This window comes from Scyliorhinus torazame, chromosome 13 (genome assembly GCF_047496885.1).
Source record: "Scyliorhinus torazame isolate Kashiwa2021f chromosome 13, sScyTor2.1, whole genome shotgun sequence".
In the NCBI taxonomy this organism is placed as follows: Eukaryota; Metazoa; Chordata; class Chondrichthyes; order Carcharhiniformes; family Scyliorhinidae; genus Scyliorhinus; species Scyliorhinus torazame.
In genome coordinates this window covers 218,335,033-218,402,759 of record NC_092719.1, presented here as the reverse complement: position 1 = coordinate 218,402,759, position 67,727 = coordinate 218,335,033, and the positions used below count along the sequence as shown (strand labels likewise).

Here is a 67,727-nt window from a genome sequence, read left to right as displayed (position 1 = left end):
GCCCCACCGATCTGCGGGCGGGCATGTGTCGTGAGGGCACTTCTTCCTTCCGCGCCGGTCCCTGGAATGCTCCTCCATGGCCGGCGCAGAGAAGACACCCCCCTCTGCGCATGCACTAGAATACGCCGGCCGGTCTGCGCATGCGTCGAACCACGGCAGCGGTTCTGCGCATGCGCTAACTCGCCCAGAATCCCACCCAAAGAGACAGTTCGGTGGATCGTCTTGGGCACGCTATATTTTCATTAAAATCATGATATGGAAATCTGATGCTGATGGGAAAGATAGATTGTAAAAACAAAAATGATAACCTTTCTGTCGAGCCTTGCAAACTGGATGAATGCACCATCGAAGATGATCCACACCTCTAAGGGCAAGATTAACACCGAGGTCCATGGTTCTAATGCCCTCTATTATATATATCGATTGACTTAAATTTCTGTAGTGTCTTACACAGCCTCAGGTCTCAAAATACTTTACCGCAAATGAAATACTTTATTGCAGTCACTATTATAATGTCGGGCATTGTAACCTGCTCAGACAGTAAGATCATAACATGATAAATGCTCACGTCCCAGTTGGTAGCACTCGATAAAAGCAAATACTGCGGATACTGGAATCTGAAACCAAAGACAAAATGCTGGAAAATTTGAACATGTCTGGCAGCATCTTCAGGGGGAGAAAAGAGATAACGTCTGGAGTCCAGATGACCCTCAGAAGGCTATAGATTCAAGTCCCACTCCAGAGTGCTGCCCTGTCAGAGGTGCTGTCTTTCATAATAATATAATCTTTGTCACAAGTAGGCTTACATTAACACTGCAATGAAGTTACTGTGAAAAGCCCCTAGTCGCCACATTCCACTGCCTGGGTACACAGGGAGAATTCAGAATGTCCAATTCACCTAACCGCACGTCTTTTGGACTTGGGGGAGGAAACCGGAGCACCCCTGAGGAAACTGACGCAGACACGGGGAGAACGTGCAGACTCCGCACAGACAGTGACCTAAGCCAGGAATTGAACCCGGAACCCTGGTGCTGTGAAGATACAGTGCTAACCACTGTGCTACCATGCTGCCCCCCCAGGCAAGATGTTAAAACAAGGTGACCTCAATCTGCTTGCATGAACATACGAGATCCCATATATTGATGAGAAGAGGTGATATCCACCCCCCCCATCCTGATTTATGCCTGGTCAGCATCACAAAACAGGTTAGCCAGTCATTGTCACATTGCTGCTACGGGAGATTGCTGTTGTCCAATTGGCTGCTACAGTTCCAATAATTCAAGAAAGTATTTCATTGTTTATAAAGGCACGACATATGGTGCAAGATTCTTGCAATGCTTTTGTGATGTTTGTTGAGGGATAAATATTGGACAGGACAGCAAATGGAGGAAAAAAACAAACCCACATCGGCACATTCTTGTTACACTTAATCATTGGAACGATGATGTTGCCGTTACAGAGACCAGGTTGAGGGAAGGACAGGATTGGCAGCTGAACGTTCCAGGATTTAGATGTTTCAGGCGGGATAGAGGGGGATGTAAAAGGGGTGGCGGAGTTGCGCTACTGGTTAGAGAGAATATCACAGCTGTACCACGGGAGGACACCTCAGAGGGCAGCGAGGCTCTATGGGTAGAGATCAGGAATAAGAAGGGTGCAGTCACAATGTTGGGAGTTTAGCGGGAGATAGAGGAGCAGATAGGTAGACAGATTTTGGAAAGGAGTAAAAGCAACAGGGTTGTTGTGATGGGAGACTTCAACTTCCCCAATCTTGACTGGGACTCACTTAGTGCTAGGGGCTTGGACGGGACAGAGTTTGTAAGGAGCATCCAGGAGGGCTTCTTAAAACAATATGTAGATAGTCCAACTAGGGAAGGGGCTGTACTGGAACTGGTATTGGGGAATGAGCCCGGCCAGGTGGTAGAAATTTCAGTAGGGGAGCATTTCGGGAACAGTGACCACAATTCATTAAGTTTTAAAGTGCTGGTGGACAAGGATAAGAGTGGTCCTAGGGTGAATGCGCTAAATTGGGGGAAGGCTAATTATAACAATATTAGGTGGGAACTGAAGAACCTAGATTAGGGGTGGATGTTTGAAGGTAAATCAACATCTGACATGTGGGAGGCTTTCAAATGTCAGTTGAAAGGAATTCAGGACCGGCATGTTCCTGTGCGGAAGAAGGATAATTACGGCAAATTTTGTTTAACCTTGGATAACGAAAGATATTGTAGGCCTCATCAAAAAGAAGAAGGAGGCATTTGTCAGGGCTAGATGGCTGGGAACAGACAAAGCCTGTGTGGAATATAAGGAAAGTAGGAAGGAACATAAGCAAAGAGTCAGGAGGGCTAAAAGGGGTCACGAAAAGTCATTGGCAAATAGGGTTAAGGAAAATCCCAAGGCTTTTTACACGTACATAAAAAGCAAGAGGGTAGCCAGGGAAAGGGTTGGCCCACTGAAGGATAGGCAAGGGAATCTATGTGGAGCCAGAGGAAATGGGCGAGGTACTAAATGAATACTTTGCATCAGTATTCACCAAAGAGAAGGAATTGGTGGATGTTGAGTCTGGAGAAGGGTGGATAGCCTGGGTCACACTGAGATCCAAAAAGACGAGGTGTTGGCCGTCTTGAAAAATGTTAAGGTAGATAAGTCCCCAGGGCCTGATGGGATCTACCCCAGAATACTGAAGGAGGTGAGAGAGGAAATTGCTGAGGCTTTGACAGAAATCTTTGGATCCTCGCTGTCTTCAGGTGATGTCCCGGAGGACTGGAGAATAGCCAATGTTGTTCCTCTGTTTAAGAAGGGTAGCAAGGATAATCCAGGGAACTACAGGCCTGTGAGCCTTACGTCATTGGTAGGGAAATTACTGGAGAGAATTCTTGGAGACAGGATCTACTCCCATTTGGAAGCAAATGGACATATCAGCGAGAGTCAGCACGGTTTTGTGAAGGGGAGGGAGGTTGTGTCTCACTAACCTTTTAAAAAATAAATTTAGAATACCCAATTCATTTTATCCAACTAAGGGGTAATTTAACGTGGCCAATCTACCTAACCTGCACATACGCAAACACGGGGGGGAATGTGCAAACTCCACACGGACAGTGACCCAGAGCCGGGATCGAAGCTGGGACCTCGGCACCGTGAGGCATCAGGGCTAACCCACTGCGCCACCGTGCTGCCCCGTGTCTCACTAACTTGATAAGAGTTTTTCGAAGAGGTCACAAAGATGATTGATGCAGGTAGGACAGTGGATGTTGTCTATATAAACTTCAGAAAGGCCTTTGACAAGGTCCCTCATGGCAGACTGGTACAAAAGGTGAAGTCACACAGGATCAGGGGTGAGCTGGCAAGATGGATACAGAACTGGCTAGGTCATAGAAGGCAGAGAGTAGCAATGGAAGAGTGCTTTTCTGATTGGAGGGCTGTGACTAGTGGTGTTCCGCAGGGATCAGTGCTGGGACCTTTGCTGTTCGTAGTATATATAAATGATTTGGAGGAAAATTTAACTGGTCTGATTAGTAAGTTTGCGGATGACACAAAGGTTGGTGGAATTGCAGATAGTAATGAGGAGTGTCAGAGGATACAGCAGGATTTAGATCTTTTGGAGACTTGGGCGGAGAGATGGCAGATGGAGTTTAATCCGGACAAATGTGAGGTAATGCATTTTGGAAGGTCTAAAGCAGGTAGGGAATATACAGTGAATGGTAGAACCCTCAAGAGTATTGACAGAGATCTAGGTGTACAGGTCCACAGGTCACTGAAAGGGGCAAACCAGGTGGAGAAGGTAGTCAAGAAGGCATACGGTTTGCTTTCCTTCATTGGCCGGGGCATTGAGTATAAGAATTGGCAAGTCATGTTGCAGCTGTATAGAACCTTAGTTAGGCCACACTTGGAGTATAGTGTTCAATTCTGGTCGCCACACTACCAGAAGGATGTGGAGGCTTTAGAGAGGGTGCAGAAGAGATTTACCAGAATGTTGCCTGGTATGGAGGGCATTAGCTATGAGGAGCGGTTGAATAAACTTGGTTTGTTCTCACTGGAACGACAGAGGTTGAGGGGCAACCTGATAGAGGTCCACATAATTATATGGGGCATAGACAGAGTGGATAGTCAGAGGCTTTTTCCCAGGGTAGAGGAGTCAATTACTAGGGGGCATAGGTTTAAGGCGCGAGGGGCAAGGTTTAGAGATGTACGAGGCAAGTCTTTTTACACAGACGGTAGTGGGTGCCTGGAACTCGCTACCGGAGGAGGTGGTGGAAGCAGGGACAATAGTGACATTTAAGGGGCATCTTGACAAATACATGAATAAGATGGGAATAGAGGGATACCGACCCAGGAAGTGTAGAAGACTTTAGTTTAGACGGGCAGCATGGTAGGCACAGGCTTGGCGGGCCGAAGGGCCTGTTCCTGTGCTGTACTTTTCTTTGTTCTTTATTATAAATTCCTATGTCCAGATTTATGATGTAAACAACCAAAAGTCAATCATGAAGCTCCTTTACTTGGATAGCAGAGAATTTCCTTCCTTCCAATTAACAATTTCTCCAAATGCTGGATGTTTAGTTAACCAAATTATAAGAGGATTTTTGTAACTAATGCCTTCTTGAAGGTGAAAACAGTTCAAGAGCAATTCTGCAACCTAGGCAGCTATGGGGATAGTTACTCAATTGGGGATGTGCAAGAGATCATAATCACAGGACTGGAGCTAGTGGGCGGTGATGTACCACAGTAGTTAGCACTTGCTTCCCAGCTCCAGGGTCCCAGGTTCGATTCCCGGCTTGGGTCACTGTGCAGAGTCTGCACGTTCTCCCCGTGTCTGCGTGGGTTTCCTCCGGGTGCTCCGGTTTCCTCCCACAAGTCCTGAAAGAAGTGCTTATTAGGTGAATTGGACATTCTGAATTTTCCGTGTACCCGAACACGGAAGTGTGATGTCTAGGGGAATTTCACAGTCATTTCATTGCAGTGTTAATGTAAGCCTACTTTTGACACTGAATATTCTTATCTTGGAGTTGAGGGACAGGAACAGAGATGGAATGCGACTATAGAGGGATTTGAAAACAAGGATGAGAAATTTGTGCCGTGGCCCTCTCACAGCATCAGCTGGAGTTCACACAAACTGGCAGATAATCAAACCAAATAACATTGACAATTTTGACATAAGCATTTCCAAAATTCCAGCTGTACTAAACTCAACCGCTTTAGAATAACTGGTTTGAATCAGAGGGCCTTGGTTCAAGACCCGGCCATGACAGGTGGCTTCAGGTTTTTCCATTCTGCTGCAAGGCAGCATTCACGGCACAGAATGCTCCCTCTTCGGAACTGAATTGTCAATTTAATCAGAGGCTGCAAGATGAGTGAAAATAATCCAAGGGCTCTCTCTGGTGGTTCAATTGGTAAATGCACCCAGCATTGATATTCAGAGCATAAACATTGAAGTTATCTGAATCACTGTTCACCTTCAGGTGGAAATGAGTCAGGATTATAAAGCAATTGAAAAAAATCAATTATAATTTTAAACTAGCTAATTTTGGATTGTTATATTTAATTGCCAACATTGCTTAGTATGTGTGTGCCAACTTTTAATGCAATGGCTAACTTTTCAGACTTCCAGTATACAAAATACTGTCATTTTTTCAACTATCTTGTCAGTTATATTATTGTATCGGCCTGTGCAACGTCCAGCCTATTAGCAGGGGATCCATCTGACTGAAGTTTGATTAAAGATGGATAAGATATTTCAAGGAACACTGAATCAAATTTTCATTTCATCAATGTAATAATAGTCAAATGTTACAAGTGTCTGACTAGAATATTTGATGCATCAGTAAATGGGGGCCTCAGCTTCCAAATGAGTGTTTTTCTCTCCCTTCTCAACCGTACCTACTCCCTGGATCCCAATCTGATCCTTTCTCTGCTCTCACCAAGAGTTAGAAAAATTCTGTTAATTGGTTCAATTGACTAACAGCCATAACAAGAGTATTCTTTATTTGTCCCAAACAATATTGACAACTTTAATAACAGCTTTGTTTATTTTCCTGCGCCGTTGGCTTTTCTCCGAGTGTTGGGTGTTCACCATTTTCCAATTGTTCTTCATGTGTTATACTAGCTGTTTGACTGCAATTATCAGACCTCTTCAGCCTGGGGACAGAGCCGATCCCTGGCTGATTTGTTTCATTGCCCTGGGCTTTCGGAAGCAAATATAACATCGCTCCCTGTGACCGGGTGGCTCAGTGCACAGTGGGATATGTAGGAAGCGAGTGGCACGTGAGTTTTGGGGACACCTCAGAGCGCTGACTGCTATAACTTTATTTACACATAATTGCACAGGTGAAGGATATGGATTGGGGACTTAAGATCATGACACATGGAGTACAGAATTCTCAAGAGGAAAGTAGACATCACAGTTGGATACGGCAATGGAGAATGCCTGAGCCGAGGGGGTAAAGTTAGCAAAGAGAACCTGTTATTTCATTCTTTCATAGATATGAAAGAAATGTTTATATTTGCATCACATCTTTCAGAGCCAATGTTTTTTTGAAGAGGAATTAATTTAATTTGCACATGATGTGAAATGACCAGATTCATCTGTGATGGCTGACTGTGTTGGTTCCACCAGAACATCTCCAAATGGGAATGAATTAAATTTTGAAGTGAATGAATGTTGTATAATCAACACTCAGGCAAGCTGTGAAGTTAAATTGAATTTTCCCCCCTCTAGCCCAATTTGTTCTGGGTGCAAAGGGCTGGGGGAATCTCTCCTCGTCATTGACTAGCTGCTTGTAGTTCCAGACAGCCAACACTCAACTGACCATCCATCATATGTGAATCATTGAGCTGGCAGGTTGTTCATCTGCTGCCATATCTCATCTTGACCTCACCTGACAGTCTCACACACATTTACCAGGAAAGGTCATTAGACAGCTATCGGAGTTAGATATCTAACTCGTTTCTCTCTTCGTCACCCCAGCCCAGCTGCTGAATATTTCTTGATGGATGTATCGTGGTTGTTTGGCACAGTGCCTCTTCCTGTTCTAGAATCTAGCTCTAGTTTTCCCTCTAACTCTCCCTTCCCTCAGATTTCCCCCAGCAGTGTACAAGGAAGAGAGATGTAAAGATTTAGATAAAATATTACATTAGCAGTCACAAGCATCAGAGAGACGGAAAACTGGTTCAGTTGTACTTTTAATTTTTGTTCCGTCCAACTTTAAGAAATCCAAGAGTGTTGAAATTAGTTTCCAACAAGGGGGAGTGGCAGCTCAGCTTGGAGAGGGAGCCCCCCACCCGCCCCCGGAATAGCCTTCCAGAGTTTGAGGCTTAACGATGATACACAGTTAAAAAAAAAAAACAGCTTATTTTCATCTCCGTTAAAAAAATAAAACTGATTACACAAGCGCAAAGTTTGGTCTGTAAAGGTTCTTCAAATATACACTGTGATCAATTTTACACACAGCTCCTCGCAACGAATCAGACTCATCATCAGCCACCCCCATCATCATCGCCCTGCCACAACCCACACCAGGGCCTTTTGGCAGCTGCTTTTAAAACTAAAAGGACCAGTCAGCTGGGGCAGAGAGGAGGGGATTGCTTAAGAACTGAAAAGAGAAAAAACAAGACCAACCCTCCAACGCAGTGTAAAAGCCTCAAAATCTGAAGCAGTCACCACCCCTTCACCCAATTAAATTCGACCCACACCATACATCAAAAAAGGAATAATTGATTTAATACCATCTGATCTTACATTTACAGGGGGGGGCGAGGATAAACCAAACGCACAGGTTTCTGATCATTACTACAAGGTGTCCAGAATAGTATCGATCCTAGACACCAGGTCTTGCCGCTTAGAGGTGAGGTGTTTGTCATTCTCGATGTACGTGTCCTTCTTCACTTTGCCGGCAACCAGCCGCTCTGCCTCCTGAGACGCCTTCAGTGCCAGATCCTTCACCTGACCATCCAGCTTCTGGATCTCAGCCACCTGTCGGAGACAGAGACAGAATCAGCCCGAGTGACACTCAGCCCAACCTATTCCTCTCCTTTCTTCCTTCCCACGTTCAGGAGCCACTGACTCCCAAATCGCAAATTACATTTCGATAGCTCATGAATAAAACATCCCAAGTGGGAACAGGGTCAAACTAGGAGATGGATCTCATGGGCAAGAGGAACTCAGAAAGATGAGAGTTCAGGGCAAGGAGAAAAAGAGAGGTGGAGGAGGTCCCGATCTTGGGGAGAATAGCCCACCAGCCCCTCAGACATGTTGATGAGGTCAAGGAGAATGGAGGAATGAGTGGTTAAGTTGTTTATACTGGAGGAGAGAAACTCGGGCGTAACCTTTAAGGATGATCCTGTGAGGAATTCTGGCCAGAGTTGGACCTGATAGCACTTTATCAAACCTTCCTTCTCTAAAGAAGGGATACAGTCCTCCACTGTCTAAAAGACCAGGAAGTACATTTATTTTCCTTTCTTTCATCCCTCCTTCTCAATTGGGTTGGAGTTTCAAATAATTATCTACTGCTATTTTCTTTTTTTTTTTTTTTTTTATAAATGTTTTATTGAAAATTTTTTCCCAAACAACAATTTTTCCCCTCTTACAAAGCAAACGCAACAATAACAATACAGAAATTTTAAACAATACACAAGTAACAAAACCCCTTTATCTTTGACCTAAACTAAACCCCCCCTCCCCCCCCCCCCCCCCCTGGGTTGCTGCTGCTGGTCATCTGTCTTCCCTCTAACGTTCCCCTAGGTAGTCGAGAAATGGCTGCCACCGCCTGGTGAACCCTTGAGCCGATCCTCTCAGGGCAAACTTTATCTGCTCCAGTTTAATGAACCCCGCCATATCATTTACCCAGGCCTCCAGTCCGGGGGGTTTCGCCTCCTTCCACATGAGTAGGATCCTGCGCCGGGCTACTAGGGACGCAAAGGCCACAACGTCGGCCTCTTTCGCCTCCTGCACTCCCGGCTCTTCCGCAACTCCAAATAGAGCTAACCCCCAGCCTGGTTTGACCCGGGCCTTCACCACCCGCGAAATCACTCCCGTCACTCCCTTCCAATACCCTTCCAGTGCCGGGCATGCCCAAAACATATGTGCGTGGTTTGCCGGGCTCCCGCCACACCTCCCACATTTGTCCTCCACTCCAAAGAACCTGCTCAATCTTGCTCCCGTTATGTGTGCTCTATGTAGCACCTTAAATTGAATCAGGCTAAGCCTGGCGCATGAGGAAGAGGAATTTACCCTGCTTAGGGCATCAGCCCACATACCCTCCTCTATCTCCTCCCCTAGTTCTTCTTCCCACTTTCCTTTTAGTTCGCCCACCGACTCCTCCCCCTCTTCCCTCATCTCTCGGTAAATCTCTGACACCTTGCCCTCTCCGACCCACACCCCTGAAAGCACCCTGTCCTGTATCCCCTGTGTCGGGAGCAATGGAAATTCCCTCACCTGTTGTCTAGTAAATGCCCTCACCTGCATATATCTCAAGAAATTTCCCCGGGGCAACTTATACTTTTCCTCCAATGCTCCCAAGCTCGCAAAAGTCCCATCTATAAATAAATCTCCCACCCTCCTAATTCCCAACTGGAACCAGCTCTGAAATCCTCCATCCATTCTTCCTGGGGCGAACCTATGGTTGTTCCTGATTGGGGACCCCACCAGGGCTCCCCGCACCCCTCTCTGTCGCCTCCACTGTCCCCAGATATTCAATGTTGCCGCCACCACCGGGTTCGTGGTAAACTTTTTAGGTGAGATCGGTAGCGGCGCCGTCACCAGTGCCTCTAAACTCGTCCCTTTACAGGACTTTCTCTCCAGTCTTTCCCACGCCGCTCCCTCACCCTCCATCATCCATTTACGTAACATTGCCACATTGGCGGCCCAATAGTAATCGCCCAAGTTCGGTAGTGCCAATCCTCCTCTGTCCCTACTACGCTGAAGGAACCCCCTCCTTACTCTCGGAACTTTCCCTGCCCACACGAAGCTCGTGATGTTCCTGTCTATTTTATTAAAAAAGGTCTTAGTGATTAGTATAGGGAGACATTGAAATACAAATAAGAACCTCGGGAGGACCATCATCTTAATTGCTTGCACCCTGCCCGCCAGCGATAGAGGCTGCATGTCCCACCTCTTGAAGTCCTCCTCCATTTGTTCTACCAACCGTGTCAGATTAAGTCTGTGCAAGGTTCCCCAGCTCCTAGCGATCTGAATCCCCAGGTATCGGAAGTTTCTTTCCACTTTCCTTAGAGGCAAGCCTTCTATCTCTCTACTCTGGTCCCCTGGATGTATCACAAATAATTCACTCTTTCCCATGTTTAGCCTATACCCCGAGAAATTCCCGAACCCCCTCAAAATTCGCATAACCTCTATCATTCCCCCCGCTGGGTCCGACACGTATAACAATAGGTCATCCGCATATAACGAGACTCGGTGTTCTTCTCCCCCTCTAATCACCCCTCTCCATTTCCTGGAGTCTCTCAACGCCATGGCCAGAGGTTCAATTGCCAACGCGAACAACAATGGAGACAGCGGGCATCCCTGTCTTGTTCCCCTATATAGTCGGAAATACTCCGATCTATGTCGACCTGTAACTACGCTTGCCGTTGGAGCCCCATAAAGAAGTCTAACCCAGCTAATAAACCCGTTCCCAAACCCAAACCTCCTTAACACTTCCCATAAATACTCCCACTCCACCCTATCAAATGCCTTCTCTGCGTCCATTGCCGCCACTATCTCTGCCTCCCCCTCCACTGGGGGCATCATTATCACCCCTAATAGTCGTCGCACGTTAACATTCAGTTGTCTCCCTTTTACGAACCCTGTCTGATCTTCGTGCACCACCCCCGGGACACAGTCCTCTATCCTCGATGCCAGCACCTTTGCCAACAATTTGGCGTCCACGCTCTACTGCTATTTTCATTGCTAAATCTGCAAAATATATTCTTCCAGCTTCCCACTAATGCAACCAGTTAGAAACAAAGATTTTTCAGTCCTGGGAGTGTTTGATGGGGACAGTGTAGAGGGAGCTTTACTCTGTATCTAACCCCGTGCTGTACCTGTCCTGGGAGTGTTTGATGGGGACAGTGTAGAGGGAGCTTTACTCTGTATCTAACCCCGTGCTGTACCTATCCTGGGAGTGTTTGATGGGGACCGTGCAGAGGGAGCTTTACTCTGTATCTAACCCTGTGCTGTACCTGTCCTGGGAGTGTTTGATGGGGACAGTGTAGAGGGAGCTTTACTCTGTATCTAACCCCGTGCTGTACCTGTCCCTGGAGTGTTTGATGGGGACAGCGCAGAGTGAGCTTTACTCTGGATCTAACCCCGTGTTATACCTCTCCTGGGAGTGCTTGATGGGGACAGTGTAGAGGGAGCTTTACTCAGTATCTGACCCTGTGCTGTACATATTCTGGGAGTGTTTGATGGGGACAGTGTAGAGGGAGCTTTACTCTGTATCTAACCCCGTGCTGTACCTGTCCTGGGAGTGTTTGATGGAGACAGTATAGAGGGAGCTTTATTCTGTATCTAACTCCGTGCTGTACCTCTCCTGGGAGTGTTTGATGGGGACAGTGCAGAGGGAGTTTTACTCTGGATCTAGCCCCGTGCTATACCTCTCCTGGGAGTGTTTGATGGGGACAGTGCAGAGGGAGCTTTACTCTGGATCTATCCCCGTGCTGTACATGTCCTGGGAGTGTTTGATGGGGACAGTGTAGAGGGAGCTTTACTCTGTATGTAACCCCGTGCTGTACATGTCCTGGGAGTGTTTGATGGGGACAGTGTAGAGGGAGCTTTACTCCGTATCTAACCCCGTGCTGTACCTGTCCTGGGATTGTTTGATGGGGACAGTGCAGAGGGAGCTTTACTCTGGATCTAGACCCATGCTGTACCTGCTTTTAACCTTGATAGAAACCTGACAAGGGTCACGTGTCCCAGGACAGACCAAGTAGAAATCCCTTACCTTCTCGGCCAGGTCTGATCCTTCAGCCTTCAGCTTTGACTGCAGGGCACTGATGTCGGCAGAAAGAGCCCGGTGTTCTGTCTCCAGAGCCTTGCGGCCACTGTTTAACGTGCCAACATCCCGCGACTGCTTGTACTTATTCACAGCCTCTTCAAAATGCCGATACAATCCCAACCTTTTGTTAACCAAAGTCAGAACCTGTTCAGTGATGGATGCCACCTTCATCCTGGCTTCTGCTGCTGGGTCCTGCAGGAGTGGAGGTCATGCGGAAGGAACAGGAGATCGGGTTAGTTGAAAAAACGTATAAGCATCAAATTGGCTTCTGTACAGTTCAATGTTGCCACAGTCTCGTGGAATGGGGTAGGGGGAAGAAATCTTTTTTTTTTTAAAAAGGCGGATTCTGATACAGCGTGTTGAACCAAACGTGTGATGCTGCAGGTTTAGAAATTTACTGTAGCACTTTTAATGTGTAGAGGCAAACAAGGTACCCCACAGGAATAAATGTGAAACAAAATCTGCCACCAAAGGGGCGGCACAGTGGCTAGCACTGCCGCCTCACGGCAGCCGAGGACACATGTTCAATCCAAGCCCCGGGTTACTGTCCGTGTGGCGTTTGCACATTCTCTCCGTGTCTGCATAGGTCTCACCCCCACAACCCAAAAAATGTGCAGGGTAGGTGGGTTGGCCATGCTAAATTGTCCCTTAATTGAAAAAAAAAATGAATTGGATACTTTCAAATTAAAAAAAAATCTGACACCAAGTCATTAAGGAAATTTAGGACAAGTGACCAAAGTTTGTTCAGAGAGGAAAGTCTTAACGAGCATCTTAAAAGAGGAGAACAAGGTAAAGGGGTGAAGAATTTCGGGAGTGAATTCCAAGGCTTGGGGCCCAGGCAGCTGAGGGCACAGCCACCACCAACAGAGCGATTAAAATTGGAGATGCTCAAGAGGGCAGAATTAGAGCAGCAGAGAGATCTTGGAGGGTTGTATGGAGTAGATTACAACACTAGATTTGCATTTATGCTGCTTTTCATCTCTGCCACGTGCCCCAAAGCTTTACAACCATTGAAGGACTTTTTAAAAATTAAAGTGGTCACCACTGTAACATGGAAAATATGCCTGTCAAATTGTGGACAGCAAGATCCGACAAACAGTGATGAAATAATGTGATTTTACTCGAATGATTTGTTAATCTGGACACTGGGAATGCCTCTCTCCTTTGAAGTAGTATCTTTTACGTCTCCCCCGAAAAGGCAAACAGGATCTTTCTTCCGGGTCTCACCCGAAAGACGATATCTCCAACATGGCAGCACTCCCTCAGTATAGCACTTGTCCATCAAACATGATTCTTTTTGGGCTCCAGTTTTGGAGTGGGATTTTAACCCACAACCGAGTGATTCAAAATCAAAAGTGCAACCAGCTGAGTCACAGCTGGCAAAATGATATGGGGGGGGGGGGGGGGAGGAGATAAACAAGGTCTTACCAGACTGGGAGCCCATGTAGGTCAGAGGGCAGAGTGAGCGATGGGACTAGAATTTACTGCGATAGGATACGAGCAGCAGAGTTAAGACAGGCTAAACGTTTTGGAGAGGCAACTTAATAGGAGGCACAGTGACAGGATTGTCAACTTTAACCAGCTCACCTTGGTGATGGAAAAATCCAAACGCACGTAAATGATAACGGTGAAGAAGAGAATGTAGAAAGCTCCGACCACCAGCAGAGGCTCCTGCAGCATCAGGATCTTATTGAAAGTGTAGTGGACCTGAAGAGAAAAATAGAGCCACAGCCCCGAGAAAGTGCATTTATTATTGCAGGCAACTCCCCGATGGTTCAATAGTTTAATGCAGTTTCCTTGGGAGGGGTTTTGACAGCTATGTGACAGTACAATATGGGAAGTTGTAAAATCGATATCTCAGGCTGTCGCAGACAGTGATGGGTGTGGCTTTGGAGTGTCAATTCTCTGCTGCGCAGAGGAGGAAAAATCACCTCATTCCCAAAGTCTGGTTCACAGACAAAGGGCAGGTAGTGTAAACCCAACACTGATTTAAATACCAGCCAGGTTAATTCCTCAGCTGTCTGTGTAGCCAGGGAACTGACAAAGGTAAACAGATACCACTACAGGAAACATACAATCTGAATACCACCAGCCTCACTATCAGTGGGTCTGCAACCAGTCCTCCCCTTCCCACAGCAATCAGGGTATCCACCATGAGTCACTTCATCACTGGATACATCACACCCAATCAACTTACTCATCACTGGATACATCACACCCAATCAACTTACAACAATATCCTGAATATGCTGCTCCACCAGGTTAGACTTGTGAGCAATGATGACAGGCCGCCCAAAAGTATCCAGATAGGTGTAGTGAAGCTCATCAGGCTGTCGATTTATCTCATATGGAGTGTCCACGTGAATGTTCCTGTGGAATTGAAGGGCAAAATGAAGTGACTGAGCAGCTTATTTTTGTGCTCAAGGCAAAGAATTTTCCACTTCAACTACCCGGTGCCCCCATCAGATGCTCAGGACAGGTACAGCACGGGGCTAGATACAGAGTAAAGCTCCCTCTACACTGTCCCCATCAAACACTCCCAGGACAGGCACAGCAGGGGGTTAGATACAGAGTAAAGCTCCCTCTACACTCTCCCCATCAAACACTCCCAGGACAGGTACAGCTCGGGGTTAGATACAGAGTAAAGCTCCCTCTACACTCTCCCCATCAAACACTCCCAGGACAGGTACAGCTCGGGGTTAGATACAGAGTAAAGCTCCCTCTGCACTGTCCCCATCAAACACTCCCAGGACAGGTACAGCATGGGGTTAGATACAGAGTAAAGCTCCCTCTACACTGTCCCCATCAAACACTCCCAGGACAGGTACAGCACAGGGTTAGATACAGAATAAAGCTCCCTCTACACTATCCCCATCATATTCTCCCTGGAAGGGACAGCACATGGTTAGATACAGAGTAACGTTCCCTCTAATCTGGCTCAATAATCTACCAACGATTGTTATCTGCAGCAAGTAATGAAATGTACAGATGAGAAAGTAGTCTCTTCATGCACTGACTGTCCAGCCTCATACAGATGGATTTAATGTGTCTCAGGGGTTCTCATGTAATAATAATAATCTTTATTGTCAGAAGTGGACATACATTAATACTGCAATGAAATTACTGTGAAAAGCCCCTAGTAGCCATTCCATCGCCTGTTCGGGTACACAGAGGGAGAATTCAGAATGTCCAATTCACCTAACAGCACATCTTTCGGGACTTGTGGGAGAAAACCGGAGCACCCGGAGGAAACCCACGCAGACACAGGGAGAACGTGCAGAGTCCGCACAGACAGTGACCCAAGCCGGGAATCGAACTTGGGACCCTGGAGCTGTGAAGCAATAATGCTAACCACTGTGCCACCGTGCTGTCCATGTCAAACCCATGTCACCGGGTTTAAAACTGTGATTCAAAGTTGATGGTCCAATTGGTAAATGCGGAGTACAGCAGCAGGCAAGGTTGACGTGCCTGGATCTCCAATCTGGGCATGAAACTGGATGCAATGGTGCCAAGGGAGGGGGGAGAAATGATCTGGCATTCCAGCTCTTGTTCACTGCCCCTCAGATAGGCGGATATCATCTGCTAATTTCTACAAATGACTAACTCTATTGCCTGCATTTATATAATGCCATTAATAAAGCACACAAGGCATTTCACAGCAATTTATGAAACTACATTTGACACCTGGCACTCGGGTGATAGTAGGACAGTTTTTTTTCCATTTGTATGGCCCAGATTGCAGTTCTAGTTTGATGTCAAAGTTAACAATCCATTCGATAGTTTCAATTGACGTAGTGTGAACAATTGTGATGTCACCAGGAACAGGTCTCGGAGGACAGGAGTTTAGGATTTGGTCGATGGACTGATCTGGATGGCCACAGTCACAATATGAGTCGCTTTTGTGGAACGGAGATTTAAAAAGCGCCGGAGCTGCGAGTCGGAGCGGAGATTTAAAAAGAGCAGGAGCAGCGAGTCGGAGGGGAGATTTAAAAAGCGCGGGAGCTGCGAGTCGGAGCGGAGATTTAAAAAGATCGCGGCCTAGTTTCGGGAGCCGTTCGGAGGAGGAGGAGCAGTCTCTGTCAGGGAGAGAACCTGAGAACATCCGAGACCCTCAGAAGGTAAATAAGTGAGTTTTACTCATTTATACTTTTATTACCTTTTCAAATTGTGTGTGTGTGTGTGTTGGGGGGGGGGGTGGGGGGGGGGGAAAACAGCCTCCCGTAACAGCCTCCCCGAACAGGCGCCGGAATGTGGCGACTAGGGGCTTTTCACAGTAACTTCATTGAAGCCTACTTGTGACAATAAGCGATTTTCATATCATTTCTCAACTGAAGTGACATCACAGAAAAGCTGTGACCCGAGTGGCTGGTTGGGAATCTACACTAAATTAAAAAAATTAAGCATTGGTAACTAATTAAACATAATTACTTATTTATAATTTAGAGGGGTATCTAAGCCAGAGATCGGAGAGTACTATATTTAGCTTTCACATTTATAGTAGAAATCTAGTGCTAGGAAACAGATAGTTAACAGTAACTTAAATTTAAAAAAAAAAACTTTTAACTTTAATTTACTAATTAATTGACGCAATGTCATTTAGAGGGGTGCAGTGCTCTGACTGAGAGATGTGGCAGGTCCGGGAGGCTTCCAGCGTCCCGGACGGCTTCATCTGCAGAAAGTGCACTGGACTGGAGCTCCTCACAGACCGCATGGTTCGGTTGGAGCAGCAATTGGATGCACTTAGGAGCATGCAAGTGGCAGAAAGCGTCATAGATGGCAGTTATATAAATGTGGTCACACCCAAGGTGCAGGCAGAGAAATGGGTGACCACCAGAAAGGGCAGGCAGTCAGTGCAGGAATCCCCTGTGGTTGTCCCCCTCTCGAACAGGTATACTATACTGTCGGGGGGTGGATAGCCTATCAGGGGAAAACAGCAGCAGCCAGAGCAGTGGCACCACGGCTGGCTCTGATGTTCAGAAGGGAGGGTCAAAGCGCAGAAGAGCAATAGTAATAGGGGACTCTATAGTCAGGGGCACAGATAGGCGCTTCTGTGGGCGTGAAAGAGACTCCAGGATGGTATGTTGCCTCCCTGGTGCCAGGGTCCAGGATGGCTCCGAAGGGGTAGAGGGCATCCTGAAGGGGGAGGGCAAACAGGCAGAGGTCGTTGTACATATTGGTACTAACGACATAGGCAGGAAGGGACATGAGGTCCTGCAGCAGGAGTTCATGGAGCTAGGCAGAAAGTTAAAAGACAGGACCTTTAGGGTTGTAATCTCGGGATTACTCCCTGTGCCACGTGCCAGTGAGGCTAGAAATAGGAAGATAGAGCAGCTAAACACGTGGCTAAACAGCTGGTGTAGGAGGGAGGGTTTCCGTTATCTGGACCACTGGGAGCTCTTCCGGGGCAGGTGTGACCTATATAAGGACAGGTTGCATCGAAACTGGAGAGGCATAAATATCCTGGCCGCGAGGTTTGCCAGTGTCACACGGGAGGGTTTAAACTAGAATGGCAGGGGGGTGGGTACCGGAGCAATAGGTCAGAAGGTGAAAGCATTGAGGGAGAACTAGGGAATAGGGCCAGTATGGATCGGAGGAAGAGCAGACAGGGAGATGATGCTGGAAACAGCAGGACTGGTGGCCTGAAGTGCATATGTTTTAATGCAAGTATAACGAGTAAGGCAGATGTACTTAGAGCTTGGATTAGTACTTGGAACTATGATGTTGTTGCCATTACAGAGACCTGGTTGAGGGAAGGGCAGGATTGGCAGCTAACCGTTCCAGGATTTAGATGTTTCAGGCGGGATAGAGGGGGATGTAAAAGGGGTGGTGGAGTTGCGCTACTGGTTAGGGAGGATATCACAGCTGTGCTACGGGAGGACACCTCAGAGGGCAGTGAGGCTATATGGGTAGAGATCAGGAATAAGAAGGGTGCAGTCACAACGTTGGGGGTTTACTACAGGCCTCGCAACAGCCAGCGGGAGATAGAGGAGCAGATAGGTAGACCGATTTTGGAAAGGAGTAAAAACAACAGGGTTGTGGTGATGGGAGACTTCAACTTCTCCAATATTGACTGGGACTCACTTAGTGCCAGGGGCTTAGACGGGGCAGAGTTTGTAAGGAGCATCCAGGAGGGCTTCTTAAAACAATATGTAGACAGTCCAACTAGGGAAGGGGCGGTACTGGACCTGGTATTGGGGAACGAGCCCGGCCAGGTGGTAGAAGTTTCAGTAGGGGAGCATTTCGGGAACAGTGACCACAATTCAGTAAGTTTTAAAGTGCTGGTGGACAAGGATAAAAGTGGTCCTAGGGTGAATGTGCTAAATTGGGGGAAGGCTAATTATAACAATATTAGGCGGGAACTGAAGAACCCAGATTGGGGGCGGATGTTGAGGGCAAATCAACATCTGACATGTGGGAGGCTTTCAAGTGTCAGTTGAAAGGAATTCTGGACCGGCATGTTCCTGTGAGGAAGAAGGATAAATACGGCAATTTTCGGGAACCTTGGATAACGAGAGATATTGTAGGCCTCGTCAAAAAGAAAAAGGAGGCATTTGTCAAGGCTAAAAGGCTGGGAACAGACGAAGCCTGTGTGGAATATAAGGAAAGTAGGAAGGAACTTAAGCAAGGAGTCAGGAGGGCTAGAAGGGGTCACGAAAAGTCATTGGCAAATAGGGTTAAGGAAAATCCCAAGGCTTTTTACACGTACATAAAAAGCAAGAGGGTAGCCAGGGAAAGGGTTGGCCCACTGAAGGATAGGCAAGGGAATCTATGCGTGGAGCCAGAGGAAATGGGCGACGTACTAAATGAATACTTTGCATCAGTATTCAACAAAGAGAAGGAATTGGTAGATGTTGAGTCTGGAGAAGGGTGTGTAGATAGCCTGGGTCACATTGAGATCCAAAAAGACGAGATGTTTGGCGTCTTAAAAAATATTACGGTAGATAAGTCCCCAGGGCCTGATGGGATCTACCCCAGAATACTGAAGGAGGCGGGAGAGGAAATTGCTGAGGCCTTGACAGAAATCTTTGGATCCTCAGTCTTTAGGTGATGTCCCGGAGGACTGGAGAATAGCCAATGTTGTTCCTCTGTTTAAGAAGGGTAGCAGGGAACTACAGGCCGGTGAGCCTTACTTCAGTGGTAGGGAAATTACTGGAGAGAATTCTTCGAGACAGGATCTACTCCCGTTTGGAAGCAAATGGACGTATTAGTGAGAGGCAGCATGGTTTTGTGAAGGGGAGGTCGTGTCTCACTAACTTGATAGAGTTTTTACGAGGAGGTCACAAAGATGATTGATGTAGGTAGGCAGTGGATGTTGTCTATATGGACTTCAGTAAGGCCTTTGACAAGGTCCCGCATGGTAGACTAGTACAAAAGGTGAAGTCACACGGGATCAGGGGTGAGCTGGCAAGGTGGATACAGAACTGGCTAGGTCATAGAAGGCAGAGAGTAGCAATGGAAGGATGCTTTTCTAATTGGAGGGCTGTGACCTGTGGTGTTCCGCAGGGATCAGTGCTGGGACCGTTGCTGTTTGTAGTGTATATAAATGATTTGGAGGAAAATGTAACTGGTCTGATTAGTAAGTTTGCAGATGACACAAAGTATAGTGGAATTGCAGATAGCGATGAGGACTGTCAGAGGATACAGCAGGATTTAGATTGTTTGTGGAGACTTGGGCGGAGAGATGGCAGATGGAGTACAGGTCCACAGGTCACTGAAAGCGGCAACACAGGTGGAGAAGGTAGTCAAGGAGGCATCTTGCCTTCATTGGCCGGGGCATTGAGTATAAGAATTGGCAAGTCATGTTGCAGCTGTATAGAACCTTTGTTAGGCCACACTTGGAGTATAGTGTTCAATTCTGGTCGCCACACTACCAGAAGGATGTGGAGGCTTTAGAGAGGGTGCAGAAGAGATTTACCAGAATGTTGCCTGGTATGGAGGGCATTAGCTATGAGGAGGGGTTGAATAAACTCGGTTTGTTCTCACTGGAATGACGGAGGTTGAGGGGCGACCTGATAGAGGTCTACAAAATTATGAGGGGCATAGACAGAGTGGATAGTCAGAGGCTTTTCCCCAGGGTAGAGGGGTCAATTACTAGGGGGCATAGGTTTAAGGTGAGAGGGGCAAGGTTTAGAGTAGATGTACGAGGCAAGTTTTTTTACACAGAGGGGAGTGGGTGCCTGGAACTCGCTACCGGAGGAGGTGGTGGAAGCAGGGACGATAGTGACATTTAAGGGGCATCTTGACAAACACATGAATAGGATGGGAATAGAGGGATACGGATCCAGGAAGTGTAGAAGATTGTAGTTTAGTCGGGCAGCGTGGTCGGCACGGGCTTGGAGGGCTGAAGGGCCTGTTCCTGTGCTGTTCATTTCTTTGTTCTTTGTTTGTAAGTGGCCACATCTTCCCCGGCCCATCCTCAAACGGCTGAGGGCTCTCTGGATTATCTGCTGTATGGTTAGTTACCAGTTTGTGGTTGGTGATGTTTGCAGATGTCGAGGCGGGGCTGTCATCAGGTTGTAGGGTGTTGGGGGTGCAACCAATAGGATCTACGGGGTTTGTGGTCCAGTGCCAATGGGGGTGTTTTGTTAATGGTCAGCCAGTGATGTTCTTTGCGGATGTTTCCCTGCAGACACCAGGAGGTTCAATATGTTCAAGCACCTGTGTGGGTCTCAACGTCCCAGAAATAATCCATGCGACTTCCTGAGAGTGGGGGGTTGGACATCTACCCAGTTTGTGTGAAGGCTCCTCAGGCAGGTTGAGCAGCGGCTCTCTGCTGTTGGGTGAAGCAGTGTGCAGAAACTTAGCTCTGCTGCTCCAGGTGGCCCTCACCAGTATGAAATTTACTCGTCATGACCTTTGCTCCTGTGTTCTGGAGGTGTTACTGAGAGGTCAATGTACCCTTGAGAGTGATGCCAAGGTAGGTATCGGGTTGTGGGCGAGTGGTAAGCCATACCTCAAGAGGGGCAAGTTTGAGAAGGCACAGCCTTCATTAATAACCTCAGCCGGTATGGGAATTGAACGCGCGTTGTCGGCCTCGCTCTGCATCACAAACCAGCTGTCCTGCCCACTGAGCTAAACCAGCCCCCTGCATACGAACGTACTAGAGGAATACAGGTATTTTGGAATATCCTATAGCTGGAGGAGATTACAGAGAAAGAGAGGCAAGGCCATGGAGAGATTTAACAGCAGGGATGAGAATTTTAAAATTAACTGGGGGCCAACGTAGTAACTGGGAGCCAACGTAGTAAGCAAATGGACGATGGGTGAACAGGTCCTAGTGCCTGTGCTCACTGACACTGGTCAGACACGTGTAGGGTTCAATTTGGCTCCCTGGGATAGAGGGCAAACATTCACCAGGAGCTCATGTGTGAAGAATGGCCACTTTGGTGAGAGCAGTGCTTTCAGACTGAACCCAGGACAAGAGCCATTCCCAGGATTGTAAATTGAAAATACACCACGGACTCCAAACAACGTCTTCCCCTGAACCCCGAGAGTCTGGCTGATCACTTACCTTGTTCCCTCTGGCAAGATAAGTTTCACAGTCAGAAAATCAATTACTTGATCGTCAAACACATGATCAACAAACCTCATCTTCAGCGCATACTGGTCACCTGGCCGGAAACAAAAAGCGTGACATACACAGACGTAAACAACTGGAATAGCAGAACGAATACAAGTAATACAATATATGCAATAACTAACCAATCACAGTAACGGAGCAGGGCCAAGAATGGGAGACATGCTAATTTGTTCCAATCACAACAGCAGATCAACATTATTTCTGCTACTGGACTTCCGGTTGTGGCTATCATAGAATTTACAGTGCAGAAGGAGGCCATTCGGCCCATCGAGTCTGCACCGGCTCTTGGAAAAAGCACCCTACCCAAGCCCACACCTCCAACCTATCCCCATAACCCAGTAATCCCACCCAACACTAAGGGCAATTTTGGACACTAAGGGCAATTTAGCACGGCCAATCCACCTAACCTGCACATCTTTGGACTGTGGGAGGAAACCGGAGCACCCGGAGGAAACCCACGCACACACGGGGAGAACGTGCAGACTCCGCACAGACAGTGACCCAAGCCGGGAATTGAACCTGGGACCCTGGAGCTGTGAAGCAATTGTGCTAACCACAATGCTACCGTGCTGCCCACATGCAGATCTGAGTCGCACGTTCGGCAGCTCCCGCTTGGAACGGACTTTTGGGCTCTTTTCAGGGCCCCCAACGGCATTTTTTCGACATTTCACGGTGTGGGAAGAAGACTGCACATTCCCCCGACAGTGTATGGCTTGGACCAGGAGCGGGGCGACTAAAAAAAGTGGGGGTGAACCCAAAGAAAGTGCGAGGGAAGAAGTGCAAGATGGCAGTGGGCGGGGACCAGGCAGCGTGGATGCAGTGGGCGCAGGAGCAGCAGGAGGTTATCCAGCGCTGCTTCAGGGAGCTCAAAGCGGACCTGCTGGAGCCGATGAAGGCTTCTATTGATAAGCTGCTGGAGACCCAGACAGCCCAGGGGGTGGCGATCCGCGAGGTCCGACAAAAGATCTCTGATAACGAGGACGAGATCTTGGGCCTAGCGGTAAAGGTGGAGGCGCACGAGGCGCTCCACAAGAAATGGCAGGAACGGTTCGAGGAGATGGAGAATCGGTTGAGGCAGAAGAATCTGCGGATCCTGGGCCTCCCGGAGGGGCTGTAGGGGTCGGACGTGGGGGCCTATGTGGTCACCATGTTAAACTCGCTGATGGGAGCGGGGTCCTTCCAGGGGCCCCTGGAGCTGGATGGGGCCCATAGAGTGCTGGTGAGGAGGCCCAAGGCTAACAAGCCGCCGCGGGCGGCGCTGGTGCGGTTTCATCGGTTCGCTGATCGGGAGTGCGTGCTCAGGTGGGCCAAGAAAGAGAGGAGCAGCAGGTGGGAGAACGCGGTGGTTCAAATATATCAGGACTGGAGCGCGGAGGTGGCGAAGAAGGAGGCCGGGTACAATCGAGCGAAGGCAGTGCTGCACAGGAAGGGGGTGAAGTTTGGCATGCTGCAGCCGGAGCGACTGTGGGTCACCTAGACCGGCACCATTATTTTGAGTCCCCGGAGGAGACGTGGGCCTTTGTTTAGGCCGAGAAGCTGGACACAAACAGAGGGTCGGGATGGGTGGTCGGGGATTGCTGTTGGTGTGTTACATTTTGAGTGGGGGTTCTCTGCTCTTGTTTCTTTTTGGTTCGGTGTGGGTGGTTAGGGTGGGTTGGGCACTGTTTTGGTTGGGTCTGTCGGGTGGGCTCTTGGAGGGGGGCAAGTAAATGGAGTAGGGGTAGATGGCTGGTAGGGGGGATGGGGCCCCGCGGGGAGGGAGGCCTGAGTCGGGGGTGAGGGGACTGGGCCTGTAGAAGGAGCTGCATCAGAGGTGGCAGGGCCGGGCAGGTGGAAAGCGCGGGCTTTTTCCGGCGCGGAAGGCTGGAGGGGGCGGGGAAGCGAGGGTTGTTTCCCGCGCTTGGGATGGAAGGGGGAGGCGGAGAGCCTGCTGATGGGTAATGGAGGAGGGGATGTCCCACAATGGGAGGAGTCGAAGGAGAGGCGGGAGTGGCTGGGGTCAGCAGGAGTCAGCTGACTTGCAGGAGTGCAATGGGGGGAGCAAAGCAGCTGGGAGGGGTCCTAGCTGGGGTGGGGGGCTGGGAACCGGGTTGCTGCTGGTATGGTCAAGAGGGAGCTGGAGCTAGTAGAGGGGTTGGGACGGGGGTCTGCCGCTGTGGGGAACGGGCCGGGCATGGGGTGCGGGCGAGTGGCTGGCCGAGGAGGGGTTATGGCTAGTCGGCGGGAGAGGGGGGGGGGGGGGGGGGGGGGCGGGTAGCCCCCTGATCCGGCTGATAACCTGGAACGTAAAGGGACTGAACGGGCCGGTCAAGCGGGCCTGGATGTTTGCGCACCTGAAGGCGGATGTGGTCATGCTCCAGGAGACACACCTGAAGGTGGCAGACCAGGTAAGATTGAGGAAGGGGTGGGTAGGCCAGGTGTTTCATTCGGGGCTGGATGCCAAAAATCGGGGGGTGGCGATCTTGGTGGGAAAGAGGGTGTCGTTCGAGGCGTCGAGCATTGTGACAGACAATGGCGGCAGGTATGTAATGGTAAATGGTAAGCTGCAAGGGGAGAGGGTGGTGTTGGTCAACGTGTATGCCCCGAACTGGGACGATGCGGGTTTTATGCGGCGCATGTTGGGTCGGATCCCGGACTTGGAAGTGGGGGGGGGGGGGGGGGGAGGAGACTTTACCACGGTGTTGGATCCGGCACTGGACCACTCCAGGTCTAGGACGGGTAGGAAGCCGGCGGCAGCTAAAGTGCTGAGGGGTTTTATGGACCAGATGGGAGGGGTAGACCCTTGAAGATTTGCACGGCCGGGGGCTAGGGAATTTTCATTCTTCTCGCACGTTCAGAAGGCCTATTCCCGGATCGACTTTTTAAATTATGAGCAGGGCGCTGATAGCGAGAGTAGAGGATACCGAGTACTCGGCGATAGCCATTTCGGATCACGCCCCGCATTGGGCAGACCTAGAGCTGGAGGAGGAGAGGGACCAGTGCCCGTTGTGGCGCTTGGAGGTGGGGCTGTTGGCGGACGAGGTGGTGAGTGAGCGGGTCCGAGGAAGCATAGAGACCTGAAGGCCAACGATAACGGGGAGGTCCGAGTGGGGATGGCCTGGGAGGCACTGAAGGCGGTGGTTAGGGGAGAGCTGATCTCCATTAGGGCCCACAAGGAGAGGAGAGAGCAGAGGGAGAGAGAGAGGCTGGTGGGGGAGATGGTGAGGGTAGACAGGAGGTACGCGGAGGAGGGACTGCTGAGGGAGAGGCGTAGCTTCCAGGCCGAAATCGACCTGTTGACCATCAGGAAGGCGCGGTGGAGGAAGGCCCAGGGGGCGGTTTATGAATATGGGGAAAAGGCAAGCTGGATGCTGGCGCATCAGCTTCGGAAGCGGGACGCAGCTAGGGAGATCGGGGGAGTTAAGGATAGGGGAGGGAGTGTGGTGCGGAGTGGGGTTGGCATCAATGGGGTCTTCAGGGACTTTTATGAGGAACTGTATCGGTCCGAGCCCCCACTTGAGGAGGGAGGATGGGCCACTTTCTGGACCAATTGAGGTTCCCGAAGGTGGAGATGGGACTGGTGGCGGGATTGGGGGCCCCGATTGGGCTGGAGGAGCTGGCCAAAGGGATAGGGAGCATGCAGGCGGGGAAGGCACCGGGTGGCGTGACGGTTTCCCAGTCGAATTCTACAAAAAATATGTGGACCTGCTGGGCCTGTTGCTGGTTAGGACATTCAATGAGGCAAGGGAGGAGAGGGCTTTGCCCCCGACGATGTCCCGGGCACTGGTCTCCTTGATCCTGAAGCGGGACAAGGATCCCCTGCAGTGTGGGTCTTACAGGCCGATTTTGTTGTTAAATGTAGATACATAGGTGCTGGTGAAGGTCTTAGCCATGAGAATTGAGGACTGGGTGCCACAGGTGATCCACGAAGACCAGACGGGGTTCGTGAAGGGAGGCAGTTGAACGCGAATGTGCGGAGGCTCCTGAACGTTATTATGATGCCGGCGAGGGAGGGGGAGGGGGGGATAGTGGTGGCGATGGACGCTGAGGCCTTCGATAGGGCCTTCGATAGGGAAGAGTGGGGGTACTTGTGGGAGGTGAAGAGGTTCGGTTTTGTGGAGGGTTTCGTTAGGTGGGTTAGGCTGTTGTACGAGGTCCCGATGGAGAGTGTGGCCACGAACAAGAGGAGGTCTGAGTACTTTTGGTTGCATCGAGGGACGAGGCAGGGATGTCCCCTGTCTCCCCTGCTCTTCGCACTAGCGATTGAACCCCTGGCTATGGCACTGAGGGAGTCGAGGAACTGGAGGGGGTTGGTGCGGAGCATAGGGTGTCGCTCTATGCGGACAACTTGCTGTTATATGTGGCGGACCCGGTAGGGGGAATGCCAGAGGTAATGAGGATCCTCAGGGAGTTTGGGGATTTCTCAGGGTACAAGCTCAACATGGGGAAGAGAGAGTTGTTCGTGGTCCACCCAGGGGACCAGGAGAGGGGGATTGGCAAGCTCCCACTAAAAAGGGCGGAGAGGAGCTTCAGGTATTTGGGGATCCAGGTGGCCAGGAGCTGGGGGGCCCTGCATAGACTTAATTTCACGAGGCTAGTGGAGCAAATGGAGGAGGAGTTTAAGAGGTGGGACGCGTTGCCGCTGTCCCTGGCGGGTAGGGTGCAGTCAGTTAAGTTGACGGTGCTCCCAAGGTTTTTGTTCCTGTTCCAGTGCCTCCCCATTCTTATCCCGAAGGCCTTCTTTAGGCAGGTCAACAAGAGCATAACGGGGTTTGTGCGGGCGCGAGGGATTCCGAGGGTGAGAAGGGTGTTCCTGGAGCGGAGTAGGGATGGGGGGGGGGGGGTGGGGCTGGCACTGCCCAACCTCTGTGGGTACTACTGGGCCGCCAATGTGGCGATGGTGCGCAAGTGGGTGATGGAGGGGGAGGGGGCTGCATGGAAGAGGCTGGAGACGGCGACTTGTGAGGGTACGAGTCTGGAGGCGCTGGCAACGGCGCCGCTGCCACTCCCTCCAATGAGGTATACCACGAGCCCGGTGGTGGCGGCTACCCTCAAAATCTGGGGGCAGTGGAGGCGGCACAGGGGGCAAGTGGGGGCCTCGGTGTGGACCCCAATACGGGGGAACCACCGGTTTGTCCCAGGGAGAATAGATGGAGGGTTTTCGGGGTGGCACAGGGCAGGGATAAGAAGGTTGGGGGACCTGTTTGTGGATGGGAAGTTCGCGAGCATGGGTGAGCTGGAGGAGAAGTATGGGCTCCCCCCGGGGAACACCTTTAGGTATCTACAGGTAAGGGCGTTTGCCAGGCGGCAAGTGGTGGAATTCCCGCTGCTGCTGATCTCGGCAACTTACCAGGTGATGCAGGAGGAGGAGGAGGCCTCGGCGGTGGAGTTGAAAGGTAAGTGGGAGGAGGAGTTGGGGGAGGAGATCGAGGAGGGGACGTGGGCAGATGCCCTTGGGAGGGTGAACTCTTTCTCTTCGTGTGCGAGGCTCAGCCTCATGCAGTTTAAGGTGCTGCACAGGGCACACCTAACCGGACAATGATGAGCCGGTTTTTTGGGGGTGAGAACAGGTGTGTTAGGTGCTCAGGGAGCCCGGCAAACCACACCCATATGTTCTGGGCTTGCCCAGCGCTGGAGGAGTTTTGTAAGGGCGTAGCAAGGACGGTGTCAAGAGTGGTAGGATCCAGGGTGAAACCGGGCTGGGGGCTCGCAATATTTGGGGTTGCAGGGGAGCCGGGAGTGCATGAGGCGAAAGAGGCCGGTATTCTGGGCTTTGCGTCCCTGGTAGCCCGGCGAAGGATTCTTCTTCAGTGGAAGGATGCGAGGCCCCCAAGCGTGGAATCCTGGATCAGCGATATGGCGAGGTTTATTAAATTGGAGAGGGTGAAATTTGCCTTAAGGGGATCGGTGCAAGGGTTTTTCAGGCGGTGGCAGCCGTTCTTGGACTTCCTGATAGAATGGTCAGCAGCAGCAGCAACCCGGGGGGGGGGGGGGGGATCTACTTTATTTTTGTTTGTCTACACTGGGGGAACTGAGGGGGTGGATATGTTTGCTGTGTGTTAATTCAGGGTGTTAATTTACTATTTATGTATAGGGGGGAGGGGGGCATGGGGTTGTTTTATTTCGTTTTGTATTTAATTCTATTGGGTCCCTTTTTCATTCTGTTGTTGATATTTTGTGAAAACTTCAATAAAAATTATTTTTTAAAAAACAAACATTATTTCTGGTACTGTCAGTGCAACGCCTGGCATTGAGCCAGATAGGTCAATAAGGTACCCCGACAGATCTGACCCAGGGCAGTTTGTGGAGCATTACAAATAACTCTCGGAATCTGAACCCTTCCTGAATGGATGATGGGTCTGGACTTTCACAGAGGTCCACTGCACAGGAACAGGCCTTTTGGCCCAACCATCTAAGCTCCACAAGAGACTCCCCCTCCTATGGTTGAATACCTTGTTGACACTCAATCGAGTTTTGCAGAGGCTGGGAATCCTGCAACACGTAACTCTCCTGACTTCCCAAAGCCTGTCCACAATCTACAAGGCACAAGTCAGGAGTGTGATGGAATATTCTGCACTTGCCTGGATGGGTGCAGCTCCAATAACACTCGAGAAGCTCAACACCATCCAGGACAAAGCAGCCCATTTGATTGGCACCCCATCCACACTCACTTCCTCCTCCATCGATGCACAGTCGCAGCCGTGTACACCATCTACAAGATGCACTGAAGCAACTCACCAAGGCTCCTTAGACAGTACCTTCCAAACCAATGACAGCTACAACCGAGAAGGACAAGGGCAGCAAACACATGGGAACACCACCACTTGGAAATTCCCCTCCAAGTCACTCACCATTCCTTCACTGTCATTGGGTCAAGATCCTGGAACTCTCCCCTGCTAACAGAATCATGGCTGTATCTACACCTCATGGACTGCAGCAGTTCAAGGTGGCAGGTCACCAACAGGTTCTCAAGGGAAATTAAGGTTGGACAATAAATGCTGATCTAGCCAGCGAAGCCCACATTCCTTGAATGAATAACAAAAAACAACATGAAGCCAGTGATTTGGGTGAGGTACTGCTTGAAATGATCACTGAAAGTTATTGCTTTCAGGAGAGGACGGGGAAAAGAACAAGAGCTGTGGGTTCTGGGCAGTGCTGATGGAGCACTTAACCCGGGGTTGACAGGCTTCAGACTGGTCCTCACACCTGTCCAGAATTGTAGGCACCACCCACAAACAGATGCCGGTCATGCTAATTACCCTTGCTAACTTACACAAAGTGTCGTCACTGGATGTGTGCAAAGCAATTTTCAAAGTGGATGCTACTCAAAAGTCTGAACAAATAGCACTCACTGTTAAGACCTCTCGTCTCCATTTAAGAAGCTGGGATGGGTACTGACCGAGATTGTAAAGATACTCGTAGCTGGGCAGGTTGTATCCGATGACATAGTGAGTCTTCCAGCCACCGAAGAGTGGGAAGCGAGGACGGACTTCCATCTCCACGGAATCATCCAGAACAACCAGGTGGCTGGTGGAGATGTTCCCAATATCATCACGGTAGTAAACATCCTGCGCCGCAGCAGGTAGGATGGTCTGCAATAAGCAGGAAACAATACTAGATCCACTCCTGTTTTGACGTACATTAATGACTTGGACGTACAGACACAATTTTGAAATTTGCCAATGACACAAGACCTGGGAGCATTGTGAACTCTGAGGATCGCGACAGACTTGAAGAAGGCAGAGATAGGCTGGTGGTATGAACAAAGAACAAAGAAATGTACAGCACAGGAACAGGCCCTTCGGCCCTCCAAGCCCGTGCCGACCATGCTGCCCGACTAAACTACAATCTTCTACACTTCCTGGGTCCGTATCCCTCTATTCCCATCCTATTCATGTATTTGTCAAGATGCCCCTTAAATTCACTATCGTCCCTGCTTCCACCACCTCCTCCGGTAGCGAGTTCCAGGCACCCACTACCCTCTGCGTAAAAAACGTGTCTCGTACATCTACTCTAAACCTTGTCCCTCTCACCTTAAACCTATGCCCCCTAGTAATTGACCCCTCTACCCTGGGGAAAAGCCTCTGACTATCCACTCTGTCTATGCCCCTCATAATTTTGTAGACCTCTATCAGGTCTCCCCTCAACCTCCTTCGTTCCAGTGAGAACAAACCGAGTTTATTCAACCGCTCCTCATAGCTAATGCCCTCCATACCAGGCAACATTCTGGTAAATCTCTTCTGCACCCTCTCGAAAGCCTCCACATCCTTCTGGTAGTGTGGCGACCAGAATTGAACACTGGGCCAATACATGACAGAAGTCTGGAAGTATACATTTGAGTAGGAAGAATGAGGAGCAACACATAGATGACTTTAATCCATTTTGTTGAACAGTGTGGCACAGAATAGGCTATTTAGCTCAAGTCTGCACTGGCTCTTTCAAAAAGCAATCCAATTAGTTCTGCTCTTTCCCCATTTTCCTGCAATTATTTTCTCCATCAAGTATTTATACAATTCCCTTTTGAAAGCTACTACTGAATCTGTATCCAGATCCCTGCAAAGCAGTGCATACCAAATCCTTACCACTCATGGCTGAAAAAAGGTTCCCGCTCAAGTCACCTTTGGTTCTTCTGCCATCACCTCGTATCTTTTTGTTATTTGCCCTTCAACCGCTGATCATGGCATATTCTCTGGCCAAATCTTTTTTTAAACACCGCTATCGAGTTTTTTTCTCGTAGGAAAATAGCCCCAGCTTCTCTAGTCTCTCCACTAACAGTAATCCCTGGGATCATTTCAATAAAAATTTTCTCTGGCTTATCTACCACCATCGCAACCTTCCACAATGTGGTTCCCAGAATTAGACACAATGCTCCATTTGGGTTGGAGCTACTGTTTTGTATGCATTTAACATAACTTCCATGTTTTTGTATTCTATGCCTCTATTTATAAAGTCCAAGATCTCATATGCCTTGCTAACTGCTTTGCTAAACACCTTCAAACATGTGTACAACCATCCCCAGGTCTGGGGTTAGAACTATACCCCAATTCCTATATAGAATGATACAGCACAGAAAATGGCCTATCAGCCAATCAGACCTATGCCAGCTTATGTAGGCTTTTCCATGATTGAACCCAGGATCTTTACATTCTAATCAGTGAAAATCCATAAATATGAATCATGCTTCCCATCCCTGAAACCAACAAGTGACCCAAGTTGAACTATCCAGTGGATCGATATTACTGCCTCACATTGGCTGCCTGTCAGCATGGCTTTGTGAAGGGTAGGTCATGCCTCACAAACCTTATTGAGTTCTTTGAGAAGGTGACTGAACAGGTAGACGAGGGTAGAGCAGTTGATGTGGTGTATATGGATTTCAGCAAAGCGTTTGATAAGGTTCCCCACGGTAGGCTATTGCAAAAAATACGGAGGCTGGGGATTGAGGGTGATTTAGAGATGTGGATCAGAAATTGGCGAGCTGAAAGAAGACAGAGGGTGGTGGTTGATGGGAAATGTTCAGAATGGAGTACAGTCACAAGTGGAGTACCACAAGGATCTGTTCTGGGGCCGTTGCTGTTTGTCATTTTTATCAATGACCTAGAGGAAGGCGCAGAAGGGTGGGTGAGTAAATTTGCAGACGATACTAAAGTCGGTGGTGTTGTCGATAGTGTGGAAGGATGTAGCAGATTACAGAGGGATATAGATAAGCTGCAGAGCTGGGCCGAGAGGTGTCAAATGGAGTTTAATGTAGAGAAGTGTGAGGTGATTCACTTTGGAAGGAATAACAGGAATGCGGAATATTTGGCTAATGGTAAAGTTCTTGAAAGTGTGGATGAGCAGAGGGATCTAGGTGTCCATGTACATAGATCCCTGAAAGTTGCCACCCAGGTTGATAGGGTTGTGAAGAAGGCCTATGGAGTGTTGGCCTTTATTGGTAGAGGGATTGAGTTCCGGAGTCGGGAGGTCATGTTGCAGCTGTACAGAACTCTGGTACGGCCGCATTTGGAGTATTGCGTACAGTTCTGGTCACCGCATTATAGGAAGGACGTGGAGGCTTTGGAGCGGGTGCAGAGGAGATTTACCAGGATGTTGCCTGGTATGGAGGGAAAATCTTATGAGGAAAGGCTGATGGACTTGAGGTTGTTTTCGTTGGAGAGAAGAAGGTTAAGAGGAGACTTAATAGAGGCATACAAAATGATCAGGGGGTTGGATAGGGTGGACAGTGAGAGCCTTCTCCCGCGGATGGATATGGCTGGCACGAGGGGACATAACTTTAAACTGAGGGGTAATAGATATAGGACAGAGGTCAGAGGTAGGTTCTTTACGCAAAGAGTAGTGAGGCCGTGGAATGCCCTACCTGCTACAGTGGTGAACTCGCCAACATTGAGGGCATTTAAAAGTTTATTGGATAAACATATGGATGATAATGGCATAGTGTAGGTTGGATGGCTTTTGTTTCGGTGCAACATCGTGGGCCGAAGGGCCTGTACTGCGCTGTATTGTTCTATGTTCTATGTTCTATGGTACTTGTCTTTGATACATCTCCAGTGTAACAGGACAGCACTGTAAATCAGTATACCTTGAAAGATTTAACGGAAGAGATCCCGCTGTCAGGCTGTCTCTGGTAGTCATAGCGTGAGAACGGTCCCTTCAGGACTGCGCCGCAGTGCTTCAGGTCAATGGTCTCCTCCACAGCAATATTACCCCAGTGCGACACCTCGATGAGACGGGTCATGCTGACAATAGCCAGAAAAGGACTGTTGTTCTCATAGTGCAGCTTCAGTAAGTCCTGAAATGTTAAGGGCAGATAACAATCAGTTGGAAAAATAACCAAAGAGGCCTGGATTTCTGCTCATTATTCTGTCCAAGCGCCATTGCTTATTATCTTTCTAATATGTTTGGGCTACATTTTCACAGGTACCTGTTAACAGTGCAGAATTCAGGGAGTCTGCAGCGAACAAGTTTCACTGATTGTGTCACACCTCCCGGTCTTTCTGCAAGCATCTTCTAAAATCTAAACAAAAACATCAGTCTCTGTCAGGTTATTAATCGGAGTTTGACACTGTTGGGAAACAGTTAGCTTTGCACCATGAAGAGAGACTCATTCCAGGTACTCCGAGTGCAAGTCAGAGAAATAGAATGAATGCCAAACATTCCCCAGACCAATTACTGACTGCGCAAATCAACAGTCACATTTGGTACTACACTACACTAGTTTGCAAAATGCCACAAGACGTTTGAAAGATGCGATAATGCACAAAATAAGTGCACGCTCTTTCTTCCTCATTGTAGCTGATAACCAAAGTCTACTCACCAACTGAGCCAAGAATAACCCCTGTCAAGTCTCAAGGCTCAGAAATTCCACCCAGGAATCATTCCGCCTGTGCTAGCTCTTCGAAAGAGCTGTCCACTTACTCTCATCCCAGCTCTCCTCTCACAGCCCAACATTTTTCAATTTTCTCCCTTAAACTGACCATGTTTTCAACACATCAGGTGGCCCACTGACAAATCGCTAATGGAAGGCAGACGGATGTATATCTACATCTGTAATTCCTAATATCATTGGGTTCATCAGACAAAGGCACAACACAAGTTTTGCCAACAGGTAGGCAAATCACTGCAAACAGCAGAGCAGAATTCCATCCGCAGCTCTACAAATATAGGGAAATAAAATGAAATACATGCAGGAGGCATACATCCAGGTTAGTCAGAACAGACTGGGTCCCGCTGGGAGTGGTTTTGTATAGATAAGTTTATTAAAATTGTCCCATAATAATCAATATAAACCAGAACAAGGAAAAAGAGAAAAAGGCAAAACATCAGAATCAAATATAAAAGTACAAAAAAAAGAGAACACACAACACCTAATTAATAATAATCTTTACTAGTGTCATAAGTAGGCTTACATTAACACTACAATGAAGTTACTGTGAAAATCCCCCAGTCGCCACATTCCGGCACCTGTTCGGGTACACGGAGGGAGAATTCAGAATGTCCAATTCACCTAACAAGCACGTTTTTCGGGACTTGTGGGAGGAAACCGGAGCACCCGGAGGAAACCCACGCAGAGACGGGGAGAACGTGCAGACTCCGCACAGACAATGACCCAAGCCAGGAATCGAACCCGGCACCTTGGAGGTGTGACGAAACAGTGCTAACCACTGTGCTACCATGCCACCCTATTAACTAAAATACTAAAAACCCTTAACAACTGATGGTGACTAACTCCTTAAAAATGGAAATAAATGGTTACCTTCCACCAACCCCCTGATGGTGAACTTGACTTTCTCCAAATGCAGGAATGACATTAAGTCACCCAGCCAAGCAGAGGCACTGGGCAGAGTGGGAGACCGCCAAGCAATATTTGTCTCCGGGCTATTAACAAGGTGAAAGTACGGACATCCGCTTCTACCCTAGACTGCATCACCGGCAAATCAGACACCCCATATATGGCCAGCAGCGGATATGGGTCAAAATCCACATGGAGTATCTCTGTTGAGGAATGGAGCTCAGAAGCGTACACGGTTGGGGCAGACCAGAACATATACATATGGTTCCACGAGAACGCGCTCACACCTTTCCTCAACAATTGGGAAGAGCCTACGCATCCTTGCCCTAGTCAAGTGCGTCCTCTGTAATACTTTAAACTGAATCAGGCTCAGCCGCGCACATGAAGACATGGAGTTGACCCTGTGAAGGGCCTCACTCCACACCTCATCATTAAGAATGGGACCCAATTCACCTTCCCACTACTCAACGGTGCAGAATCCGATGAAAGGATATGTCCAATTAGGTCTAAAGTAGACGCCCTCCCGGGTCAGGCCCAGCCAGAGACAGAATCTTCTTCATCATTGACTGGAGGTAGCACAGCGGTTAGCACTGTTGCTTCACAGCGCCAAGGTCCCAGGTTTGATTCCCGGCTTGGGTCAGTCTGTGCGGAGTCTGCACGTTCTCCCCGTGTCTGCGTGGGATTCCTCTGGGTGGTCAGGTTTCCTCCCACAAGTCCAGAAAGACATACTTTTAGATAAATTGGACATTCTGAATTCTCCCTCAGTGTACCCGAACAGGCGCCATAGTTTTGTGTCTAGGGGCTTTTCACAGTAACCTCATTGCAGTATTAACGTTAGCCTACTTGTGACAATAAAGATTATTTTTGTGACAATAATAAAGATTATCAGGGAAGATGGTGACACCAAAGGAGGGAAAAGCTTTATGCAGAAAATCACAAACTTGAAAATACCGAAAAAGACTGGAATTGGTAACTGGAATTTATCAGCTAACTCCCCGAAACTGGCAAACCTCCCCTCCACGAACAGGTCCCCAAACAGCTCCAGCCCCATCACCTCCCGAGATTTAAATGTTGAATCCAAACTAGCAGGTAGGAATGCTGATTATTGCAAATAGGGGTTAGTGAATACAGGGAAAAAACATAGAACATAAGAGTTTACAGTGCAGGAGGCCGCCATTCGAGTCTGCACCAGCCCTTGGAAAGAGCACCCCACTTAAGCCCCACACCTCCACCCTATCCCCGTAACCCAGTAACTCAACCTAACCTTTTGGGCAATAAGGGCAATTTAGCATGGCCAATCCACCAAACCCGCCCCTCTTTCGACTGTGGGAGGAAACCCACGCAGACACGGGGAGAACGTGCAGACTCCGCACAGACAGTGACCCAAGCCGGGAATCAAACCTGGGACCCTGGTGCTGTGAAGCAACCATGTTAACCACTGTGCTACCGTGTCTCCCCTCACTGTGCTACCGTGCAAAGGAGATTGAAGTGCTGTCTAAGCTGTTTCCAAATCCCAAAAGAGACCACCACTGGGTTTGAGGAAATCTAACCAGGGAAAAGGGCAACGGTGCAGTGACAGTGAAAAGCAGAGTAAAAGTGGTGCAGGAACGAGCTTCCATTTGTCCCAAACACACCCAGGTTCGCTGAACCACAACAATATTATTTAACTGTCAGCTGCCCAGTAACAAAACAATAAATTGGAGAGGGCCAAGCACCCCCAATTGTGTGTCCCTTTGGAGCAGAACACTATGGATTCAAAGAAGAGAATATCAGTTTATTGGCCTCGATAAAAAAAAGAATTTGGGGAGAAAAATGGAGAGACACAGAAAGAAACAAAAATTCCGGGAGCGCGTTCATTTTAATAGTTTGAACCCTACCCGCCAAGGATAGGGGAGGTTGTTCCACCTCTGCAAATCTACTTTGATATCGTTAACCAGATTGGTATAATTTAACTTCTGAAGCGAGCCCTAGTTGTGGGCCACCCAGACAGCGGGAGTTTGTCTTAGCAAGGCAAAAAGATAACATAGAAAAAAATAGGAGAAGGATGGGCCATTCGGCCCTTCGAGCCTGCTCCGGATTTGGAGAGTGGGAAACATTAAAAACAAACTTGCTGTTCTCACCTGACTGAAGGCATCAATGTCCTTGAATGGTCCATAATCAACGGAGTCCTCAGATTTGCTGGGATTACCAAGCTTGGTGTAGCTTTCTATGTTCTTCGAAGCAAGCTTGATCCGAGTGGTCTGGGTCTTGGTGGGATATGGAGAGTAGAAATAATGATTGCCCTCAAAGACCACAAACTGCTTCTCGGCCTGAGCAATGTGAGTTGGGAAAGGGCGCAAGACATGTGTGTACATAGATTCAAGTGCCAGTTTGACTTTGGCACCGGCAGCCAGTTGCATTCCCAACTTCACTTTGAAGAACTTGCCACTGCAAATAAAACAGAAAATATTGGGTGAGCTACCAGGAGGTTTCTCTGGTGCAGTAGGCTCAATAAACAAAAGCCCCATTAGTTAACCCAATATAGCTTTAACAAACGCTCAGCCAGATGAGAAATTATTTGCTCTCAGGAGTGTGAGACGCGGGCATCACTACATTCATCATCCAATTCTAAATGCCCCAATACGTCTCCAAGTTGAAATTGTGTTTAGAATGGAGTGGTTTGCTAGGCAACTTTACAAAGGACTGGAGTCTGATGAAGGCCAGACCAGGCCAGATGGCCAGCTCGCTTCACTAAAAGAATGAACAAGATGGTTCTTGCAGCAATTTGTGGCCATTTTCCTTCAGGCACCAGCCACACCAGTTTCCTAAATGTCCCTAGAGGGATTTAAAGTCTGAATTGCTGGGCTGCTATCCAGTTACCCGACCCGTTCCTGCTGATTTTCTCTTGCTTTTAACCATTTTAGGGAGTTCCAGGATATTGACTGAGCAGTGGCGAAGGAAAGGCAGATATTTGTCCACGTCAGGATGGTGTGACTTGCAGGGGGTTATGTTCCCACCCGCCTGCTGCCCTTGTCTTTTAAGCAGCAATGGTCATGGCTTGAGAGGAGCTGCCTCAGCAGGTACCTGCAATGGATTTTCCACATGGTAAACACCACAGCAACATTGCATTGGTAGTGGAGAGTGAAGGTTTAAGGTGGTAGATTGAATGCCATTCAAGTGGGCTGCTTTATCCTGATGGTACTGGCCTCGTATTGTTGCAGCTAGACTCATTCAGGGAGGTGGAAATATTCTATCACACTTAAGATGCACCCAGATGGGACTTTGGAAGTCTTTTTTGTATGTGATCTACATTGGAGATTATTAAGCCAATGTAACTGGAGACCATCAATATATGATAGTCCCCAAGAAATCTAATAGGGAATTCAGAAGAAACCTCTTTACCCAGGGTGCAAAACTCGTAAGCGAAGTTGACAACCTGAGGTAGAAGGGACCTACAATGGTAGGTTTTGCAATGGAAAGATGGGAGTGGGTTCAAATGGAGCATGGACTGAGTGAGCCCCGTCCACTCTCCTCACTGCTTTGAAATAAACTAGATGGCGACTACTTCTCAGAAAAGTGAATGTTACAAAACTCAAGCTCCCCAATGGTCCCCTTCATGAGGGCAGCTCACCAACTCTTTGCCAGTTGAGAGTCCTGGAAATTCCAACCGATCTACCTTTTGCAACTCTTGACCACACTTTGTAGTTCCCGATTTTGCCCAGAATCCCAGTCACAGCACAAACCTGATGGTGCCAGTTTTCATTTTGAAAAGAAAATTTTTGGTGAATGAATTGGAGCTTTTAAATACAAAAGTTGTCAGATAATTGGTTGGTTGAAAAGTTGCAACAGCAGCATTAATGAATTTGCACCAACAGGTGAATGAAAGTCAAGTAACACATTGGGAAAGTAGAGGAAGCAGATTTATGGGAAACTACACACGCCATTTGCAGTTTAAATCCAAGGAAGATAGATGTGAAAAACTGGACATTCAATTTGGACAGTAACAGCTCGTAACCCTGGCTATGGAGATTGATACATTTTTCAGTGAAACGGAAAGCCTTGACCCCCCTTGAATGAGCACAAAGGCAAGAGAATGGATATGGGCAGAATGAAGATAGGCCACTTACCTCTGCCCAGTGACACGCGTCTCTTCCAAAGCCAATGAACTTTCTTCTTCATCATCATATTTCAACTGGATAAAATAATAGTCCAATTAATCATAAAGTGAAGCTCAACCAATCTATAATCGATCTTATCAAATAACATCATCTTTGTGTAGGGGCCCAGATACCAATTGTCAGCATGCTTGACAATAGATAAAATCTGCACATGGGTAACTTTCCACCGAAGGATAGAAATCACTGTATTTTTATCTTGGTTCAGCCCTGGGCCACAATGGCAAACACTGAAATGAACTAATAAACCTGCACTTATTTTTCCTTCCACAGCCTCAGCATGTCCCAAAGCACTTCACATTGGTGTGGACAGTGCTTTGGTTTAATGCCTCATCCTAAAGACAGAAACTGTGATAGTGCGCTAGTCCCTCGAGTACCAGGCTCGCACTATTGTGTCAGTCCAGATTATCTGCCCAAGCATTAGGAAAAGCAGCTGAACCCTCTTTTTTTTTTTAAAATAAAAAACTTTTTTCCAATTAAGGAGCAATTTAGTATGGCCAATCCACCTATCACACACAGACACGGGGAGAATGTGCAACCTCCACACGGATGGTGACCTGGGGTCGGGATCGAACCCGGTTCCTTGACGCCGCGAGGCAACAGTGTTGACTAATGCGCCACTGTGCTGCCCGCAGCCGAACTTTCTAACATATGAGCGTTGAGGAAAGGCTGACATACAAACACTTGTGCACCAATTGCTTGCCGATTTCAATCAGTTAACTCCACACATGTTGAGGAAGAGAAACAAGTTGTGGAGGGACTCAGTCCTGCAGCTTCTTAGTAACAATTCACTACAGGGACCAGCTGCTGTGGTGAACTAGGCCATGTGTTCTCAGGGGTCTATGCACCCTATCCAGCAAAATCAATGGAAGCAGAGTCTGAACAAGCGGAGAGAAACTCCTCGTCCAGTGGAACCTCTCTGCTCCAGGTCATTCTCTTGTCCAGGAATACATCTCCCATTCACTGTCTCAGGTTTGGAGATGGGTATTTTTTACATAAAGGCGCTGACCCTGCATATTCTCAGGGAGAAGGGAGTGGAGTACTCAGCTAGCCTCTTCCCACTACTCATTCAGTCAGTCTGACAATTTGTGGATAATGACATATCTCCCTATGGGTTGAAATAGAGTAAAGCTCCTTCTATCCTGTCCCATCAAACACTCCCGGGACAGGAACAGCCCGGGGTTAGATATCATTTATCGTGGGGGAAGTATACCCAGTGGTCCATGTTCAGGAGGGAGCTTTACTCTGGATCTAACCTATTCAAATATATTTGTCATTATTCAAATGCCACCAGAACAAACATCAAAGTGACCCAAGCAAGAAAGAGGACATTATTAAAACAAGGCAAGTGAGCGAGACACTCGACATTATTTCAATCTGTCAGTTAGCGCAGGACATGGTTGAGCTACATAGGGAGGGACAGAAAGAAAGGTGACATTGGTGTTACAAAGTAGGGAAACTCGGCAGTTTGTACATAGTAAACAGCAATAAAAAATAACCAGAACTCTTACGGGTAATGTTAGATGAGGACTAAATGTTGCGTAAGATAGTAGAGAACTCTTTTGCTTTTCTTCATACACTGCTTTGGGAAGCGCTACATTTACCCAAATGGGCAGATGGGCTTTGGCTTAATGTCTCGTCAAAAGACGGCGCCTCCGACAATGAACATTAGGGAATTGGCACTGGGACTGTTGGGCTGGATTGTGCAGTGGAGTCTCAAGCACAGCAAATTCTGACTCACTGGTCTCACCCTCGCAACCCAAAAAGATGTGCAGGGTAGGTGGACTCGCCACACTAAATTGTTCCTGAATTGGAAAAAAAAATTGGGTACTTTTAAATTTATGGGAGAAAAATGTCTGACTCAGAGGCAACAATGCTATCCAAATCATCCAAGACTAGTACTTTGAAACCTCCAAGATTTGTCTCAGACTTTAAGGACCCAATGATCTCAGACTCAATACCCCAGCATCAGCCATTCAACATGCTACCTTTATAATCGGTAGCACAGTGATTAGCACTGTTGCTTCACAGCACCAGGGACCCGGGTTCAATTCCCGGCTTGAGTCACTGTCTGTGCGGAGTCTGCACGTCCTCCCTGTGTGGGTTTCCTCCGGGTGCCCCGGTTTCCTCCCACAAGTCCCGAAAGATGTGCTTGCTAGGTGAATTGGACATTCTGAATTCTCTCTGTGTGCCCAAACAGGCGCCGGAATGTGACGACTAGGGGATTTTCACAGTAACTTCATTGCAGTGTTACTGTAAGCCTACTTGTGACAATAATAAAGATTATTATAATTGAGACACTTCAGGGGAAGCATAATGAGATACAAATTGGACATCAAGGTTTAGGGAGGGAATTCCAGAGATTAGGATCGTGATAGCTGGAAGATCATAGAATTTGCAGTGCAGAAGGAGGCCATTCAGCCCATCGAGTCTGCACCGGCCCTTGGAAACAGCATGCAACCCAAGCCAACACCTCCACCCTATCCCCGTAACCCCACCTAACCGTTTTTGTTTAGACACTCAAGGCCAATTTGGCATACCCAATCCACCTAACCTGCACATCTTTGGACTGTGGGAGGAAACCGGAGCACCCGGAGGAAACCAATGCAGACATTGGGAGAATGTGCAGACCACGCACTGACAGTGACCCAAGCCGGGAATTGAACCTGGGACCCTGGAGCTGTGAAGCAACTGTGTTAACCACTGTGCTACCGTGCTGCCCAAAGGTCGGCCAGGAATGATGGGGTGATGGAAATTAGGGCTGCGCAAAACGGCAGAACTGGAGCAATGCCAAGATCTTCAATGGCTGAAGGACTGGAGGTTTCAGCGATAGGGACGGACAAGACCATATGGAGGAATCTGAACACGAGACGTTATTGGACTGAAAGCCAGTGGAGGTCAGCAAGCACAGGGGCGATAAGTGAATGGGACTTGGTGCAACTGACTGTGCTTGTTGACATCGCAAATACAGAGGATGCCCACAAAGGCAGCGTCAGTATCTGTGACCTCACTGGCAGCAATAACCCAGGCAGCTGCCTGCATTAAAGATGGCGCAGACCAAATACATACAGAAGAGAACAAAAACTATGCCATTGCAAAGTCTGCTCTGCATGAAGTCCGAAAAAGTTAAAAAACACAACACTCGTCTTCCTTTGCCGCTGACGCTGTGGTGCATGATGTCATCATTGCCCGTAAACCATACTTTTTAAACATTGGCAGAAGTTAGTGTTTTTGGCAATCTCAAGATGGGAGGCAGATCAACCAGAACATAGGAACACAACAGTCACCCAAAGGTATAGATGAAGCAGTACAGGGCTGGAACATGTTCACAGGGTCTGCAAAGAATTTTACAGAAATTAAATGCAGAAGTTTCCCACAACAACCAGAGGAGACATTTCCAAAAAGTATAAACGTTTCTCCTGACATGGCTAACTTCAAAGCATTCCTTGGATGCCACCAGGTATTTCTAACAATTCTCCATGGTGAAATGTGATTGCTGTGTTGGCTAGAGGGCAGCACGCACAACTCACAGCCAGAAGGCTTTGGGTTTGAGAATCATCCAATACTTAAGCACAAGTATGTACATTGACACTCCGTGCAGAACAGAGGGAGTACTGCACAGTCAAGAGGTGCTGTGTTTCGGACATGACGTCAAACAGATCTGATCTTTGATAAAAGATCTATTTTTTAATAAAAAGTTGTTTTTCTGGTCAATATTTATCCCTCAAACATCATGCAAAAGGATTAGCCAGACACTATCACACTGATGTTTGTGTGATCTTGCTGAATGCAAATAAGCTGCCACGTTTCCTATGCTAAAACAGCGACTACACTTCAAAAGTATTTCACTGGCTGTAAATGAGCGCTGTATAAATACAATTATTTTTTCTCTTACTATTTATTGGAGCTTACTGTGTGCAAACTGGCTGCTGCGCTTCTTGTACAACAACAGCGACTATGCTTTTCAAAACTACTTCATTGGTTGTAAGCACTCGGGACATCTTATAAGGTTGGGAAAGGCTCTCCATAAATGCAAGTTCTCCTTTCTTTAAAGCATTTCACAAGGAGGAAATGGGCAGCACTGTAGCTTCACAGTGCCAGGGTCCCAGGTTTGATTCCGGCTTGGGACACTGCGTGTGCAGAGTCTGCACGTTCTCCCCGTGTCAGCGTGGGTTTCCTCCGGGTGCTCCGGTTTCCTCCAAGTCCAAAGATGTGCCACGATAAACTGCCCTTAGTATCCAAAAATGTTGGGTAGGGTTACTGGATTACGGGGATAGGGTGGAGGCGTGGTCTTAAGTGGGGTGTTCTTTCCAAGGGCAGTGCAGACCCGATGGGCCGAATGGCCTTCTTCTGCACTGTAAATTCTGATTCTAAAAGCACCAAACTCCGAGTCAGGAAACAATACCACATAAAGTGCTGAAAATCATCAGCAGTTTTGATGAAGTGAATCAGGCATTTTTAAAAAAATCTCCCACTGGCTGGCGAGTCAGGGACTTGGGAGAAATAAGAAATTAAAAACAGAAAATGCTGGAGAAACTCCGCAGATCTGACAGCATCTATGGAGAGAGGACAAAGCTAACATCGAGTCTGCACGACTCTTCTTCACAGGCATTTGTGTGTTTTTTAATTTAGAGTACCCAATTAAGAATCATAGAACTTACAGTGCAGGAGGCAGCCATTCGGCCCATCGAGTCTGCACCAGCTCTTGGAAAGAGCACCCCACCCAAGCCCACATCTCCACCCTATCCCCATAACCCAGTAACCCCACTCAACACTAAGGGCAATTTAGCATGGCCAATCCACCTAACCTGTATACCTTTGGACTGTGGGAGGAAACCGGAGCACCCGGAGGAAACCCATGCACACACAGGGAGAACATGCAGACTCCACAGTCAGTGACCCAAGCCAGGAATCGAACCTGGGACCCTGGAGCTGTGAAGCAATTGTGCTAACCACTATGCTACCGTGCTGCCTGAAGGGACAATTTAGCCTGGCCAATCCACCTACTCTGCGCATCTTTGGGATTGTGGGGGTGAGACCTACACAGAAACGGGAAGTATGTGCGAACTCCAGTGATCCGGGTCCAGGATTGAACCCGGGGCCTCAGTGCCGTGAGGCAGCAGTGCTAACCACTGCACCACCCTAGAGCCATTAATGTTACCGGGGAAATAAATTACTGATTCAAAAATATGCGGCAGCACAGTTGGCTCAGAGCACCTGTCTGTGCAGTTTGCACTTTCTGCCCAGGTTTTCTCCCACAGTCCAAGAATGTGCAGCTTTGGCCATGATGGATAAAATTGCGCCTTCGTGACCAGGGATGTACAGGGTCGGTGTAGACGTGATAAGCTGAATGGTCTCTTTCTGCACTGTAGAGATTCCATGATTCTATGACTCAGGTTCGATTCCAGCCTGGGGCGACTGTTCGGTGGAATTTGCATTTTCCCCCATGTCTATGTGGGTTTCCTCCAGGTACTCCGGTTTCCTCCCACAGTCCAAAGATGTGCAGGTTAGGTGGATGGGATATGCTAAATTGCCCCTAGGTGAGGTTATACGGAGGGGGGGGGGGCAGTAGCCTGGGTAGGGTGCTCTTTCAGAGGGTCGGTGCAGACCCAATGGCCCCCTTCTGCACTGTAGGGATTCTATGATATTCTATTCAATGATAGGGCAAGGGGGAAGTGGGCCTAGGTATGGTGCCTTTTCCAGAAGGTTGGTGCTGACTCGATAGGTCAAATAGCCTCCTTCTGCACCGTAGGGATTCTATGGAAAAATAGTCCAACATAGTAAAAAAAAAAAAAGCATTGCTGATTAAATATTTTATTATCAACTTTACCCTTCAAGTTTTCTCATATTCAAATGTACGTTTAGAATGGGGTTAAACGTAGCTGTGTGTGGGTAAATGACCCTGAGTTTTGTGCATACGTGTCAAACTGCTGGAGCTGCAGGGACACGGAAGCACCGCTGTGTCATTCATTCAACCGACCCCAAACCAGGCAAAACTTCCCAAGACACTTCCTTATCCTTCTTGGAAATGGATAATCGCACCGTCCCTGCAAATGCAACAGGTTATTCCCCTTTTGTCAATCTTTCCTGACCAACTGGATTTAACCTTTCTGCAGCACAAACGCTTTGCAGAGTGATTTTAAAAGCTTCCAAAGCGATATCTGCAATCCAACTTCGCCGGGCAAACAAAATTGCTTACGGTGACTCCTATGTAGGCCAAGTGGTTCTCCAGGCCCGGCTCCAGCGCCAGGATGAAGGACGAGGCCGGGGAGGGCCCGCTGTTGGACAGCGTCAGGTCGGCCGTGATCTTGGCCAAGTGGGTCCCTAAATCTATCGAACGCTTGACATCCTCGTTCACCAGGGACTCGCCATCGGCCGGCCGCAAGGAAGCCCAGAGCCCGATGGAAAAGATGAGGTGGGAGAGGAGCCCCTTCATCTCACATAAAGAGCGGATGGAGACGGATGATGATGAGCTCTGCCCCGCCGCCGCTTCCTTCACTCTCCCTCCCCCATTGAAGGAAAGCAAGATGGCGGCGCCTGCAGTCTAGGACCCTCCCGCCCTTAGCAACGGACGGCGGCTAACTCACTGCCTATCAAAATATTTGTTTAAAAAATCTCATAAAACAATTATATAATTTCTATAAAGTCAGTAAATTTCGAGGTTTGCGAATGATTTTTCTAACAGAAAATATTTTCCGGCTGGGCGCCCCAGTTCACGGTTGCCAACTCTGGTTGGATACATTCCGGGAGGGTTCATCAAATGACCTTCCTCTTTGGTTGCCCAACATGTCCATCCTCACTGTGCCCACCCTCCACGAGGTCTGCAAAACAATTGGACAATTCCTGACTGTCAATCTCTTTTATTTCATGTCCTCCACATGGAATTAGAATGCCTGTATTCACAGCACAGAAGCAGGCCATTCGGTCCATTAAGTCATTGCCAGTGTTTATGCTCCACAACACAGTCTATCAACATTTGTCTACTGCTTTCCCCCTCTCATGTGGTTATCTGGCCACCAACAACTTATATTCCTTTAAAAACATTTTTTTTTAAGAGTACCCAATTCATTTTTTCCAATTAAGGGGCAATTTAACGTGGCCAAAATACCTAGCCTGCACATCTTTGGGTTGTGGGGGTGAAACCCACGCAAACACAGGGAGAATGTGCAAACTCCACACGGACAGTGACCTAGAGCCGGGATCGAACCTGGGACGTCGGTGCCGTGAGGCAGCAGTGCTAACCACTGTGCCACCGTGCTGCCCTCAACTTATATTCCTATAGCACCTTAACATAATACAACATTCCAAGGCGCTTCACGGAAGCATTATAAAACAAAGTGTGAAACCGAGCCACCCATTAAGGGATATTAGGGCAGATGCCCAAAAGCTTAGTCAGAGCGACAGATTTAAAAGGATCTTGAAGGAGGAAAGTGAGGCAGAGTGGTGTAGAAAAGGCATATTCCGTAGCTTAGGAACTGACGGAGCGGCTACTAATGGTGGAGTGACTACAATTAGGGATGCACATAAGGCCAGAATTAGAGGAGTGTAGATATCTCAAAGAGTTGGGGAGCTGGAGATAGGGAGGAATGAAGCTATGGAGGAGTTTATAGATCAGCAAGCACTGAGATGTTAGGGAAATGGGATTTGCTGTGAGTTAAGACACAGGCAACAGACTTGGATGACCTCAAGTTTACATTGTGTAAACTGGGAGAGCAGGCAAGAGAACATTGGAACCATCAAATTCAGAGGAATTGAAGGCATGAATGAAGGTTTCAACAGCAGGTGAGCTGATACAGGGACAAAGTAGAGCAATGTTACAGAGGTGGAAATAGTCAGTCTTAGTGATGGCATGAATCTGAAGTAACGGTGTGGGCGGAGGAACAGAAGTCATTGCAAGTGGTACTCCAGCTGTGATTAGAGAGATAAGAATGGAATCAGATGAGGACTATCCCACCTAGCTGGATGACAGTGGAGAGGAGGAGGATGGTGTGGTTAACCATATCAAAGGTCGCAGACAGATTACGAAGATGAGGAGAGAAAGTTTATCCTTGTCAGCCACATAAGATGTCATTTGTGACCGATATGAGCTGTTTCAGTACTGTGGAAGGGCCGGAAACTTCATTGGCGCGATTCAAACATGGAGATCTGGGAAAAAGTGAATGGAATTGGTAGTGTTGAGCATAATCTGTCTCTAGGGGGTGACTTTAATGTGACCACTTAACCGCACCCACCCAGGGACGCCAAAATCTTAACAGTAACCTGTCTCTATAGGGTGTGTCAACTGACGTAGTGGACAAAGGGACATTTATAACCAAAAATCCTGTACAGCTGAACCTTTATTAATAACTGAACATTAAAGCATTTAACATACACTAAACAGTTTTCTACTCTATCACTTAACAGATGGAATAAGGTTTACAAAATAATCAAGTGTCATGACTTGGGGCTGGTTTAGCACACTGGGCTAAATCGCTGGCTTTCAAAGCAGACCAAGGCAGGCCAGCAGCACCGTCCAATTCCCGTACCAGCCTCCCTGAACAGGTGCCGGAATGTGACGACTAGGGGCTTTTCACAGTAACTTCATTTGAAGCCCACTTGTGACAATAAGCGATTTTCATTTTTCATTTCACTTGTACTTAGATTACTCATACCAGGTGAGTTGATCAGGCTCACGTTGGAGGGTTGTTGTGGCCTTGATTGCAGCTCAGGGCACTCTTCACAATGGTTAGTCCTCGGTTATCACTGCAGAGATTCCAAACCTCTTCCCTTTTATAGGATTTTGCCCAGTTTTCAGATTGTTCCAGGGTGCGCTTGGTCACTGTGACTCAAGACCTGAGGCTTGACATCATTAATTCAGTTAGCATTGTAAACAAGACATATCTACTCCATTATTCTACACATCAGGTCCTTTGTTTAGTAATCTTGCTTATCACATCAGTTTCATGTTCAGTAGCTGGTCATAAAACGTCTTGCTTCTGTCTGAGATGATCTTGTTAAACAGTAGAACATAGAACATAGAAAATACAGCACAGAACAGGCCCTTCGGCCCACGATGTTGTGCCGAACCTTTGTCCTAGATTAATCATAGATTATCATTGAATTTACAGTGCAGAAGGAGGCCATTCGGCCCTTTGAGTCTGCACCGGCTCTTGGAAAGAGCACCCTACCCAAACTCAACACCTCCACCCAACACCAAGGGCAATTTTGGACACTAAGGCAATTTATCATGGCCAATCCACCTAACCTGCACATCTTTGGACTGTGGGAGGAAACCGGAGCACCCGGAGGAAACCCACGCAGACACGGGGAGGACGTGCAGACTCCGCACAGACAGTGACCCAAGCCGGAATCGAACCTGGGACCCTGGAGCTGTGAAGCAATTGTGCTATCCACAATGCTACCATGCTGCCCTTAAGAACAAATAAATCTACACTATATCATTTTACCGTAATCCATGTACCTATCCAATAGCTGCTTGAAGGTCCCTAATGTGTCCGACTCAACTACTTCCACAGGCAGTGCATTCCATGCCCCCACTACTCTCTGGGTAAAGAACCTACCTCTGATATATCTCCTATATCTTCCACCTTTCACCTTAAATTTATGTCCCCTTGTAATGGTGTGTTCCACCCGGGGAAAAAGTCTCTGACTGTCTACTCTATCTATTCCCCTGATCATCTTATAAACCTCTATCAAGTCGCCCCTCATCCTTCTGCGTTCTAATGAGAAAAGGCCTAGCACCCTCAACCTTTCCTCGTAAGACCTACTCTCCATTCCAGGCAACATCCTGGTAAATCTCCTTTGCACCTTTTCCAAAGCTTCCACAGCCTTCCTAAAATGAGGCGACCAGAACTGTACACAGTACTCCAAATGTGGCCTTACCAAAGTTTTGTACAGCTGCATCATCACCTCACGGCTCTTAAATTCAATCCCTCTGTTAATGAACGCGAGCACACCATAGGCCTTCTTCACAGCTCTATCCACTTGAGTGGCAACTTTCAAAGATGTACGAACATAGACCCCAAGATCTCGCTGCTCCTCCACATTGCCAAGAACTCTACCGTTAACCCTGTATTCCGCATTCATATTTGTCCTTCCAAAATGGAAAACCTCACACCTTTCAGGGTTAAACTCCATCTGCCACTTCTCAGCCCAGCTCTCCATCCTATCTATGTCTCTTTGCAGCCGACAACAGCCCTCCTTACTATCCACAACTCCACCAATCTTCGTATCGTCTGCACATTTACTGACCCACCCTTCAACTCCATCATCCAAGTCATTAATGAAAATCACAAACAGCAGAGGACCCAGAACTGATCCCTGCGGTACGCCACTGGTAACTGGGATCCAGGCTGAATATTTGCCATCCACCACCACTCTCTGACTTCTATCGGTTAGCCAGTTTGTTATCCAACTGGCCAAATTTCCCACTATCCCATGCCTCCTTACTTTCTGCAGAAGTCTACCATGGGGAACCTTATCAAATGCCTTACTAAAATCCATGTACACTACAACCACTGCTTTACCTTCATCCACATGCTTGGTCACCTCCTCAAAGAATTCAATAAGACTTGTAAGGCAAGACCTACCCCTCACAAATCCGTGCTGACTATCAAGCAGTGTCTTTCCAGATGCTCAGAAATCCTATCCTTCAGTACCCTTTCCATGACTTTGCCTACCACTGAAGTAAGACTAACTGGCCTGTAATTCCCAGGGTTATCCCTAGTCCCTTTTTTGAACAGGGGCATGACATTCGCCACTCTCCAATCCCCTGGTACCACCCCTGTTGACAGTGAGGACGAAAAGATCATTGCCAACAGCTCTGCAATTTCATCTCTTGCTTCCCATAGAATCCTTGGATATATCCCGTCAGGCCCGGGGGACTTATCTATCCTCAAGTTTTTCAAAATGCCCAACACATCTTCCTTCCTAACAAGTATTTCCTCGAGCTTACCAATCTGTTTCACACTGTCCTCTCCAACAATATCGCCCCTCTCATTTGTAAATACAGAAGAAAAGTACTCGTTCAAGACCTCTCCTATCTCTTCAGACTCAATACACAATCTCCCGCTACTGTCATTGATCGGACCTACCCTCGCTCTAGTCATTCTCATATTTCTCACATATGTGTAAAAGGCTTCGGGGTTTTCCTTGATCCTACCCGCCAAAGATTGTTCATGCCCTCTCTTAGCTCTCCTAATCCCTTTCTTCAGTTCCCTCCTGGCTATCTTGTATCCCTCCAATGCCCTGTCTGAACCTTGTTTCCTCAGCCTTACATAAGTCTCCTTTTTCCTCTTAACAAGACATTCAACCTTTCTTGTCAACCATGGTTCCCTCACTCGACCATCTCTTCCCTGCCTGACAGGGACATACATATCAAGGACACGTAGTACCTGTTCCTTGAACAAGTTCCACATTTCACTTGTGTCCTTCCCTGACAGCCTATGTTCCCAACTTATGCACTTCAATTCTTGTCTGACAACATCGTATTTACCCTTCCCCCAATTGTAAACCTTGCCCTGTTGCACGCACCTATCCCTCTCCATTACTAAAGTGAAAGTCACAGAATTGTGGTCACTATCTCCAAAATGCTCCCCCACTAACAAATCTATCACTTGCCCTGGTTCATTACCAAGTATTACATCCAATATTGCCCCTCCTCTGGTCGGACAATCTACATTCTGTGTTAGAAAAGCTTCCTGGACACACTGCACAAACACCACCCCATCCAAACTATTTGATCTAAAGAGTTTCCACTCAATATTTGGGAAGTTAAAGTCTCCCATGACTACTACCCTGTGACTTCTGCACCTTTCCAAAATCTGTTTCCCAATCTGTTCCTCCACATCTCTGCTACTATTGGGGGGCCTATAGAAAACTCCTAACAAGGTGACTGCTCCTTTCAATTTTCTGACTTCAACCCATACTACCTCAGTAGGGTGATACTCCTCGAACTGCCTTTCTGCAGCTGTTATACTATCTCTAATTAACAATGCCACGCCCCCACCTCTTTTACCACCCTCCCTAATCTTATTGAAACATCTATAACCAGGGACCTCCAACAACCATTTCTGCCCCTCTTCTATCAAAGTTTCCGTGATGGCCACCACATCGAAGTCCCAAGTACCGATCCATGCCTTAAGTTCACCCACCTTATTCCTGATGCTTCTTGCGTTGAAGTATACACACTTCAACCCATCTCCGTGCCTGCAAGTACTCTCCTTTGTCAGTGTTCCCTTCCCCACTGCCTCATTACACGCTTTGGCGTCCTGAATATCGGCTACCTTAGTTGCTGGACTACAAATCCGGTTCCCATTCCCCTGCCAAATTAGTTTAAACCCTCCTGAAGAGTACTAGAAAACCTCCCTCCCAGGATATTGGTGCCCCTCTGGTTCAGATGCAACCCGTCCTGCTTGTACAGGTCCCACCTTCCCCAGAATGCGCTCCAATTATCCAAATACCTGAAGCCCTCCCTCCTACACCATTCCTGCAGCCACGTGTTCAACTGCACTCTCTCCCTATTCCTAGCCTCGCTATCACGTGGCACCGGCAACAAACCAGAGATGACAACTCTGTCTGTCCTGGCTTTTAACTTCCAGCCTAACTCCCTAAACTTGTTTATTACCTCCACACCCCTTTTCCTACCTATGTCGTTGGTACCAATGTGCACCACGACTTCTGGCTGCTCCCCCTCCCCCTTAAGGATCCTGAAGACACGATCCGAGACATCCCTGGCCCTGGCACCCGGGAGGCAACATACCTTCCGGGAGTCTCGCTCGCGACCACAGAATCTCCTATCTATTCCCCTAACCATCGAATCCCCTACAACTATTGCTTTTCTATTCTCGCCCCTTTCCGTCTGAGCCCCAGAGCCAGACTCAGTGCCAGAGACCTGGCCGCTAGGGCCTTCCCCCGGTAGGTCATCCCCCCCAACAGCATCCAAAACGGTAGACACTGCTCTTTTCACAGGTCTTCGGTTAACTGTGAATTGTCCATTCTCCCAGCATGCTTGACACTTGGTTGATCATCAATACGGCTACAGGAGACAACAACACATTCAAGAATCTTTTCTAAAAAATGTATTTTATTACAAACATGTATCAGGTTACAGCAAACAAACACCCCGGGAAACATGCTTCCCAACAATCAACTTTACAGTCTGTACAGATTTTTCCCCTTTTTCACCCCGCTCCCCTGCGTCGAACAGCCCCTCAAAAACAGTCACAAATATCCCACACCTTTCCTCAAACCCCCCTGAAGAGGCCCTTAACTCATACTTTAACTTCTCTAATCGCAGGAAGTCGTACAGGTTACCCAACCAAGCTGCTACCCCCGGTGGCGATGCCGACCGCCACTCCAGCAAAATTCATCGCCGTGCAATCAGAGAGGCGAAGGCCACAACATCGGCCTTCCTCCTCTCCATGAGCTCCGGCTTCTCTGAAACCCCAAATATCGCCACCAAAGGGTGCGGGTCCACTCCCTCCTCCACTATCCTGGCTAAGACCGCGAACACTTCTGCCCAGAATCTTCCCAATTTTTCACAACCCTAAAACATGTGCGCGTGATTCGCTGGCCGCCGCCCACACCTCTCACACTCATCTGCTACACCCTGAGCGAACCCACTCATTCTCGCCCGAGTCATATGCACCCTGTGCACCACCTTAAACTCTATTAGGCTCATCCTTGCACAAGAGGAGGTCCTGTTTACCCTTCGCAGTGCCTCATAGAAGTAGAATCATAGAAGTTTACAGCATGGAAACAGGCCCTTCGGCCCAACCAGTCCATGCCGCCCAGTTTTTACCATTAAGCTAGTCCCAGTTGCCCGCATTTGGCCCATAACCCTCTATACCCATCTTACCCATGTAACTATCTAAATGCTTTTTAAAAGACACAATTGTACCTGCCTCTACTACTACCTCTGGCAGCCCATTCCAGACACTCACTACCCTCTGAGTGAAGAAATTGCCCCTCTGGGCCCTTCTGAATCTCTCCCCTCTCACCTTAAACCTATGCCCTCTAGTTTTAGACTCCCCTACCTTTGGGAAAAGATGTTGACTATCTACCTTATCTATGCCCCTCATTATTTTATAGACCTCTATAAGATCACCCCTAAGCCTCCTACGCTCCAGGGAAAAAAGTCCCAGTCTATCCAGCCTCTCCTTATAACTCAAACCATCAAGTCCCGGCAACATCCTAGTAAATCTTTTCTGCACTCTTTCTAGTTTAATAATATCCTTCCTATAATAGGGTGACCAGAACTGCACACAGTATTCCAAGTGTGGCCGTACCAATGTCTTGTACAACTTCAACAAGACGTCCCAACTCCTGTATTCAATGTTCTGACCTCACTCCATACTCCCCAATTGATCTCCATTCCCAATTCCGCTTCCCATTTCTCCTTGATCTTCACCACCCGCTCGCCTCCCTGCTCCACCAGCCACTTTTATATATCCCCAATTTTTCCCTCCCCTTCCACATCCGGAAGCAGCAGTCACTCCAGCAGGGTGTATCCCGGCAATCTAGGGAACCCCTCCAGACCTTTCGTGCAAAGTCCCTAATCTGTAGATACCTGAACTCATTACCCCTCGGCAGCTCTATCCTCTCCCTTAGCTCCTCCAGACTGGCGAACACTTCCTCCAAATACAAATCCCTCACCTTGACCAGCCCCACTTCCCTCCACCTCCTGTATACACTATCCATCCCCCCCCCGGCTCAAACCCATGATTCTCGCACAGCGGCGTTAGCACCGACATCCCTTCCACCCTAAAATGCCTCCTCAACTGATTCCATATTTTCACCGTGGACTGCACCACTGGGCTCCCTGAATACCTACTCGGAGCCATTGGCAATGCTGCTGTCACCATAGCCCTCAAACTAGACCCCTTACAAGATTCCTCCTCCATCCTAACCCACTCTACCCCTTTTCCTTCCCACCACCGCCGCACCTTGTCCATATTCGCCGCCCAATAATAATGCAACACCAACCCCCCCTGCTGCCTCTGCCTCTGTAGGAGGGTCCTCCCCACCCTCGGCACCTTCCCCGCCCATACAAAGTCTGAGATGATCGTGTGCACTTTCCGAAAAAAGGCCTTTAGTATAAAGATTGGGAGAGCCTGAAAGATAAACAAGAACTTTGGCAGGATATTCATTTTCACCAGTTGGATCCTCCCAGCCAAGGTTAAGTGTAGTGTATCCCACCTCTTAAGATCCTCTCTGGCCTCCTCCACCGGCTTCGTTAAGTTCCACTTATGGAGCCCCGTCCATTCCCTTGCTACCTAAATCCCCAAATACCTAAACCTATCCCTTGCTACCGTAAATGGCATCCCCCCTAAATTAGCCCGCTGTGCCAGCTCATTCACCAGGAAAACCTCGCTTTTCCCTACATTCAGTTTGTACCCCGAGAACCCTCCATATCTCCCCAACAGGCCCATAATCCTTCCCATACTCTCCAACAGATCCGAAACATTCAGCAAGAGGTCATCGGCATAGAGCGACACCCGATGCTCCCTCTGTCCCCTCATTATCCCCTGCCACTCTGCCGACCCCCTGAGAGCCATCGCCAATGGCTCTATGGCCAGCGCAAACAGCAGCGGCAACAGCGGGCACCCCTGCCTCGTACCCCTGTGTAAGTCAAAGCTTCGTGAGCTCATATCATTCGTCCTCACCCTCGCTCTTGGCGCCACATACAGCAACCCGCACCCATGCCACAAATCTCGGCCCAAACCCAAACCTTCCCAAAACTTAGAACAAGTACCGTCACTCCACCCGATCAAATGCTTTCTCCGCGTCCATGGACACCACCACCTCCGGTACCAGAGCTCTCGACGGATTCATCACCACATTCAACAGCCGTCTTATATTACTCGCGAGCTGCCTGCCCTTCACGAAGCCTGTTTGATCTTCTGCAACCACCCCCGGGACACAATCCTCCATCCTCCCCGCCAACAACTTAGCCAATACTTTCACATCCGTGTTCAATAGTGATATGAGTCTATACGACCCACATTCCACCGGATCCTTCCCCTTTTTGGGGATTAGTGTGATTACTGCCTGCTTCATCATCTCCGGCAACTCCCCCTTCTCCAGCGCTTCATTAAACGCCCCCAACAGATGTGGTGCCAGGTCTGTCGCAAATTCCTTATAAAATTCTGCCAGGTACCCATCCGGCCCAGGGGCCTTCCCCGACTTCATACCCCTGATACTATCCAGCACCTCCCTCAGCCCCAGGGGCTCCTCCAACACCTGCCTCTTTGCTTCCCCACCTGGGGAATTTCCAGCTCGTCCAGAAACCACCCCATGTCCCCATCCTCTCCTCCTGGGTCTGCCTCATAAAGTCCCTGGTAATACTCTCTAAATGTCTCATTTATCTTCCCTGGCTCCGACACCACATCCCCAGCTCCAGTCTGTATCTTCAATATTTCCCTGGACGCAGCCTGCCTCCGCAGCTGGGGTGCCAGCATGGGGCTCCAGGAGGACAAGATGATGAGCAATGGTCATCATAGTAGCAATAAAATGGAGAGAATTGAAAGCTGTATGAAGGAAAAAGGTTTAGAGGCTAGAAAAGAGAGAAACGTCAGCTCTCTAAGCGTAACATTTTTCTTGTATTCTCTCTGCGAGTGGGACCAGGACAACACAACAGACAACAACAAAAAGGGGGAAGATCCCACAACACTGATGGCTGTGCAAAAATCATAAATTCTACTCAATTCTATTTCCTTGGAAACAAGACCATCGGAATAGCCTGGATCTAACTTCACAGCAATTCCCTGAGAGGTTGGAGGTTGTAGAGAGCAGGACTAAATATCCCAATGATCCAGCTGGGATTTAAGATGAGATTGAAGTTGAGGGAAATTATGAGGAAATAATTTCCAGCCTTATATATAAGGACATACGAAATAGGAGCAGGAATAGGTCATTCGGTCCCTCGAATCTGCTCCACTATTTGATGAGATCATGGTTGATCTGTTTGTGTTTCAGGTTCTACATTCCCATCTACCTCCCGATAATCTCTTATCCCCTTGCCTGACAGGAATCTATCTACTTCCACCTTAAAATAGTCAATGACCCCCACCTCCACCGCCTTCTGAGGCAGATAGTTCCAAAGTTGCACAATCCTTTGAGAGAAAACAATTCTCCTAATTTCTGTCCTCAAAGGGTGACCCCTAATTTTAAAACCATGCCCCCTAGTTCTGGACTCACCAAAAGAGGAAATATCCTTACCATGTAAACCTTATCAATACCGCTCAGGATCTTATATACTTCAATTAAATACTTCAATTAAGACTCTTCTAAACTCCAATGGAAACAAGTCCAGTCTGACTAACCTTTCTTCATAAGACAACCTATTCATTCCAGGTATCAATCTAATAAACCTCCTTTGAACCATCTCCAAGGATTTACGTCCTTCCTTAAATAAAGTTACGGTCGCCTGGTCAGCTTTCAACAGTGGCTTAGAGGCTCGACCACAGCCGCATCTTTTTAAAGTTTTAAGATGGTGTAGAAAGATCGATTCATTCCAGGAGTGATAATATAAGAAATATGGCTTGGTTATTTTATAAGACAAACTTTATTAAAACAAAAGAATAAACAATATTTAAACTTCAACTCGAACACTAACAGATTACATGTTGTTTCTTAACCTTAACTTAGTAGTTCCCATTAAACAGCACTTTAACAGAACATGCAGCTCTCGTTCCACTTACACAGGAGGGCAAAGGCAATACTTGCATTTACAAACCAAATTTTCTTCTGTTAGGGACTTTCATTGTGAACCCTTTCCAACTCTTCATGACTTTTCTCGGTCAATTTCCAAAGCCTTCTTCTGTACTTGTTAAAAACAGCATTATTTTTCTCTCTCTCTCTAAGTTCCACCAAGACCCTCAAACAAAGGTTCTCTGCTGGGGTTTCCAGACTTGAACCCATCAGCGTTATCATGGCTGTTTGATTGCCCACCCCCATTGATACAAAATAACAGAGGCATCCTATTGATATGCAACTAACTTCCCATTGATGGACAAAGAGGTAATTTGACTCTGTAATGAGCTAATAGCTGGTGAGACAGGAGTGTCCCGAAGAACAATTGATCTGGGGCATCCTGTGTATTGGTCTGGTTTAGCTCAGTGCGCTAAACAGCTGGTTTGTAATGCAGAACAAGGCCAGCAGCGCGGGTTCAATTCCTGTACCAGCTTAACCGAACAGGTGCTGGAATGTGGCGATTTGGGGCTTTTCATAGTAACTTCATACTTGTGACAATAAAAGATCATTATTATTCCACCAACGAGTTTAAATCTGGCTGGGACAATGGAACTCGACCAGGTGTGCGCCTATCCCTCTGATTCCGTGCTGGCAGTATTTCCCCACAGTCTGTTTAACCCCTACATTTCCTGCTACATCATGAATCTCGTTTCTGGAATTAAATTCCTAATATCTCCCTCGCGTAACAATAAGGAGATCATAATATTCGACATGTGGATTCACCAATGCCCTATATAAATGATCAGTAAGAAGTCTTACAACACCAGGTTAAAGTCCAACAGGTTTGTTTCGATGTCACTAGCTTTCGGAGCGCTGCTCCTTCCTCAGGTGAATGAAGAGGTATGTTCCAGAAACACATATATAGACAGATCATCGACATGGATACCACCATTACACGTGAGAACACCACCCACCAGGTACGCGGTACATACTCGTGCGACTCGGCCAACGTTGTCTACCTCATACGCTGCAGGAAAGGATGTCCCGAAGCGTGGTACATTGGCGAGACCATGCAGACGCTGCGACAACGAATGAACGGACATCGCGCGACAATCACCAGGCAGGAATGTTCCCTTCCAGTCGGGGAACACTTCAGCAGTCAAGGGCATTCAGCCTCTGATCTCCGGGTAAGCGTTCTCCAAGGCGGCCTTCAGGACGCGCGACCACGCAGAATCGCCGAGCAGAAACTTATAGCCAAGTTCCGCACACGTGAGTGCGGCCTCAACCGGGACCTGGGATTCATGTCGCATTACAATCATCCCCCACCATCTGGCCTGCGAAATCCTACCAACTGTCCTGGCTTGATACAATTCACACCTCTTTAACCTGGGGTTACCCCATCTCTGGATCTGTAAGGATTTAATCACCTGCTAATGGTCGCATTCCTAGCATTGTTTGGCATCTTTGAATTTGTCTATATATATGTTTCTGGAACAGACCTCTTCATTCACCTGAGGAAGGAGCAGCGCTCCGAAAGATAGTGACATCGAAACAAACCTGTTGGACTTTAACCTGGTGTTGTAAGACTTCTTACTGTGCTCACCCCAGTCCAACGCCGGCATCTCCATGACTATATAAATGAAGCATAACATCCTTACTTTTATATTAAATTCCTCTCATAATAAAGGATAGCATTCCATGTATTTTTTAGCATGTGGCGTAATCACCAAGCCAGGCAATAATTTCCACAGTGGCCAAATGGAGCTCACTGAGTCCTCCGCTGGATTTTGTCAGGAGCACTTGATGTGAGTCGGTGATGGGGTGTAAACACAGCTGCAGTCCGGGTTCCCTGCAAGACCCCACTTGCGGTGATTTGCTGTGTAAAGATCTTGGTCAGTGTGGAATGGTTTGAGGGGTGTCCAATGTTGGCGTGGCAGGTTGAAGGCAGGTGGATGGGCTGTGGGGTCTGTGATGAGGAAACGGTTTTTAATGCTGGTGTGCTGGTTCCATTCCTGCTGCCCCAGGGCCCCCTACTCTTATTCCTTGGCATGGTGGTCTTAGCCATACAGGCTGGATTGATGGGAGGTGAGCAGCAGATGGATTGGTAAGATTCTTGTGCAGCGGCAGGCTTGGGTTGATGTAAACCTTCTCCAGGAACAAAACAACAACAAAATAGACTCATGTATATTCCACCTGCACAATGCCAGCACCAAGAGAGAACTCAACATCTCCTTGAATGGCAAGAGATTGAAACACAAACAACATCCTGTTTATCTTGAAGTCATCCTTGACCAAACGTAGCTAATATCTCCCCCACGTAGCAGCAAAGGTCAAAACACAAAACAACCTCCTCAGCAAACTTGCCGGCATCATCAACGCTCAAACCTTAAGGACCTCAGCCCTCAACGTTGTATACTCAACTGCAGAGTACTGTGCACCAGTATAGAACATATAGAACATACAGAACATGCAGTGCAGAAGGAGGCCATTCGGCCCATTGAGTCTGCACCGACCTACTTAAACCCTCACTTCCACCCTATCCCCGTAACCCAATAACCTCTCCTAATCTTTTTGGACACTAAGGGTAATTTAGCATGGCCAATCCACCTAACCTGCATGTCTTTGGACTGTGGGATGAAACTGGAGCACCCGGAGGAAACCCACGCAGACACGGGGAGAACGTGCAGACTCCGCACAGACAGTGACCCAAGCCGGGAATCGAATCTGGGACCCTGGCGCTGTGAAGCAATTGTGCTAACCACTTGTGCTACCATGCTGCCCTTAAAAGATGTATGGTACATCTCAACCCATACCAGCCTTGTAGATACCCAGCTCAACACAACAAGGCATATTATCCCAGGCACCCTCTGATCAACTGAACTCCCCTGGCCTCCCACCCCTGAGCAACACCCCGCCCCCTCACATAAGGAGGGAGATTGCAACAAGAAAACATTCCATTAGCCTTCTTAATTACTTATCATCTCTCTTGCATTTACCATGTATCTTACAAACAAATCAAAGAATCTCAAAGGAAGTGAATTACTTTTTGAGATCTCAAGGCTGCTGTTAAGTGGGCATAAAACATGCCAACCATTTTTCACACTGAAGATCCCATAAATACTAATGGCATAATGACCAGTCAATCTTTTTTGGGTGCTGATGGTTGAGGGAGCAATAGTGGGCAAAGACAAACATTGCTTTTCTGCAAATGGTTTTCCTGGAGCCTATTGTCTAGTTGACCACTCAAAGAGGTATTTAGGGGTTGGCAGCTGTGACTACACACTAGACCTCACCTTGATGGATATAATTCATGTTCTTGATACGCGGTTCAACTGCCAAGTCTTCAGAACGTGTCATCCTTCAATAGTGCAGAAGGTGCTGGAATACCATCTCCTTTCTTGCCGTGAATTCTTTAATGACTAGCGAGAGCTATTTGTTACTAGGAATGAGTGTCTGCGGACTAAACATGGGATCCTAGAACCACCAGTTCAAGTGAGTCAACCTCAGCCAGAGTTCATGTTCAGCGTTAGCAATGCAACGTCTCTCGTAGTAGGAAGTGTTTTCAGGGATGATTATTGCTTCCTTATCTTAAACAAGTTGTTCTCATTTATGGACAGTTATTTTTCTCTATTTCAGTGTTGTTTATAAACCCTCTTTAATTCAGCTTTGTCAACCAACTCCAAATTGCTTCCCAGTTGTCAATCTATCATAAAAGATCTTTAGGATTTGCTCATCAAATATTCACACCAAATGACCTGATGATCATGGGCATGTCTTCAGTATCCGAGCATCTGATATTTGGCATGTCATTTTCTTTTAAGAACCTTGGTGTCTTTTGCCCTCCGATGCCAAGGCAAGACTCCTGACACCTTTTGAACTGAAGGAAAAAGAATAATCTGGCCTTCAGGTTAGAAGTAGGAATGTAATAAGGGTAACATGAGGAGATCCTAGCATGGCAACTGACCACAGACGTACTTAGTGATATAAGTGAAGAAGAAATGGAATAAGTTTACCATTTTTTAGCTCCCCTGATTGAATGAGCACCAGAGATGCCTTGGTAAAGTCTACAGGTGCGTTGACTCATGTGTTTGACGTCCACGCTCTGACACTTGTAGTTGGGTGACTCAAATGGTCCCATAATCTATAAATTCTCACACTGTAGATTATGTAGCTGTCAGAATACTCGGAAAAGGTCTACACGTTGAGTGAAGACATCAAGGAACAACGTAAACAGCCCAGCTCATGCAGTTCTAACTGTCACGGCCAAATGCGGGAACTCCAATCTGTCTTAAAGTTGACACTCAAGAAAACCCCAACTGATGGCTCCTGTTCTCCAGTTTTACCACAGTATCCTGACCACCACCTGACACCCCACTGATAAACCCAAGGTTGGCAACGGCAGAGCTTTTAACCGGAAACCCAGGACTGGCAACACAGGCTCTGTCTAGATTCTCACAGGAAGCTTTGTGTGGAACGTTCGCCTTCAGTTGTTCATGCAGAAGCAGCTGGGCAGGGAGGGGGGGGGGGGGGGGGGTGGGAATGGTTCGGGGGGGTGGGGAGGAGGAGATGACTGGGCAGCACTCTGTGGAATAAGTGTCCTGATTCATGCTCGAGCAACCACAGAGGCCTTAGAGAGTCAAATTCAGAAACGCACTCGCTAGCCCATAACTTTGTGCATCGGAATGTGGCGACTAGGGGCTTTTCACAGTAACTTCATTGAAGCCGACTTGTGACAATAAGTGATTATTATTATTGTTAATATATTGGGACTTGGATAATAGCATCACTCTCATAAATTCACAGCAAATTATGGTACTAAGCACTCTTCAACTGATGATATCCACTCTCATCCTCCCCCTACCCATATATTTTTATATCTTCCTTTTCAATGCTTGTCCAATTGCCCTTTTAACTGACACAATGGTCCTCATCTTGATAGCAAATCAAGCTTAAACATTCGTTGTCCAAATGATGCAGCATGTGAGGTTGGTAACAGTGCTTGAAGGACTGCAGTGAGTGACCCAAGTTCCTCCATTTCTGTGGTGCCATGCCTCGTTGCCCCGATGTGCAACGCTAGTTTGTCAGCATGGGTCAACTTTCCATTTGTAGCAATGGGACAAAGTTTTGACGTCTTTCCTGTAACCGTTCCAGTCCTGCATTATAGGGGAAAAAGCATTTCATAGATGGGTGTGGGTGGGATGTCACCCATGTCACAGTTTGAGACCGAACTATAGTTTGGAAACAGAAGGAGACTATTCAGTTTTGTGATGCTGTTCCAGCATTCAATTATTTCAGTTGGCCCTTAATTCCAATAGCTTTTTTTGGGAAACAGTCCACCAGAAGGCCCCTTCTGTCTGGGGCACCCTCCCTTTAAGGCCCGGTGACCTAACCCCCCCACCCTGATCTATCCCCCAAGACCCCGACCACCACCCTGTGATCACCTCCCCTGGCATTCCCTCCCCTCCCCGCCCTGTTACCCCAGGCATTCCCTATCCTTCCTTCCCTGGGAGCTCTCCCACTTACTTTGTCCCGTAGTGACCTAGTGCTAGGCAACTTCACGCAGTGCCTCTTCCGGCCACTGTAGCACTGTGCCTGGAGGGACTGGAGAGCTGCCGGCCTGTCAGATTGGCTGGCAGCTCTCCAAGGTGGGGCATTTGATGGGAAAAGGTTATGAGATCAGTTACAAGAGTCCAGGTTGTACACAAGTTGGAATTAAGGTGAGATCGGGAAAGTTGGAGAGGAGATCTTGAGCAGATGGACCAAGCTGAAGGATGATGAATGTGAGAGTGAGGATTCTGAGGGTAATGGGGGTGAGGTAGGGGTGCAGTGATTTTGAAGGCGATTGGGATTTGGGGATGTGGGGATTGTAAAGTTCAGCTCACTGTTGAATGGTCAGGAGAATAAAAGGAAAATGATGGTGTGTATTTGATTGGAGAGGTGAAACACAGAACAACACTGCATAAGTGGATCATGACAGGTTTGGTTCAGTTTTTGCTTTTCTTGTTCGAGATCTCTTCCTTCTTTTCTCAGTATGGCAGGGATTTCTGCTCACAAAGAAACACTTTCCATCTTAGCAACTAACATTCAGCATCAAGCAGGCTGACATCAGGAACAGCGTCTCATCTTTCAACTCGGCATTTTACAGCCTCCCAGATTAGAAATTGAGCTCAACAATTTCAGACTATAACCACCGTTTTGTTTCCTTTTGTTTTGGTGTTTTGATATAATGTTGGTGATAATTTTGCTGTTGCCATTTACACATCATCTAGACCATTCTTTTGTTTGAGCTGAAGTGTACTTGATCTACCCTGGAAAAGAACTCTCTCCAAAGGTCTCTACACAGATAAGCAAGGAACCTGTTTTGTTAACTTTATTTATAAGTGGCATTTGAACTGTATTGGGTTGCTTAATTGGAGTTAGGAGCAGGTATCGATAATAAGTTCAAGTTTTTCCTTTTGTTTACGAATTGTTTAACTGATAATTGTACAGCTATTTCTTTGATGTTAATGTGGTTAATTCTGTGTTTAAATTAAAGTTTGTTTTAACATAAAAGATCCTATTGGTCAGAGCCATCACTCCTGGGGTGAAGTATCCCTGTGGAAATAGAAAAAGTGTTTGTGGTTCTCGCCCAGTATCCTGACAAAAGTTGGGGTCTCTTTACCAGGATTAAAAAGTATAATTCCTAGTTTGGCCTGAGATTATTGAATTTAAAGGCAGTGGGTGGGATTCTACAGCCCCCCCCCCCCCAGCCGCATGTTTTCGGCAGCGGAAGCCGCCACTCTCAGTGGGATTTCCCATCAAAGCCACCCCACATCGCTGGGAGTGTGACGGGCAGGGGTACACTGCTGGCGGGACCAGAGAATCACACCGCCAGCGAACGGCCGGAGAATTCCGGCCAGCGAGTGTGAGGAACTGGTGCTCTCTTTCAGGTGTTGAATTCTGTCAGTTTAAATAGGGAGTCACTGGTAAAATGGCTCCTTCAGTGGATAAGAGTTTCCTGGGCGTGGGAAGAGATCACTCTGGTTGGGATGGTCGAAACAAAACTTTCGGATTTGGTGGTCAAGCTGCGGTGGATTTTACCTGAAGGGGTGAGGAAGGTGGAGATAATTAAAAAGAAAGCTCAGCATTTTAAATTTGCCAGAGCCACAGTCTGAGTCATTGGAATTGGCTAAAATTCGGGCAGCACGGTGGCGCAGTGGTTAGCACTACTGCCTCATGGCACCGAGGTCCCAGGTTCGATCCCGGCTCTGGGTCACTGTCCGTGTGGAGTTTGCACATTCTCCCTGTGTTTGCGTGGGTTTCGCCCCCACAACCCAAAGATGTGCTGGGTAGGTGGATTAGCCACGCTAAATTGCCCCTTAATTGGAAAAAATGTATTGGGTACTCTAAATTTATGGGGAAAAAAGGAATTGGCTAAAAATGAATTACAAATGTAACAATTAGAAATGCAGGAATAGGATAATGAGAAAGAAATAGAACAGAGACAGCTTGAATTGGAATTAAAAGCAAAGGAAAAAGATATGGAAGAAGCGGCAATGGCAGAGGAAAAGGAAAGAGAGAGTGGTAGTCATAGTCATAGATTTTACTGCATGGAAACAGGCCCTTCGGCCCAGCTTGTCCATGCCGCCCAGTTTCTATCACTAAGCTAGTCCCACTTGCCTGTATTTGGCCCACATCCCTCTATACCCACCCTGCCCATGTAACTGTCTAACTGCTTTTTAACGGATAAAATCGTACCCGCCTCTACCACTGCCTCTGGCAGCCCGTTCCAGATGCTCACCACCTTCTGTGTGAAGAAATTTTCCCTCTGGTCTCTTTTGTATCTCTCCCCTCTCACCTTAAACCTATGCCCTCTAGTTCTAGACTCTTCTACCTTTGGGAAAAGATGTTGACTATCTACCTCATCTGTGCTCCACATTATTTTATAGACCTCTATGAGATCACCCGCTAAGCCTCCTACGCTCCAGGGAAAAAAGTTCCAGCCTATCCAGCCTTTCCTTATAACTCAGACTTTCAAGTCCTGGTAGCATCCTCGTAAATCTCTTCTGCACTCTTTCTAGTTTAACAATATCCTTCCTATAATAGGGTGACCAGAACTGAACACAGTGTTCCATGTGTGGTCTGACTAATGTCTTGAACAACTTCAACAAGCCGTTCCAACTCCTGTATTCAATATTCTGACCAATAAAACCTTGCATGCTGAATGCCTTCTTCACCGCCCTGTCCACCTGCGACTCCACCTTCAAGGAGTTATGAACCTGTACCCCTAAATCTCTTTGTTCTGTAACTCTCCTAAACACAATAGGTTTGGGGGTAGGAGCGAGGGGTCACTGGATTGTCCCTGAATATTTACTCTAGAGGTCATAAACAGAACAAGCAAGTATTCAACCTGTGTGAGATTCAAACTTACAGAGTAGCTCAGAGAACAAGGGACATAGGAGATTCTTTTAATCCCCAAGAATAGACTGTTTTAGATCAAATGGGAAATAAAAATATTTTCAATTTTAAACTCGAAGTCTGGGTGAGCAGGGAGACTTCCGGTGGCGACTATGAGGGAGTAGGTCGCACATTTGGTGGCTCCCATTTCAGTCGGACATTTGGACCTTTTCCCTCTACATTTTTGTAATGGCAGAAGCAAAAGAAAAAGGTAGACAACTTGAACTTTGGAAGATGGAACTGCAAAGAGGTATCAACTTAAAATGTTGCAGTTAAATGCAGAGGTTGAGGGAAGTCTAGAGGAAGGAGTAACCCCTCTTAGTCAAAAGCCGAGTAGCAATGTGTTTAAATATATTCAAATACGGTCAAGGTTTGATGAGAAAGATGTTTAAGCCTTTTTTAAAAAATCTCATTTGAGAAAGTAGCTAAGCAATTGAAGTGGCCAAAAAATATGTCGGTATTGTTGGTTCAAACAAAGTTTGGAGGTAGAGCTAGTGAAACGCTTGCATCATTATCAGAGGAGGGATTGTGGTGAGGCGAGAAAAAACATTTTAAGTGCAGATGAACTAGTGCCAGAAGCCTACAGACAGAAGTTAAGAAATCTAAGGAAAGGACCAAGTCAGATGTACATAGAATTTAAAAGAATCAACAAAATAATTTTAATAGGAGGATGTGAGCATTAAAATTAGACCTAACGTATGAAGCTCTTGGGGAAATGGTTATTTTGGTGGAATTTAAAGATTCACTTACGCAGTAGTGAGAATTCATGTGGATGAACAAATGGTTAAAACTACTAGACAGGCAGCAGAAATGGCAGCTGATTTTTAATTAGCTCATAAGTCAAGGTTGGTTTTCAACATCAATTTCAAACTGTGGAAAGATAGAAGCTGGGGAAATGGGAAATCCACCAGTGGTCAAGGCAAAGGAAGGCTGGCTGGAGATATGGAAGAGATTTTGCCTCAGGTTAAAAAGGAAATTTATGAGGGTGGAAGGGAGATAAGAAAACTTTAATGTTTTCATTGTAATAAGGTTTAGACATACAAAGTCACAGTGTTGATGGTTTAAGAAAAGTGTTGGGAAGACAGACTCTTTTAAAACAAGAAAAGCCAATGGGGTTTATGAACCAAAAGAAACCATGGTTGCAGCTGAAGGGGTGAAAAAGCGTGTACAGCATGTTTAGAGGTTGGTTGATAAGAAAGTGTCAGATCTTTTTAACATTTTATTCGTAAGGGTAAGGTTTACTCATATATACAAGGTGGAGTATGCAAGGAGGTTAAGATGTGAAGGGAGAAAGTCAATCTTTAATGGTGAGAGATAATGAGATATGTAGTTCAGGTGTATTGCCAGAAAAGGTATATGTGGGATTACTGGTGAAGTGAGTGGTGTTCCATTATGTAAGGTAAGGTTAGAGAGTCTGGTGAAAAGTGGTGAAGTGGTGGTAGGAGTTATAGAGAGATTACTTTCTTCAGGGGTACAATTTATCCTGGGTAATGAGATAGCTGGATCACAGGTGGGAGTGATGCCTACTGTTATTGAAAGGCCAGTGGAAAGTCAAACAACTGAGGTGTTGAAAGAAACATATCCTGAGGTGTTTCCAGATTGCGTGGTAACAAGATCACAAAGCCACGTGTTGAGACAGGAGGGGGAGAAGTCACGGAGTAAAGATAGGGAGGCCGAGGTTCAGTTATCAGAAACAATCTTTGGCCAGAGGTTGATAAAGAATAAGAGCAGGTGGAGGATGCAGAGGATATCTTTAGTTCAGGAAAATTGGTAAAACAGAACGATTTATATTATTATATCCACAGGTGTCCCAAGAAGGTTTAACTATGCAGGTTTATTTGGTCAAAGAAAAGCAAGGCCACAACTGTGCGTGCAGTACAATGAGCATCCAATGAGCTGGTGCCAATCCTGGCTGGCTTTTAAATGCCCGATTCAACGAGCCCCAGCTGTTAGGCCTCCTCCCCTCAGCGGGGGAGCTCATGTTCCACGGGCCCCATGGGAAATCAATTGGGCGATCCTTGTGGGTCTTGTGAGGATTATTACACAGAGATAAAGCAGTTGTATCAGAAAGCATGTACAGAAATAGAATCTGAGTGTAAACCAGAGTGTTATTGCATCAGAAATAATATATTAATGACGAAGTGGAGGCCTTTACATATTCAGGCAGATGAGAAATGGGCAGAAGTCCATCAAGTTGTATAACTAGTGGGCTATAGAAAGGAGGTTTAGCAGGTAGTGCATGAGGCTCCAGTAGCGGGTCATTTAGGAGTAAGGAAAACTCAAGCAAAAATACAAAAACATTAAAAACAAATTTAGAGTACCCAATTATTATTTTTATCCAATTAAGGGGCAATTTAGTGTGGCCAATCCACCTAACCTGCACATCTTTGGATTGTGGGGGTGAAACATACCCAGACATGGGGAGAATGTGCAAACTCCACACAGCAAAAACATTTTTAATGGCTGGATTTCATAAGGATGTAGTTGAATTTTGCCCTACATGGCACACATGACAGGTAATAGGATTACCTCAAGCGGTAATCAAACCAGCACCCTTAATACCCATTCCAGCATTTGAGGAACCCTTTGCTAGGGTCTTAATGGATTGTGTGGGATCCATTCCTTTTTTTTAAATTTAGAGTACCCAATTATTATTTTTTATTACAATTAAGGGGCAATTTAGCATGGCCAATCCTCCTAACCTGCATATCTTTGGGTTGTGGGGGTGAAACTCCTCACAGACAGTGATCCAGGGCCGGGATTCGAACCCGGGTCCTCAGTGCCGCAGTCCCAGTGTTAACCACTGTGCCACCATGCTGCCCTTTTGTGGGATCCATTCCTGAAACAAAAGTGGCATTCGTTGACCGTAATGGTTATATCTACTAGATTCCCGAAGGCCATTCCATTAAGAAAAATTACAGCTAAGAGGGTTATAGAGGAGATAACTAAATTTTTTTAACCCAATACAGACTACCAAAAAAAATTTAATCAGATCAGAAATCACATTTTATGTCGAAGTTATTCAGGAAAGTTACGGATAGCTTAGGAGTAAAACAATTTTAATCAACTGTGCTACATCCAGATCATAGGGAGCGTTAGAAAGGTGGCATCACACTTTAAAGACCATCTTGAGGGCCAATAGTCCGGATTTTCTAAAGAATTGGTATAAAGGAATTCCATTTATACTGTTTGCAATTAGAGATGCACCTCATGAATCAACTAATTGATTCAAATTGATTTTTGGTCATGGGATAAGACCACCATTTAAATTGATTAAGGAACACTTGGTGAGTCAGCGTTCTGAAATTTCTTTGTTGGACTATGTGTCAAACATTACAGAAAGATTAAATAGTGTGGGTGAGTTGGCTAGAAAGTATTTAATGTTGTCACAGCATGTGATGAAAAAAGAAGCGTTGCCCCCATCAAATTGAAAGAAAATTGAATGAAGTGAATTATTTGCTAAGAAAGTTTGTTTTAACATAGGAGATATCTATTGGCCAGAGTCCTCTAGGGTATCAAGATAGCACAAGTGGATAGCACTATGGCTTCACAGCTCCAGGGTCCCAGGTTCGATTCCCCGCTGGGTCACTGTCTGTGCGTAGTCTGCATGTTCTCCC

At 47.4% G+C, this 67,727-nt stretch overlaps 1 protein-coding gene across 1 annotated transcript; it reads right to left on the bottom strand.

Moving 5' to 3' along the window:
- Positions 1-7,689: 7,689 nt before the first annotated feature.
- rpn1 (ribophorin I) lies at positions 7,690-44,505 on the bottom strand. The gene is made up of 10 exons (XM_072473064.1): positions 44,180-44,505; positions 37,933-37,997; positions 35,947-36,253; positions 32,117-32,326; positions 28,940-29,132; positions 21,493-21,592; positions 14,213-14,351; positions 13,569-13,688; positions 11,928-12,173; positions 7,690-7,963 (listed from the first exon to the last, which is right to left on the bottom strand). Exons 1-10 carry the CDS (start codon positions 44,414-44,416, stop codon positions 7,781-7,783), a joined length of 1,800 nt encoding a protein of 599 aa, XP_072329165.1. The 5' UTR covers positions 44,417-44,505; the 3' UTR covers positions 7,690-7,780.
- Between the last annotated feature and the right edge of the window lie 23,222 nt (positions 44,506-67,727).

What these genes read in the sequence shown, in the direction of transcription:
- rpn1 (XM_072473064.1), bottom strand. Translation starts at nt 44,416, where the DNA reads ATGAAGGGGCTCCTCTCCCACCTCATCTTTTCCATCGGGCTCTGGGCT. An exon ending in TGGCCTACATAGGAGTCACC is followed by an intron (nt 37,998 to 44,179) that starts GTAAGCAATTTT and finishes TATTTTATCCAG; the next exon opens with TTGAAATATGATGATGAAGA. An exon ending in GATCAGACCTGGCCGAGAAG is followed by an intron (nt 7,964 to 11,927) that starts GTAAGGGATTTC and finishes TGTCTCCGACAG; the next exon opens with GTGGCTGAGATCCAGAAGCT.